The sequence below is a fragment of the Bufo gargarizans genome, chromosome 3, assembly GCF_014858855.1.
Source record: "Bufo gargarizans isolate SCDJY-AF-19 chromosome 3, ASM1485885v1, whole genome shotgun sequence".
In the NCBI taxonomy this organism is placed as follows: domain Eukaryota; kingdom Metazoa; phylum Chordata; class Amphibia; order Anura; family Bufonidae; genus Bufo; species Bufo gargarizans.
This window is the reverse complement of record NC_058082.1, coordinates 504,619,052-504,691,140: the sequence shown is the minus strand read 5'-3', so window position 1 is coordinate 504,691,140 and position 72,089 is coordinate 504,619,052. Positions and strand designations below refer to the sequence as shown.

At 45.5% G+C, this 72,089-nt stretch overlaps 2 protein-coding genes across 2 annotated transcripts; both read left to right on the top strand.

Annotated features, from left to right (window-relative positions):
* Nucleotides 1-1,474: 1,474 nt before the first annotated feature.
* Nucleotides 1,475-6,312, top strand: LOC122931713 (speedy protein 1-B-like; the record flags this gene model as incomplete). Its single annotated transcript, XM_044285782.1, has 6 exons — nucleotides 1,475-1,524; nucleotides 3,415-3,500; nucleotides 3,882-3,940; nucleotides 5,758-5,840; nucleotides 5,962-6,130; nucleotides 6,208-6,312. Coding segments are annotated over exons 1-6 (552 nt in total), but the record flags the coding sequence as incomplete, so codon positions are not given.
* Nucleotides 6,313-33,950: 27,638 nt separating this feature from the next.
* On the top strand, nucleotides 33,951-60,118 carry LOC122931712 (speedy protein 1-B-like). Its single transcript, XM_044285781.1, has 8 exons — nucleotides 33,951-34,039; nucleotides 40,784-40,866; nucleotides 41,155-41,368; nucleotides 58,398-58,483; nucleotides 58,865-58,923; nucleotides 59,448-59,530; nucleotides 59,656-59,824; nucleotides 59,902-60,118. The coding sequence occupies exons 1-8, from the start codon at nucleotides 33,951-33,953 to the stop codon at nucleotides 60,076-60,078; spliced, it is 960 nt and encodes a 319-aa protein (XP_044141716.1). The 3' UTR covers nucleotides 60,079-60,118.
* The last annotated feature ends 11,971 nt before the right edge of the window (nucleotides 60,119-72,089 follow it).

The following is a 72,089-nucleotide window of genomic DNA, read 5'->3' as shown; positions in this document are numbered from 1 at the left end:
TTGATCTCTCTCCAGGGTGTCCCCGGCCTTCTTAGGAGAAATATTCGGTGGTACAGTCGATAAATCCGCTGTAGAAAAATCGGGTTCTTCTTGGTCGCGGTCGCTTTGTACGGCCGAGCCAGCTGTATGGGGATTCTGTGGCATGTGCGCCGTCGCGCCTTCACTGTAATTCCCTTTGTCCCGCTTAGGTGTGGTTTCAGCAGGGCCGCGGCGCTCTCTTGATCGATCCATCGAAGATTCTGTCGATTTTCCCCTCTTATAAGGGGTGCAGGGAGGCAGTTGTTCGAGCCGTCGATTAATATTAATCGGGGTGGTATAAACCGGAGTTTTATCCGTCGCTGGGGCTCTCCTGCAGCTGGAGGCCGATGAGGCGTCGGACGCTGTATCAGCGCCGTCCCGATCTTCCTGTTCTTGACTCGAAAAAGATCTGCTTCTGATTTTCGATCGATCTGATTTTTTCGATGACCTCATTCTAGAGTGCCTGGACCTCTTGATGTTGAAGAAATGGTCCATTTTAAGGCAATGATGGCTTTGGAAAGTCGCTTTTAGAGCTTAGCTGTGGAGGAGCTCCTTCCTCACACAGCCATCTTCCTCAGCAGCCAAGCCACGCCCCCGCTATGGGACTTTCTATCAATGTATGCTATATTGTACTTTAGACAAGAAAACAACATGGCAGTATTCACCAATGAGACTAGAAGGAGTATGGATGACAGCTATAAGGATGACTATTATGGTAATTTATTGTACAACCGTTTAACATTATTAGGCTACTTTCACACTAGCGTTCGGGTTTCCGTTCGTGAGCTCCGTTTGAAGGAGCTCACGAGCGGACCCGAACGCAGCCGTCCAGCCCTGATGCAGTCTGAATGGAGGCGGATCCGCTCAGACTGCATCAGTCTGGCGGCGTTCAGCCTCCGCTCCGCTCGCCTCCGCACGGACAGGCGGACAGCTGAACGCTGCTTGCAGCGTTCGGGTGTCCGCCTGGCCGTTCGGAGGCGTGCGGATCCGTGCGGATCCGTCCAGACTTTCAATGTAAGTCAATGGGGACGGATCCGTTTGAAGATGCCACAATGTGGCTCAATCTTCAAGCGGATCCGTCCCCCATTGACTTTACATTGAAAGTCTGGACGGATCCGTCCCAGGCTATTTTCACACTTAGCTTTTTTTTGCTAATATAATGCAGACGGATCCGTTCTGAACGGAGCCTCCGTCTGCATTATTATGAGCGGATCCGTTCAGAACGGATCCGCCCGAACGCTAGTGTGAAAGTAGCCTTAGAATGTACCGCCCCTTTAAATTTACTGCTGCATGAATCATCATGGCGTGTGCCGCAAGCATCAACCAATAGAATCGCAGGATTTGAGTTCAAAGAAGGGAAGAAAACGTCAGTTGGTGCCAGTTTGGGATTTCTTCACTAGAGATAAGAGGCTCATCACTTCTTGTCAGAAGAGAGACGTTTTGGAGAGCGACCACGATGGGGATCTGCGCGCTGAGGAAACATCTACTAACAGCGATTCATCAGAGGTAAAAACCGTCATCTGATCAATGGCATTGCTGACTTATGTCATCCCGCAAACTGACCATCGGGATCTGTATCATAAGGAAACCAACATTTACTGGATTTTATTAATAAAGTATCCGAAATATGGAGAGACTGAGGTTATTGTGAACAAATATGGAGAAACCAGGTTGATGATATTGATTAATATGGAGAATCTATGATAAGTATGGATAAATATGACCAAACTTGGGTTACTGGTTAAATATGGACCAAAAAGGTTGTCTAAGGATAAATATGGTGGATCCTGGGTCTAAAATGATTTTTAGTAAATTAAAGACATATGGGGGTCATTTATCAAACTGGTGTAAAGTAGAACTGGCTTAGTTGCCCATAGCAACCAATCAGATTACACTTTTATTTTCTAAAGCAGCCGTAAAAAATGAAAGCTGGAATCTGATTGGTTGCTATGGGCAACTAAGCCAGTTCTACTTTACACCAGTTTGATAAATGACCCCATGATATATATGTGTGCGGTCATTATTACACGGTATAGAATATTTGTAGAGTATACCTACAGGTAAGCCCATAGGGAGACAATTATGAATTCTGGTACGCCAGAAACTGGCATTAAATGACACAAGCGCTTGAAGTTTTTGATTGTTGCACAGAATTTAGCTACTTTTGGCCTCCTGCACCACTTTCTACAGTGGGCTGGGATTAAGGGTAAAATTCCAGATTAGATCACTTTTTCAGTCTCATTTATCTTCAGTGACAATCAGTAAAGTTGCAAAAATGTCGCAACTCCACGGCAGACGCACCCCAGGCATACTGTAATAGACCATATCGCACTTGCACCAAATTCCTTATAACTGTGCACCTTTTCATAAATCCCCCATTGTTTATCTCAGTGGTTATATGAAATATATTGTAATGGATCATTTACTATAGAGAGAGACAGGATATATAGGAAGACACGTTGGGGAATGTATCAAGGGGAAGTCAGTTTTCTGCCATAGAAAAGTCCAGATCTCCACACCATGTACATTGTGTGTCTTATCTTATATCAATGTGTCCAGAGATGTTACTCAGCTGATCAGTAGGGCTGTAGGCTGTTGGTCCACTACTGATCAGATAGTCAGATATTGGTAGCCTAGTCTGAGGACAGGTCATCAATGTTATAATCCTGGAATACCCCTTTAAGCCTTTGGGACTAAGTGTGACTGTTACATTTAGACATGGTGGACATTCTCTAAAAGGAATTCATCAGAACAAAAATCACACTCCAAACATAAATATTTTCCCTTCACTTTAAGCTTCCCAAGAAGAACAGGAGAAGCAACCACAAGGAAGAGGAAGACAGAACTGTAAGTGGATCGGCCTTGATCAGCAGAAAAGAAGAGAAATTGAAAAATAAATGTGCTCTGCCTCACCCAATTCACCTGAACTCTACATCAGAAAATGTGGAGCTGGCACATGGCACTCACTATGAAAAATTATATTTCTCAATGTCTAGCATGAATATATTATAAATCTGCCCTCTACATCTCTATGTCTCCTGCTTCCTTTCATATAGTACATGATAAAACTTTCACTTGCAGCCACCACTAGGGGGAGCTCAGTGAATAGAAATGTATAACGTTATGTGCACTGAGGTCCCTCTAGTGCTGCCATACTATTATGTCATGAAGCTAGAGGTCAGCACCACACACCCTCACCATGCCTCCATAACAGTGCCATAGCTCTGCCTCCATGGTGAGCATGTCATACTGGTATAAACTAGACACACACCAAGGAACAGCATAGGCCCACAGACATCTGACATCACAACTCCTAGAAACTCAGAACTAGTGCATAATGCAGACATGTGCATGAGGGCTCATGATGTAATGTGGACTGTATTTCTTCTATCACAGTTCACCAGAAGAATCCAGGAAGCGAAAGAAGATGGACGATGACATCCCGCAGCCAGAAGAACGGGCTGCTTTCTTCACACTCCTTGGTAGGATTAAGCCAGACATAGCGGGACACATTTACTAAAGATTAACGTTGGGACGTAAGAGGTGGAGGACGATGGGAGTAAGAGGTGGCAAATTTACTCAGAGGCACAGGCCCCTGGATAAGTTGTCACATCTTGTGCTGTCCACAAACTGAAGTCTACAGCCTGGATTAGATTTCAGCTTTACTACTGCCATATAGCTTCTGTAAATGTGCCCCATCCTTCGTCAGGATGCAGGACCTGTCCCTCCCCTGCTCTAGTGCTTATTGCAATAAGATGTCTCACTGAGGTGTAACAGCGTGTTTCTCTATGGTATATGAATGTAATCTTGTGATTTGAGAAAAGTATCAATTACGTAATAATATTATCCCATTTCTATTATAGAAGACGAGCACATCCAGTACTTTCTAGCCAGGGACAGCTGCCTTAAGATCTCGGACAAGGTATTATTAAACCGAGGGACAGAAAATCTTCCAGATTTCAGAAGACAGACTAGAGATATACTGCACTTCATGACCTAGTGGTATAAAGCCCCTTTCAGTAGAGCGAGGGTCACGCTGCAGACTCGCAGCACAGCACCCGTCCTGAACTCCCAGGGTCGCATAGCCTTATATTGATTTATGATGCAATGTAACTCTTACGGTTCTGGAATGTATTAAATAACACTGACATAATGCTGTCAGTGTTATCCATAGCATCATAAATCAATATACTGCTATGTGACCCTCGCAGTGCTGGAGGTTCAGGAAGGGGGTTGCGCTGCGAGTCCACAGTGTGACACTCGCTCATCTGAAAGGGGCCTAATAGTCATTAACAGATGCTGCACCATCAGCTTCTAACCCCTTGTATGATACAGTAGGATTTTGAACGGGAATATACTGAACTCTGATATATGTACTGTATAATAGAATGTACCGTATTTTTCGCCGTATAAGACGCACTTTTTTCCCCCCAAAAGTGGGGGGGAAATAGCAGTGCGTCTTATATGGCGAATGTAGCCGATTTTGCCTAGTTTTCAATGATACACCCGCCGCGATGCCGTGCGGCGGGTGTATCAGCTGTGAGAGAGGAGGGGCTGGGGGCGGCATCTGCATTTATAATGACAGCGGGGCCCGTGCAGTGATTGTATTCTACTACACGGACCCCGCTTACTGTATAATCATATCCCTAATAGTTAATTGTTGTGTGCATGTAAAAGCACAATGAGCGATAATGATGAGCGCTGTCTATTACTTACAATTAGAAGCGCTCGCCGTTCGGAGCAGAGAGGAGGGAGGAGGCAGGCCGGGAGGATGGGCGCTGGCAGTGTGAGTCATACGTCACGCGCCTGCGCCGCCCACTTTATGAATGAAGCAGGCGGCGTGGGCGCATGACGGATGACTCACACTTCCAGCGCCCGTCCTCCCGGCCTGCCTCCTCCCTCCTCTCTGCTCCGAACGGCGAGCGCTTCTAATTGTAAGTAATAGACAGCGCTCATCATTATCGCTCATTATGCTTTTACATGCACACAACGATTAACTATTAGGGATATGATTATACAGTAAGCGGGGCCCGTGTAGTAGAATACAGTCACTGCACGGGCCCCGCTGTCATTATAAATGCAGATGCGACCCCCATTATAAAAGCAAATGCGACCCCCACACTTATGGAGGGGATCTGTGGATGACACATAGCATAAGATGCTATATATGTGTCATCCACAGATCCCCCCCCATAACTGTCATACACAGATCCTCATAACAGTGCCATCCAGAGAGGATCCCCCATAAGTGTCACCCACAGATCCCCCATAACAGTGCGTCACCCACAGATCCCCCATAACAGTGCGTCATCCACAGATCCCCATAACAGTCCGTCACCCACAGATCCCCTATAACAGTGCGTCACCCACAGATCCCCCATAACAGTGCGTCACCCACAGAACCCCCATAACAGTGCGTCACCCACAGATCCCCCATAACAGTGCGTCACCCACAGATCCCCCATAACAGTGCGTCACCCACAGATCCCCCAGAACAGTGCGTCACCCACAGATCCCCCATAACAACAGATCCCCCATAACAGTGTGTCATCCATAGACCCTCCATAACAGTGCGTCACCCATAGACCACAATTAGTTCAAAAGCGCACCTTTTGGTTAAAAACATTTTTTTTCTTATTTTCCTCCCCAAAAACCTAGGTGCGTCTTATACGGCGAAAAATACGGTATTTACATAGGAAATCTACTACCAGCCTCCAACTCTGCTTCTCATCCCTCTAGTATCTCCTGGCCATGGTCCTCACGTACTTTAGAAGAGCAAACCTGCGTACTGAGGAATACAGGACTTACTTCTTCCCAAGTCTGTGAGTTTCTTTTATCCTGTACCAATATGTTTTAATATATTTAATATTTGATAAAAACACAATAAATTATAATTTTTGTAATATTACCACAAGTGATATCAGAACGTATTTATACTTCCAGATTTTTGGCCAACCAGTTTGAAGAGGAAGAGTTCTTTAGACGTGAGATCTACCCCTGGGCCCTCGGATTGATGTGGATGATCCAGAAGAAGCAGCTTCATCATCTACGCGATCAGATGTTCATCCGGATGGGATTTAGAGCTTGGGTGGAACAGGAAACCTGTGATCTGGTTAGTTACATAAAAGCTGTAAATTGTGATTAAAAGTTAGTGGTGATTATAATAATTTATATGATGTATAATTCTAGATCATGGCACAAGACCCTGACCATTGCGCATGGAAGAGAGAGAGGAAAGTCCATCACAGCTGGGATATACGCCAATGCAGGAGGGATGATGTAGACTTCACCATCACAGGTACATGGATCACCCCTGCACCCTGCTCTCTGTGTAACACCATTCTCCATCCATGCCAGGAGGAATAGAACATCCATTGCCAGGCAGATACATAGGAGGAACACAGAACAGCGGACTCACAAACATCTCTGGTAAGTGTTACGTTGGTGTGGCAAAAGGGCTTCAAGTAAGATTCATTGTCTAATTCTTAGATGCCAAACCTATCCCTAAGTGATGATTTAGTCTGTATAGAAGACTTAAAGGTAGGCAGACAATGTCATAGAGCAGCAGGAAATGCTAGCAGAATGCTTGGGTGTATAGGGAAAGGAATTACCAGTAGAAAGAGGGAGGTGCTCATGCCGCTCTACAGAGCACTAGTGAGACCTCATTTATAGTATTGTGCTCAGTACTGGAGACCATATCTCCAGAAGGATATAGATACTCTAGAGAGAGTTCAGAGAAGAGCTACTAAACTGGTACATGGATTGCAGGATAAAACTTACCAGGAAAGAATAAAGGACCTTAACATGAATAGCTTGGAAGAAAGAAGAGACAGAGGGGATATGATCGAAACTTTTAAATACATAAAGGGAATCAACAAGGTAAAAGAGGAGAGAATATTTAAAAGAAGAAAAACTGCTACAAGAGGACATAGTTTTAAATTAGCGGGGGAAAAGTTTAAAAGTAATATCAGGAAGTATTACTTTACTGAGAGAGTAGTGGGTGCATGGAATAGCCTTCCTGCCGAAGTGGTAGCTGCAAATACAGTGAAGGAGTTTAAGCATGCATGGGATAGGCATAAGGCCATCCTTCATATAAGATAGGGCCAAGGGCTATTCATTGCATTCAGTATATTGGGCAGACTAGATGGGCCAAATGGTTCTTATCTGCCGACACAATCTATGTTTCTATGTTTCTATGACACTGGTACAGTTTGCTTCTTTCCATAATAAAATGTTTATAATGTTTTGTACTATGATTTCCATGTATTCCTTAGATGCCAGGATGGGAAACATGGCCACTGGACCTCCAAGGAGAAGAATCAAGACAGGACGGATGAAGACCTGGATAAAATATATACTTTATGTCTTACCGACCCCTAGAACATCTCAGGTAAACAACACAAGACAAGCAATAAGACAACATTGCAAAGACAAAAACAAATCTTTTATTCACAGAGATAAGACATGGCAGGAAACTGGACCAGCAAGTAAGGGACCAGTGGCAGGTAATACCACTGTACCAAGTGCACCGGTTTGACTTAGGGTCAAACCCAGAGGACGGAAACTTAGTGAGCCCCTTTATTCACAGATCCCCTGATGGTGGGGATGAACTTAGCCGAGAGCTCACTGGTCGCACCTCCCGATGCACTTGGCTACTTACCTGCAGAGACAAACTTTGGTGCAAGCACCAGCGGTCCAGACAGACACGGGACGAACTGGAAAGCAGGCACACAAACAGTAACCTGAACAAACTCAGGACACTGTTCAGACTGGACAAAATGGGAACCAAAAAAGAAGAGAGATGCCTGGACCCCATTAAGAACAGATGCAAGGGTCACAGGCAGAGTTGCCCAGACAAGCAGATGCCTGGATCCCATGTGGAACGGCTGCATGGTGGTCAGAGGCAGAGATGCCTAGACAGGCAGACAAGCAGATGCCTGGTTCCCATGTAGAAAGGCTGCATGGTGGTTATAGGCAGAGCTAGACAAACAGGCAGATGCCTTGATCCTATGTGGAATCGCTACATAGTGGTAACAGGCAGAGCTACACAAACAGGCAGAGAAGCAGATGCCTCGATCCTATGTGAAACGACACATGGCGGTCACATTGAGAGCTGCAAAAAAAGGCAGACAGGCAGATGCCTGGACCCCATGCAGAATGAATGCATGGCGATCACAGGCAGTGCTGCTTAGACAGGCAGACAAACAGATGCTGAGATCACATGTGTAACAGATGCCTGGACACCATGCAGAATGGATGCATGGCGGTCACAGACAGAGCTGTTAGACATGAGACAAATATATACCTTGACACTATGTGGAACGAATGCATGGCGGTCATAGGCAGAGCTGCAAAAACAGATAGACAAGCAGATGCCTGGATCCCATGTGAAACGGCTGCATAGTGGTCACAGGCAGAGCTACACAAACAGGCAGATAAGCAGATACCTGGATCCTATGCCGACCGGCTGCATGGGGGTCATATGAAGAGCCGCACAAACAGGCAGACAAGCAGATGCCTGGACCCCATGTGGAATGACACATGGCAGTCACAGACAGAGCTGCCCAAAAGGGGCAGACAAGCAGATCCTTGGACCCCATGAAGAACGAATGCATAGCAGTCACAGGCAGAGCTGCCCAAACAGGCCACAGAAATGGACATGGTGACATTGATGACTCACTAGGTGACCACACAGACAGGGCAGCTGGAATATCCCAGGTCAGGTGCATAGATCCTGCACCCAGCAAAGCTGGAGACAGTGACCTCAAGGCTCACAGCTAACAGGATTATAAGGCTGGTAAATGAGATCATCTGACCACCTAGTAACCATACCCAGACCAGACCATTAACCCCACAAGAACCAAACAGGGAGATGAGCATTCATCAACAGAGAACAGTACACATACAAGCTGCCATAACTACACGTCGCCCCTGGCAACCAGAAAGCACATAATGCCCACACCTGATCACAACACACATATACAGTCAATACTCAGTGTTACTACACATCCAATCACATCACAGTAACAACACACAAAATCATTTTTGACACATGATCACTACACCTCAGTCACCATATACACAATCACCACACACATACAATTATTACACTCACACTAAGGGCTCGTTCACACGACCGTTGGTGTCCCGTTCCCGCATTCGCGGATCCGCAATACACGGGCACCGTTCCGTTGTCATTCCGCATCATGGATGCAGACCCATTCATTTCAATGGGTCCGCAAATCCGGAGATGCGGAACAGAAGCATGGAACGGAACACTACGGAAGTACTACGGAGTGCTTTCTGGGGTTCCGTTCCTTGCCTCCGCACCACAAAAAGATAGAATGTGCTCTATCTTTTTGCGGAACGGAGGGATCGCGGACCCATTCAAGTGAATGGATCTGCGATCCCCATGCGCCTGCCCCACGGAAGGTGCCCATGCATTGCGGATCGCAATTAGCGAATCACAGCACGGGACACCAATGGTCGTGTGAACGAGCCCTAACACATATGTTACAGTGGTAACCTCCCTTAGTATGCCTGGAGGAAGGGCAGTACAGCAGCCATGGCTTCCCACAGGTTTCCTCCACAGGGGGTTTTGCCTGTCCTGAGTGTTGCTGTACGCTCTTCGTGAGTAATGGGAGTAGACCACCACTTATAAAATATACACATGTGTATAATAAACTTCATATTTTTAACACTCTTTATTGTGTCTGAGTCATTTCTTCTATTTTTTTGTGTGAAAGAAAGATGTGATTGATGTAGGATTCGCCTTTTGACATAATGTATTAAGACATACTGATCTTCTGTATACGGTAACCCTGTTTATCTGTTATTGATGGGGACAAATACTTGCAAATACTACAGCACCGCAGCATGAAAAATAGGTCATTTATACTGTTCATTGAAATTAATGAGCATTTACTTCAATGGTCACCTTGATTCTCCACTGAGACCCCTTAGCAATGAACCATGTGAATTAAGGTTCTTGGCTGATAGACAAAGCTGGAGAATATAAAAGGCAAAATGTGCAATTGTCCGAGAGCCTCCACCATCTAGGGGTCTCTACCACCCATTTCCCTGATGTGGTTTCCAGACTCTATGAGCTGCAAAACATAGAAACCAGAACATGTTTCTCTATGTTTAGAGCTCCAGAGCCTCATCACTACTAAGTAGAAATATCCATTCAGATTTATTGCTATAGGAAGAGGAGGGAAAGTGGCTGCAGAACATCTCATGTAGTAAATAAAACATGCAGACATCAGAGGACACTTGTGCTGCCCCTATACAGATTAGGTTATCGGCAGATGCTGTTGATGTTGGTGGGATCTTCCAGAAATGATCAAATGTGTATTTGGAGCTCAAAGAGGTTCTCCGGGCTACAGATATTAATTACCTATTTGGAGAACTTCTTTAATTTATCCACACATTACATGAACCTGTTACTGGGGAGGGGGTGTATATAATATTTATAGTCCTGGTCAGATAACCCATCTCATGGCAGTATGGCCGGAAACAGATTTTTTTTTTTCTATTCGTATCTCTTATACAGCATGAATGAAAAAAACAATTTGTGTATTTTACAGATCCAATTTAACCCATTAATTGGAGGTTTTTAATCCATTAACACCCAGAGCGTTTTCTTCTATGTGACCAGTTTTTGTACATTTTGTGGTCATTTAGTAGCCACGACTTTCTTCATTTCTTGGGTTACCAAAATAATTTGTGGGCCTTGTATCTAATGGACACGTGTTTGCTACTTTCTATACTGCGGTGTCATTTCTACCTTTATTGTCCATATAGCGCTCGCTGAACAAAAGAGAAGACAGAAAGGGTTAGAAACCACTTCTACCGCGTCCTCAGGGTCCATGGCTGTCTATGAGTGTCCCCTGACATGCTCCTTCTAGATTGTAGAAGCTTTGATCATACATTTACAATGGTGTGGGATTAAAGCCCAAGGCCAAGTGACGCAGAGAGAAGGCATTTGGTTCTTATTGGGTTAAATCCAGTGTCGCTAGTAGTGATGAGCGGCAGGGGCTATATTCAAATTCGCGATATTTCACAAATATTTTGTAGAATATTCTTCATATATTCGAGAATTCGAGATTATTTTATTGAATGCGAAAAATCGGCAATGTAAAAATTACATAATGCGAATTCGTAACGTGAAATACAGGCGTGGGTCACTTTGGCTGCATTTTTCAAGCTAGAAGTTTCATGAGTTTCTCCTCAGACTGGAGAAAATGGTTGGCACGGCAGAACATTACAATAGCTTTATATGCAGATAGAGTCAAGTGCTCCAATATATTCGCGGTTGTGCTAATCGGCAGTGATTAGGATATTAGCAACTTCAGATTTTAGCAGGTCTGACTACAGATTACTGATTGGTGCACTAAGTATTGTTGTGAACTTGACATTGCTTCCTTCTCATTGCCCCACAAGCAAGAAACTGAGGAATCATGTTTTCAGATGGAAAAAAATGCTGAATATTCTATATAACGAATATATAGCACTATATTCTAAATATTTGCGATAAAAATGTGCTATTCGAATATTCGCGCTCAACACTAATCGCTAGTACAAAGAGTTAGTCCAAGTAAATAAATACAAGAGAGTTTACAGGAATCTATTGCCAGCACAGTACATTGTCTCTCGTAAAGGACGGCCACCTATCAACTGCTGAAGAGTACAGGCAACTATCATCCTTAGGCCTCTTGCACACGAACGTTGTGTGCCCATTGCCGTATTGCTGCCCACTTACGGCTGGTCCACAATACACGGCACGAGCCCATGCGCACTCCGCATCACGGACGCAGACCTATTCACTTAATTGGGTCCACAAGATTCGGAACGGAAGCACGGATCGGAATCCCATGGAAGCACTACGGAGTGCTTCCAGTGGTGTTTCTGTCCGTACCTTCATCCCGCAAAAAATAGAACTTGTTCTATTTTTTTTGTGGTGCAGATGGATCACGGACCCATTCAAGTTGGATAGGTCTCGATCCGTCCTGGCCGCCGCACATGCTTCATTGGGAACTGTAAATTGCGGTCCCCCATGCACAGAACGGATACACAACGTTCGTGTGCTAGAGACCTAAGGGTGAATTACACATGGCAAATTTGTTGCACACATTTCTGTGACCTCTCAATTCATCTGAATGGCGGTTGTTGAAATCCATCCCATTCAGATCAATCACAGAAATGTATTCAACATATCTGGCAGTGAGCACGCCCTAAATGCTGTCTGAAAAGTGATGGAGCGCATCCCTGTGGATGGAATGACTCCTCCAGCGGAAGTCCTGATTCGGACAAGGCTCCCTCTCAGATGGTGCTGCCTAGGAAGAGCTCATTCTTAGAATTTTTTTAGAGGTGATGACTTATCCATTCACTAGAGATATTACAGTTATATGATAGAAAGGGACGAAACAAGTGTAACTTCTGTACAATAAGAGAATTTGCAGGCGAATGAGCTCATTCTCAGATTTTTTAGGGAGAATCTTGTGCCTATTTATAAAGTCAATAGAAGCTTTTTCTCTTGTAACGTAACATAATAAACCAGACAGAAGAGGTCAGCAATAGTTTTCTTTGTTGTTCTGTATCATCACGGCAGAAACAGCGACTGGTCAGATCTGTGATTCCTTTGTTGGTCTATAGTCCTCGTCCTTGTGGATGTCTGTACCTCTATGAACTGGTGATACCCACATTACACAAATGTCTGCAACTGGAAGAGCAATGGAAACCCTAGAAATGGGAGGGTGGCAGGAGCATAATGACAATAGACCCTACAGGGAGCCGATGCATAGTGGGTCGCTCTCCTCATTTATTTCCTGTTATAAATACTATAGCGCCTATATAACACAACTGGGTAAACTAACATCAGATCTAAAAATAAAGATAACCCTGTAAAATGCAAACAGTGCCTCAAATATGGAAAGTATACAAAGCTTACTAAATAATAGCATAAAAACAGATATAAAATATAGCAGCAAATCACACACGTGGGAAAAGTGAGAGGTGCACACTAAGGCCCCTTTCACACGAGCGAGTTTTCAGCGCAGGTGCAATGCGTGATGCGAACGAAAAGCACCATTCATTTCAATGGGTCTGTGTACATGAGCGTTTTCTTTTTCACGCATCAGTTCTGCGTTGCGTAAAAAACGCAGCATGTTCTATATTCTGCATTTTTCACGCAGCCCTGGCCCCATAGAAGGGAATGAGGCTTCCGTGAAAAACACATCGCATCCGCAAGCAAGTGCTTATTTCACTGATGGTTGCTAAGAGATGTTGCTTGTAAACGTTCAGTTTTTTATCACGCGCGTGAAAAACGCATAAAAAAGCATTGCACTCTCGCAGAAAAAACTTAACAACTGAACGCAATCGCAGACAAAACTGACTGAACTTGCTTGCAAAATGGTGTGAGTTTCACTGAACGCATCCGGAGCTAATCCGTCACGCTCGTGTGAAAGAGGCCTCAAAAACGCGTTGCGGGGCCATGGAACGGAGCAACGGATGCGGACCGCACACGGAGTGCTGTCCACATCTTTTGAGGCCCCATTGAGGTGAATGGGTCCGCAATCGAACGCAACAGTTATTTTTTTTGTTGCTTTTCTTTGTTTTTGTTTTTTAGGTTTTTTTAAGAACAAAGATCTATCAAAGTCTGATCTTCACAACAACATGGCATGAACAAAAGAGATTTCTGAGGACCTCAGAATGAGAGGCTGGAAATAAAGATCAGCCTGGAAAAGGTTATAAAACCATCTCTAAAGAGTTTGAACTCCACCAATCCACAGTCAGACAGATTGTGTACAAAAGGAGGAAATTCAAGACCATTATTACCCCCTCCATCCTCCAGAAATACTCAACCAACAAATATCACGCCAAAAGCAAGGTGTGTAATAGTCTGAGACAGGGGCTGATACAGACAGCAGAGGGTCCCTGTGCAAAGAATGGGCCTGCCCCCCCCCCCTCCCTTATTGCTTTGTGGCAATGGGCAGGGGTGCACCTAGCCTTTCTGCTGCCAGAGGCAAAAAATTTAATTGGCACCCCCATCATGCCAAATTCTCAACCTAACCCCCTCTGGTTAAAGACATACTTAGAAACCATTACATACAGCGCTATAAACATACAGGAGAATACAGCGCAAATACCTATTATATCCAGTCTACTCTGATGTAGATATTCTCTTTCCTCATCTTCACCATTCAGACCAAACCGCCATGATGACTTCTTTCAGCCATCCCTTGTGTCTACAGAGTTTAACAAAAAGATTGCGGTATGCCAGACCAAACAGGGGAATTATACGTGAGGTCACGGTGTGAACAATAGGTGGGCCGAGGTAAATACAGTTCTGGTTACTCCCGGTCACGTCGTCCCTGGGCAGGTTCGCATAAGTGTAGAGGAGAACGGCACAAGGATTCTCTGGGGCACACTCTGGTCTAAGGGACACAGGCCAGATGGTGATTCGAGGTGCCCTTGATGGTCTGTATTAATGTGCCTATGGCAAGGTCTCTTGTAGTCATGACGCCAGTACCTTTTGTGGTGGTACAACCATTTACTGTAGTGTTAATTTTGGAACAGAAGACGGAGACGAGGATGGTGTAATTCAACTGATAACTTTTACTGAACATTGCTCCTGGTAACGGTAACATCCAATACATCCAGACATAAAATACAGTCTCTTTAAGATGGACAGAGGTAAAGCTGCATGAGGTCCACCGCTTCCAGGTGTGATGTCTCTCTCTCAGGCTATTAATGATATAAGTTTTATGCTTACTGGTAAAGGACTTCTAGGCTGGCCATTGTTATCCCAGTGTAGGTTAGTGAGGCTGCCGGAGGCCAGTAAATCCTTCACTTTTGACTCCAAAGGTCCTAAGGTGCTTATAGTGATGGCTGTAACCCTTTGAGTGTATGTTTCTCTAGTGCTTTCTGAATTAATATACTTCTGAGTATGTGGACCAATTCAGCTCTGGGCTGAAGCCTGGCTAAGAGCTAAAGACTGCAGACTCAGACTGAACTGGAATCCACTGGCTAGGCCTGAGCTGAACTATATACAGTTGCAAGAAAAAGTATGTGAACCCTTTGGAATGATATGGATTTCTGCACAAATTGGTCATAAAATCTGATCTAATCTTCATCCAAGTCACAACAATAGACAATCACAGTCTGCTTAAACTAATAACACACAAAGAAGGTTACCATGTTTTAATTGAACACACCATGTAAACGTTCACAGTGCAGGTGGAAAAAGTATGTGAACCCTTGGATTTTATACCTTGTTGACTGTCATGGTCTTACCTCCTTGCTGTTCTCCTTCGTTTGACATGTGCTGGCGGCCATCTTGGTTTCTGGGTTTCTTGTAGCCTCCCACCCTGCGGCTCCTCCTTCCCACTGGGAGGAGCTGGATGCCTAGCTCATATATATAGGAGGTCTGTGGCTTCAGTTCCCTGCTTGGTCCTACTGTGCTCACATGCTTCTAAGACTGCTGCTGCTTCTGGTTCCTGATCCTGGCTTCGTCTGACTACCCTGCTGATTCCTGATCCTGGCTTCGTCTGACTACCCTGTTGGTTCCTGATCCTGGCTTCATCTGACTACCCTTCTGGTTCCTGATCTCTGGTTTCGCAAGACCCTGCTTCGGTTTAGCCATCCGTTTGGACTTTTGCCTTACAGCTTTATTTTCAATAAAGCCTTCTTATTTCCACTCATCTCTTGTTGTACGTCTGGTTCATGGTTCCATGACATTAGGACCAAGCCATGAATTCTGACGGTACAGGGCCATCCTCGCTACCTACGCTGGTTGCCAGACTTGATCAGCAGGATCACCTGTTGGGTCGGTTCGCTGTGGCGTTGCAAACCCTGCTTGAACGCACGGCTCATTTAGCTTCCGTTGCCGATGGGTCGGTTGTCGCTCCTGGGCCCGCTCCTACTGCCGCTCCGGTTGTTGCGCCAGAGTCTACCCCGACACCTGTTGCTGCGCCTGCGGTGTTTCGGGGTATGACCGGTTCTGCCCCCCTTCCACAGCGCTTTGGGGGAGAGCCAACTCAGTGCCGAGGTTTCCTTAACCAGGTGGGCATTTACTTCGAGTTGCTGCCACATGCCTTTCCTACTGAGAGATCAAAGGTGGGCTTCTTGATCTCGCTGCTCTCGGACAAGGCCTTGGCCTGGGCCAGCCCTTTATGGGAGAACAACAATCCGGTGGTTGCCGAGTTTTCCGGTTTTGTTGCTTCTCTTCGGAAGGTATTCGATGTGCCGGCTCGTGCTGCCTCTGCTGCGAAGCTCCTTATGTCCATCAGACAGGGTTCACGATCCGTAGCTGAATACGCCATTGAGTTTTGTACCCTGGCAGCAGAGGTGGGCTGGAATAATGAGGCTCTGGTCGCTGCTTTCTCTCATGGTCTCTCGGATGCCTTGAAGGATGAGGTTGCAGCTAAGGACCTACCTGTGGAGCTCGAGTCTCTTATTTCTTTCCTGATTTTGATTGACACCAGACTCAGGGAAAGACCTTCCTTTCAGGAGAGCCTGCGGAGGCCTTTTAACAGATTGGCGCCTACGTTTGCTGTCCCACCCGTGCCTCCCTCTCCTCCCACGCCTCCTGGGGATGACTTGTCTGGGGGTGAACCCATGCAGCTGGGGTTTGCTCGCCTGTCCGAGGGGGAGAGGGTACTCCGGAGACGCGAGGGCCGATGCATGTACTGTGGTCTCGGTGGGCATTTTCGGTTGGCATGCCCGAACCGTCCGGGAAACGCTCGCACCTGAGATCCTGTCGGGGGCAGATCTTGGGTGGAGTCTCCTCGTCCCCGGTTTCCCGTGTTGACAAACCACTGATTACTGTTGTCCTCTCCTGGGTCGGGGGCTCGGTGACGACCCAGGCGTTGGTGGACTCTGGTGCTGGTGGTTTGTTCATTGATAGTGTGTTCGCTGCCACCAATTCCATTCCTCTGCAGCCTCGAGGTTCCCCACTGGCTCTTGAGGCGATAGACGGCAGACCCCTTCTGCCGCCACACGTGACTCATGAGACCCTTCCAGTGGGGATGGCCATTGGTGCCGTTCACAGAGAGTCGGTCTGTCTCCAGGTTATTTCGTCTCCACACTACTCGGTGGTCTTGGGGTACCCCTGGCTCCAGAAGCATAATCCGACTTTCGATTGGAAATCGTCCGAGATCCTCTCGTGGTCACCGCAGTGTGGGGCTAGTTGCATCCATGGGCCTGTCAAGTTGCTGTGTACTTCCTCGGACTCTCTGTTGCCTCCTGAATACGAGGAGTACCGGGATGTATTCGATAAGGTGCGTGCGGTTGCCCTACCTCCGCACCGCCCATACGATTGTGCCATAGAGTTACAATCTGGTGCCGTTCCTCCTCGTGGCAAAGTCTATCCACTGTCGGTAGCGGAGAATGAGGCCATGGAGGAGTACGTGAGGGAGGCGCTTTCACGCGGACACATTCGCAAATCCTCGTCCCCGGCAGGGGCTGGATTTTTCTTTGTGAAAAAGAAGGGCGGTGAGTTGAGGCCTTGCATCGATTACAGGGGTCTCAATCGCATCACGATCAAGAACGCTTACCCGATACCCTTGATTTCTGAGCTGTTCGATCGCCTCAAAGGGGCCACGGTCTTTACCAAACTCGACCTGAGGGCGGCATATAACCTGGTAAGGATCAAGGCGGGCGATGAGTGGAAGACCGCGTTTAACACCAGGACCGGTCATTATGAATCCTTGGTTATGCCCTTTGGGTTGTGCAATGCGCCCGCAGTCTTCCAGGAATTCATCAACGATGTTTTCCGTGACCTGTTGCAGCAGTGTGTGGTGGTCTATTTGGATGACATCTTGGTATATTCTGAATCCATGGAGGCTCACATTCTGGATGTCAGACGAGTGTTGCAACGGTTACGAGAGAACAAGCTGTTCGGTAAGCTTGAGAAATGCGAATTTCACCGATCCCAGGTAACCTTCTTAGGTTACATCATTTCCGCTGAGGGGTTCTCCATGGATCCTGAGAAGGTTTCGGCTGTCTTACAGTGGCCCCAGCCCAGTGGTCTTCGTGCCCTGCAGCGCTTTTTGGGCTTCGCCAATTATTATCGGAAGTTCATCAGGGACTTTTCCATGCTAGCCAAGCCTCTCACGGATCTGACCAGGAAGGGCAGTAATCCCCAGGTCTGGCCGCCCGAGGCCATCCGAGCTTTTGAGGCTCTAAAGTCCGCCTTTGTGTCGGCTCCGATTCTGTCGCATCCCACCCCTGGGTTGCCGTTTGTCCTCGAGGTGGACGCGTCTGAGACGGGAGTAGGCGCCCTCCTGTCTCAGCGTAGAACACCAGAGGGTCCTCTGCTTCCTTGTGGGTTTTACTCCCGGAAACTGTCTTCCGCGGAGTGCAACTATCAGATTGGTGACAGGGAGTTATTGGCCATCGTGCAGGCCCTTAAAGAATGGAGGCACTTGCTCGAGGGCTCGGTGGTTCCGGTTCTCATCCTGACGGACCACAAGAATCTGACCTACCTCTCTGAGGCCAAGAGATTGACACCACGTCAGGCCAGATGGGCTCTGTTCTTGTCACGTTTTAATTACGTGGTCTCCTACCTACCCGGTTCCAAGAACATCAGAGCGGATGCCTTATCACGGCAGTACTCCGAGCTGTCCGGGGAGGAGTCGATTCCGACTTCGGTCATACCTCCGAATCAGATCCTGGCCGCCATTCGCACCAGCCTGACCTCTCCCCTGGGTGAGCAGATTTTGGCGGCTCAATCTGGTGCTCCCTCTGGGAGACCCAACGGCAGGTGTTTTGTGCCTGAGGAGTTGCGCACTCGGTTGTTGCGAACCTACCATAACTCCAAGGCCGCGGGGCATCCTGGAAAGAATCAGCTGTCCTGGGCTGTTTCACGTCTGTTCTGGTGGCCTTCTCTACGTTCCGACATCGCCGCATATGTAGCGGCATGCTCCGTTTGTGCCCAGAGTAAGTCCCCTCGGCACCTTCCGTTGGGCCTTTTGCAACCCATAGCCACCGGGGAGCGTCCATGGTCACACCTGGGGATGGATTTCATTGTGGACCTCCCTGCATCCCGAGGCCATACGGTCATTCTCATGATAGTGGATCGGTTTTCCAAAATGTGCCACTGTGTACCTCTCAAGAAGTTACCCTCTGCACAAGAGTTGGCCTCGATTTTTGCCAGGGAGGTCTTCCGGTTGCACGGTTTGCCCAAGGAGATTGTGTCGGATCGGGGGAGTCAGTTTGTGTCCAGGTTCTGGCGCGCCTTTTGCTCCCAGTTGGGGATTCATCTCTCTTTCTCATCGGCCTACCACCCTCAGTCCAATGGGGCCGCAGAACGATCCAATCAGGCCTTGGAGCAATTCCTTCGTTGCTATGTCTCCGATCACCAAGACAATTGGGTTGACCTCCTGCCTTGGGCTGAGTTTGCCAGGAACACGGCGGTGAACTCTTCCTCTGGGACGTCTCCCTTCATGGCCAATTATGGGTTCCAACCTGCCGTGTTACCGGAGGTATTCTCTCCCCAGGATATTCCGGCTGTGGAGGATCACCTTTCCGTCCTACGTGCTTCTTGGGTACAGATCCAGAGGTCCCTTGAGGTCTCTGCGCAGCGCCAGAGACTCCAGGCTGATCGCAGACGAGCGCCCGCTCCTTCCTACCAGGTCGGAGACCGCGTATGGTTGTTCACCCGCAACCTCAACCTTCGAGTGGCCACTCCCAAGCTGGCGCCTCGCTTTGTTGGTCCCTTCCGAGTGCTTCGCAGGGTAAACCCGGTAGCCTATGCCCTTGCGCTTCCTCCTGGCATGCGGATCTCCAACGTGTTTCATGTCTCCCTCTTGAAGCCACTGGTGTGTTATCGTTTCACTTCCTCGATTCCTCGGCCTCGTCCGGTCCAAGTGGGCAATCGTGAGGAGTATGAGGTGAGCAATATCCTGGACTCACGCCTGGTCCGCGGCCGGGTGCAGTTTTTGGTCCATTGGCGTGGTTATGGTCCAGAGGAGCGTTCCTGGGTTCCCTCCGCAGATGTCCATGCTCCTGCCTTGCTCCGAGCCTTCCACGCACGCTTCCCTCAGAAACCGTTCCTTACTCCGCGGAGGAGGGGCCCTTGAGGGGGAGGTACTGTCATGGTCTTACCTCCTTGCTGTTCTCCTTCGTTTGACATGTGCTGGCGGCCATCTTGGTTTCTGGGTTTCTTGTAGCCTCCCACCCTGCGGCTCCTCCTTCCCACTGGGAGGAGCTGGATGCCTAGCTCATATATATAGGAGGTCTGTGGCTTCAGTTCCCTGCTTGGTCCTACTGTGCTCACATGCTTCTAAGACTGCTGCTGCTTCTGGTTCCTGATCCTGGCTTCGTCTGACTACCCTGCTGATTCCTGATCCTGGCTTCGTCTGACTACCCTGTTGGTTCCTGATCCTGGCTTCATCTGACTACCCTTCTGGTTCCTGATCTCTGGTTTCGCAAGACCCTGCTTCGGTTTAGCCATCCGTTTGGACTTTTGCCTTACAGCTTTATTTTCAATAAAGCCTTCTTATTTCCACTCATCTCTTGTTGTACGTCTGGTTCATGGTTCCATGACATTGACCCTCCTTTGGCAGCAATAACTTCAGCCAAACATTTACTGTAGTTGCAGATCAGACGTGCACAACGGTCAAAAGTAATTCTTGACCACTCCTCTTTACAGAACTGTTTCAGTTCAGCAATATTCTTGGGATGTCTGGTGTGAATCGCTCTCTTGAGGTCATGCCACAGCATTTTAATCGGGTTGAGGTCAGGACTCTGACTGGGCCAATCCAGAAGGCATATTTTCTTCTGTTTAAGCCATTCTGTTGTTGATTTCCTTCTATGCTTTGGGTCGTTGTCCTGTTGCAACACCCATCTTCTGTTGAGCTTCAGCTGGTGGACAGATGGCCTTAAGTTCTCTTGCAAAATGTCTTGATAAACTTGGGAATTCATTTTTCCTTTGATGATAGCAATCCGTCCAGGCCCTGATACAGTAAAACAGCCCCAAGCCATGTTGCCTCCACCCACCATACTTCATAGTTGGGATGAGGTTTTGATGTTGGTGTGCTTTGCCTCTTTTTCTCCACACATAGTGTTGTGTGTTTCTTCATCAACTTTGGTTTCATCTGCCCACAGAATATTTTGCCAGTACTGCTGTGGAAAATCCAGGTGCTCTTGTGCAAACTGTAAATGTGCAAAAAAGTTTTTTTTTTTGGACAGCAGTTGCTTCCTCTGTGGTATCCTCCTATGAAATCCATTCTTGTTTGGTGTTTTATGTATCGTAGATTTGCTAACGGGGATGTTAGCATATGCCAGAGACTTTTGTAAGTCTTTAGCTGACACTCTAGGATTCTTCTACACCTCATTGAGCAGTCTGCACTGTGCTCTTGTAGTCATCTTTACAGGATGACCACTCCTAGGGACAGTAGCAGCAGTGCTGAACTTTCTCCATTTCTAAACAATTTGTCTTACCGTGGACTGATGAAAGGCAGGGCTTTTGGAGATACTTTTATAACCCTTTCCAACTTTATGCAAGTCAACATTACTTAATCGTAGTGTAATGACCGGCAACACGCACAGGGAGGAAAACAGGGAAAGCCCTGCCCAAGGGAGAGGGAAAGGTGGTGACCCCTAACTCACCTTGCAGCTGGCACCTGACTGCCCTGACGTCCCTAGACGGGTTCCTCACCCGTGCGGCGATCACGTGCCTAAACCCTGGCTTTCCCTGAAATGAGCCCTAGATAATGAACGGGCCAGTGGGATCGCTAGTCCTCACCACTGCACTAAGAGGGAAACACCAGGGAGAGGACAGACAAACACAGACAAACACAAACACCCAGGTGGACGGCAACAATTGTCCACAAAGGTCCAACAGGGATCCAGAGGGTAGCGTTCTAAGGCAACACTCAGAGAACGCAGCAACACAGCTCCAGTGGGTCAGAATAGATGTCCAGGCAGGAAGCTCTATATCTGGCAACCAGAGAAGTGTGAGAGGGGAATATAAGGAGGATTGGGAGTGCTGGACAAGGAACAGCTGAGAGAAGGCGCTACGGATCCCTGAGTGAGCCAAAAGGGTTTGTAAAGCAAACCCAAAAAGCTACAATAAGGAAACTTCCCTATCTGACATAGAGCGTGCAGCCAACCGCTGCGACCTCCTGACCCCGGGTACAACGGAGTCAGGCGTGGCTCTTGACACCCTCGTGACAGTACCCCCCTCTCTACGAGGGGCCTCCGGACACTCAGGACCAGGTCTCTCAGGATGAGAGGCATGAAAAATCTGAACTAGCCTGTCGGCGTTTACCTCAGACGCAGGGACCCACATTCTTTCCTCGGGGCCGTAACCTCTCCAGTGCACCAGATATTGGAGAGAGCGGCGGACCCGACGAGAATCAATAATTTTGGATATCTGAAATTCCAAACTACCATCCACGACAACAGGAGGGGGTGGCAGCGGTGACGGTTCTAGAGGTGGAACATATTTTTTGAGTAACGACTTATGAAAGACATTATGGATTTTAAAAGTCTGAGGTAACTCCAGGCGAAAAGCCACGGGGTTGATGATGGCTACAATCTTGTAAGGACCAATAAACCTAGGACCCAGTTTCCAAGAGGGAACCTTCAACTTGATATTCCTAGTAGACAACCACACATAGTCATTCACTCCTAGGTCCGGACCTGGCGACCGTCTCTTATCAGCCATGCATTTGTATTTACCCTTTATATTTTTCAAGTTAGCTTGCACCTTCTGCCATACTGATGAAAGAGATGACGAAAACCGTTCCTCTTCGGGAACCCCAGAAGACCCCCCCTCTTTGAAAGTACAGAATTGGGGATGAAAACCATATGCACCAAGAAATGGTGACTTGCCAGTGGATTCCTGACGGCGATTATTTATGGCAAACTCAGCTAACGGTAAATATGACGACCACAACTCTTGGTTTTCAGACACAAAACATCTTAGATATGTCTCCAGGTTTTGGTTGGTACGCTCAGTCTGTCCATTCGACTGAGGATGGAAAGCTGAGGAAAAGGACAAGTGAACCCCCAAACGGGAACAAAAAGCTTTCCAAAATTTAGAAATAAACTGGGTTCCCCGATCCGAAACAACATCGGAGGGGACCCCGTGAAGCTTCGCGATCTCACTGACGAATACCTGAGCAAGAGTTTTAGCATTAGGTAGTGCGGGTAACGCAATAAAGTGTGCCATTTTGCTAAACCTGTCCACTACTACAAAAATCACTGTTATACCCGCAGACAAAGGTAAGTCAGTGATAAAATCCATAGACAGATGTGTCCATGGTCTATTGGGAATGACGAGTGGTAATAGAGACCCTGCAGGACGTGTATGTGAAACTTTTGCGCGCGCACAGGTAGAACAAGAAGACACAAAATCCAATACATCCTGACGCAACCTTGGCCACCAAAAACGACGAGACAATAGCTCTAAAGTTGCTTTACTACCCGGGTGCCCAGCAAGTGCCGAATTATGATGTTCCTTTAATAATTCGAGACGTAGGTTCAACGGTACAAACAATTTCTCTGAGGGGCAAGAGACCGGGGCGTCCCCCTGGGCCTCTAACACCTTCCCCTCCAAAGCAGAGTGTACCGCAGAGACAACCACTCCTCTTTGTAGAATGGGTACCGGATCACTCACATTACCCCCTCCAGGGAAACAACGAGATAGTGCATCAGCCTTGGTATTCTTTACCCCAGGACGATAGGTAATCACAAAGTTAAACCTGGTAAAAAATAGTGACCACCTAGCCTGTCTAGGGGTGAGACGCTTAGCTGATTCGAGGTACAGCAGATTTTTGTGGTCCGTAAACACAGTGACGGGGTGGACTGCCCCCTCTAAAAAGTGACGCCACTCCTCAAACGCAAGTTTAATAGCTAACAGTTCCCTATTGCCAATATCGTAGTTCTGTTCGGCTGCAGATAGTTTTTTAGAAAAGAAAGCACAAGGACGCCATTTGCCAGGAGACGGACCCTGAGACAGTACAGCCCCCACTCCCACCTCTGATGCATCGACTTCAACAATAAAAGGCTGAGAGACATCAGGTTGGACTAGTACAGGTGCTGAGGTAAACCTCTCTTTTAGAGAGGAAAAAGCAACTTTAGCGGCGTCAGACCATTTAGAAAAATCAGTCCCCTTCCTAGTCATGTCAGTAAGGGGTTTTACGATCACCGAATAATTTTTAATGAATTTCCTATAGAAATTCGCGAAGCCCAAGAACCGTTGTAGTGCTTTGAGGTTCTCAGGAAGATCCCAATCCAAAATTGCCTGGACCTTCCTAGGATCCATACGGAAACCTGACGCAGATAAATAATAACCTAGGAATTGTATCTCCTGAACAGCAAAAACACATTTTTCAATTTTAGCATATAATTCATTCGTCCGTAGGACCTGTAGTACTTGTCTGACATGCTCCTCATGTGTTCTCAGATCAGACGAATAAATTAAGATATCATCTAGGTATATTACCACAAACCTGCCGATTAGATGACTAAAAATGTCATTAACGAAATGTTGAAAGACGGCAGGAGCATTGGTCAGGCCGAAAGGCATAACTAGATTTTCATAATGTCCCTCAGGGGTGTTAAAAGCTGTTTTCCACTCATCCCCCTCTTTAATACGAATCAGATTGTAGGCCCCCCTAAGATCGAGTTTGGAGAACCACCTAGCACCCGCAATCTGGTTAAACAGGTCAGGAATGAGAGGAAGAGGGTATGGGTCTCGGCTGGTTATCCGATTTAATTCACGAAAATCTAGGCAAGGACGCAGGCCCCCATCTTTCTTTTTAACGAAGAAAAACCCTGCAGCCACGGGTGAAGAAGAGGGTCTGATGTGTCCCTTAGCCAAACTCTCGGAGATATAATCCTTCATGGCTTGTCTCTCTGGACCTGAAAGATTATATAACCTGGTCTTGGGTAATTTTGCGCCGGGAATAAGGTTAACCGGGCAATCATAAGGACGATGAGGTGGTAACTTCTGACAACCCTTTTCAGAAAAAACGTCCTCAAAGTCCGAAACAAATGTAGGTAGGGAAGCTATGGAGGCGATTAAGCAATTGTTATTTAAGCAATTTTCTCTGCACGGCTCACTCCACTCCAATATCTCCCTGGCCTGCCAATCCACCACTGGATTGTGCGCTACCAACCAGGGAAGACCCAGCACTACCGGAGCGGGAAGCCCCTCCAGAACAAAACATGAGAGCATCTCGTTATGGTGATCCCCTACCCGAAGGTGTAAATTATGAACCATGTGGGTGAGGTTTCTCTGAGACAGAGGAGCAGAATCAATAGCAAATATGGGAATAGGTCTCCGTAGTGTACAGAGAGACAAACCCATAGTGCGGGCAAAATGGGCATCTATCAAATTTACCCCTGCTCCACTGTCTAGAAAGAAAGAAATAGTCTCTGTCTTATCACCAAAAACAATAACCGCTGGCAACACAAATTGCGATGTACGTATGGAGGAGACGTATACCCCCCGGCTGACATCCTCCACACAGCCTGGGGTTAGTAGTTTTCCGACGGTTTTTTTGTTTCTGAGGAAAGAAGGACAGACATTAATGAAATGACCCCTCTCCCCACAAAAAAAACAACCCCCACGCCTACGGCGAACCTCAGGAGGACGGACCTGACGAGTAGTTCCTCCTAGCTGCCTAGGCTCGTCTAAGTCCGTACAGACTAACTGCTGCTTGGGAGGGGTTACCAATGGCTCCGGTTTTTTCAACCTGTCCCTAAGGCGTCTATCTATACGGATAGAAAGGGACAGAACTGCATCAAGGGAAAAGGGGGTCTCATACAATGCAAGCGCATCCTTAACCCTTTCGGATAACCCAGAGCAGAACTGACTCCTGAGAGCCGGGTCGTTCCATTGGGTATCCGTAGCCCACCTACGGAAGTCAGAGCAGTACTCCTCTACCGGCCGCTCTCCTTGTAGGAGTCTCCGTAATTTTGATTCAGCCAGTGCGACTCGGTCAGGGTCGTCATATATGAGACCCAAGGCCCCGAAAAACTCATCCACTGACCGAAGAGCCTGGGAATCAGTAGGTAAAGAAAACGCCCAGGACTGCGGGTCCACCTGCAGCAGGGAAATAACAACACCCACCCGCTGTTCTTCATTACCAGAGGAGTAAGGACGCAGTTTAAAGTATAGTTTACAGGCCTCACGAAAAGTCAAAAACTTGTCCCTTCCCCCAGAAAATCTGTCAGGGAGAGGGGCCTTGGGTTCCGCAACAACCTGGTTACCAGTAGCAACCGCTGGGCTTGCGGTCTGTTGTAATTGCTGCTGTTGCTGGAGGACCGACGCCTTCAATCCTGCCACCTCCAAAGACAGGCCATAAAATTGTTCGGACAGAGCAGCAATTGGATCCATACTGGATTCTAAGTAGGTAAAAAAATGTTTTTTTTTTTTTTTTTTACCTACACAAAAATAAGGGCCAGATATAATGTAATGACCGGCAACACGCACAGGGAGGAAAACAGGGAAAGCCCTGCCCAAGGGAGAGGGAAAGGTGGTGACCCCTAACTCACCTTGCAGCTGGCACCTGACTGCCCTGACGTCCCTAGACGGGTTCCTCACCCGTGCGGCGATCACGTGCCTAAACCCTGGCTTTCCCTGAAATGAGCCCTAGATAATGAACGGGCCGGTGGGATCGCTAGTCCTCACCACTGCACTAAGAGGGAAACACCAGGGAGAGGACAGACAAACACAGACAAACACAAACACCCAGGTGGACGGCAACAATTGTCCACAAAGGTCCAACAGGGATCCGGAGGGTAGCGTTCTAAGGCAACACTCAGAGAACGCAGCAACACAGCTCCAGTGGGTCAGAATAGATGTCCAGGCAGCTCTATATCTGGCAACCAGAGAAGTGTGAGAGGGGAATATAAGGAGGATTGGGAGTGCTGGACAAGGAACAGCTGAGAGAAGGCGCTACGGATCCCTGAGTGAGCCAAAAGGGTTTGTAAAGCAAACCCAGAAAGCTACAATAAGGAAATTTCCCTATCTGACATAGAGCGTGCAGCCAACCGCTGCGACCTCCTGACCCCGGGTACAACGGAGTCAGGCGTGGCTCTTGACACCCTCGTGACACGTAGGTCTTCTGAGAGCTCTTTTGTGCGAGGCATCATTCACATCAGGCAATGCTTCTTGTGAAAAGCAAACTCATAACTGGTGTGTGTTTTTTATAGAGCAGGGCAGCTGTAACCAACACCTCCAATCTCATCTCATTGATTGGACTCCAGTTGGCTGACACCTCATTCCAATTAGCTCTTGGAGATGTCATGAGTCTAGGGGTTCACATACTTTTTCCACCTGCACTGTGAATGTTTACATGGTGTGTTCAATAAAAACATGGTAACATTTAATTCTTTGTGTGTTATTAGTTTAAGCAGACTGTGATTGTCTATTGTTGTGACTAAATGAAGATCAGATCACATTTTATGACCAATTTGTGCAGAAATCCATATCATTCTAAAGGGTTCACATACTTTTTCTTGCAACTGTATATGGGAGGTGTTATCTCCCCCTAGTGGTAGGCTCAGTGTAATGCAATCTGACACACCTGTAGGTAGGGATTATGCATAAAGATGCACTGCAGCATAGAACAGGTTATATAAAGCATACAAAGCATAACACTACTACTTTGCAGTACCCACATGGGTAGTGGGACACTGCAAGATGCTAAATAAATAAAATAACAAAAGAAATTAGCAAAATAAAAATAACTGTGCCCAGGAAATAGTATTTCTTGCATTAATAATGTATTCATAATGTCCCCCAAAAATAATTGCGCTAAGCTGATAGTGTGCCAGGGTGCCCCCCACAGTAATAGTGCTCCCGAAAGTCCCACCAATAAAAATAATTATCTGCTAGAGTGCACTCAATGCTAACAGTGCCCCAAAAGTAATAATGCCCCCATAGTGCCCAAACTAGTATTCACGTTCCCAGTAGTCCCCCAGTGGTATTAATCCTCCTTACACCGAATGGCAGTAGAAAAATGCCCCCTTTACAATGTGCTCCAGTACAAAAATACCCCCTATAATGTGTGACAATACAAAAATTACCCCCCTTCCTTTCAGATCAGACCACTATATCAGACCTTAAATCAGATCCTTAAATTAAACCTCCATATCCAATCCACAATTTAAACCGCCATAGCAGATCCGCAATTCAAACCACCATATCAGATCAGCAATGTAAACTGCCATATCAGATCCTCAGACCCTCATAGCAGATCCTCAGACCCCCATAGCAGATTCTTAAGCCCCCAGATCAGATGCTGCGGCCCCCTTATCGATGCTCAGACCTCCATATCAGATGCTCAGACCCCCCCATATCAGATGCTCAGGCCTCCCCATATCAGATTCTCTTTCAAGCCCCTATATGATAAGCTAAGGTCTCTATATGCTCAGACAGGACCCCATATGCTCAGACAGGCCCCCATATGAGATGCTCAGACCCCCACCATGTCATATGCTCATTTAGACCCCCATGAGGAGCTCAGACAGGCCCCCAGAAAAGTTGCTCAGACAGGTCCCCATATCAGTTGTTCTGAGAGGCCCCCATATCAGTTGTTCAGACAGGACCCCATATAAGTTGCTCATACCCCCCATATCACTTGCTCAGAAACCCCCCCATATCAATTGCTCAGACCCCCCATATCAATTGCTCAGACCCCCCATATCAGTTGCTCAGACCCCCCCCATATCAGTTGCTCAGACCCTTATATATCAGTTGCTCAGACCTCTCATATCAGTTGCTCAGATGCTTCCCCTCATATTAGTTGCTCAAAACCCTCCATAACAGTTGCTCTGACCCCCCCTTATCAGTTGCTCAGACCAAAGGGCGTAGTGTGGGGGGGGGCAGTTGCCCCAGGCGCCAAATTGCAGGGGGCGCCAGGCAGCAGGCATTGGGCCATGGAAGCCTATGGCACCCGTTCCCTCCATTCTGCCTCATAGGCTTCAGACCACCATGCCTAAAGCCTATGAGGCAGTATAGGGGTGCAGGAGATTGTGTTTACCTCACTGTGACCTCCTGCACCGGGTCTTGCGAGATGATGTGATGACGCGGCGCAGGATGCAGCAGTGATGTGTTCGTGATGCACAAACTCAGGCCAGAAGCAATGATGGAGTAAGGAAGAGAGGTGAGTATTTTTCTTTTATGTAAGTACCCTGAGGCAGGCAGCAATCGTGGCGCTATGGAGGAGGGGGGCATTAGCAATACCACAAAAGAGGAAGCATACCAAGGAGGCAATTATGTAGAAAAAATGTGGGCTATTGTATATGACAATGCTAATAAAGAGGGGCTATTATAATAATAATACAGAGGGGGCCATTATAAAAAGAATAATAATGATAGTAATACAGAGGGGGCCATAATAATAATAGAGGGGCCTTGTTACTGCTGGGGGCACTATAGGAGGCCTTATTACTACTAGGGGCCTATGGGGGCATTTTTATTTAGCACATATTAATGTGGATGCTATTAGAGGTCCTGTGGGGCAGTGTTCCTCAACTCCAGTTTGCAGGGCCCTCCTGCCGGTCATGATGGAAGAATATCCCACAGGATGAATACCTGCGGTAAGTACTGATGCATTGATACTAATTATATCACATGCTCAATACTAAGGAAATTCTGAACACATGACCGGCAGGTGGACCCTGAGGACTGGAGGTGAGAAACACTGGTGTAGGGAATGCTATTACCATCGAGGACAGTTTGGGAGCATGATATTATGGGGAACTATCTGTCTGGCTCTACCACAGTATTGGGGGGCAGCAGGATGACAGTGTTGAGGCATCAGGAGGAGGAGGACGATGGTAAAATGAGGAATCCAGTCCGGTGTTTGACCCCACCTGGCTGCAAATCAGCCCAGCAGCACACACTGGGAGGAAAATACCTGTCCTCCCAGATCATACCGTTCACTGTGTCACAGTATATATATTTATAACCATTTATCTATAAATATATATAGCGTAATAGACTGTATTTGTATTGTGTAATAAATACAGGGAGTGCAGAATTATTAGGCAAGTTGTATTTTTGAGGATTAATTTTATTATTGAACAACAACCATGTTCTCAATGAACCCAAAAAACTCATTAATATCAAAGCTGAATATTTTTGGAAGTAGTTTTTAGTTTGTTTTTAGTGTTAGCTATTTTAGGGGGATATCTGTGTGTGCAGGTTACTATTACTGTGCATAATTATTAGGCAACTTAACAAAAAACAAATATACACCCATTTCAATTATTTATTTTTACCAGTGAAACCAATATAACATCTCAACATTCACAAATATACATTTCTGACATTCAAAAACAAAACAAAAACAAATCAGTGACCAATATAGCCACCTTTCTTTGCAAGGACACTCAAAAGCCTGCCATCCATGGATTCTGTCAGTGTTTTGATCTGTTCACCATCAACATTGCGTGCAGCAGCAACCACAGCCTCCCAGACACTGTTCAGAGAGGCGTACTGTTTTCCCTCCTTGTAAATCTCACATTTGATGATGGACCACAGGTTCTCAATGGGGTTCAGATCAGGTGAACAAGGAGGCCATGTCATTAGATTTTCTTCTTTTATACCCTTTCTTGCCAGCCACGCTGTGGAGTACTTGGACGCGTGTGATGGAGCATTGTCCTGCATGAAAATCATGTTTTTCTTGAAGGATGCAGACTTCTTGCTGTACCACTGCTTGAAGAAGGTGTCTTCCAGAAACTGGCAGTAGGACTGAGAGTTGAGCTTGACTCCATCCTCAACCCGAAAAGGCCCCACAAGCTCATCTTTGATGATACCAGCCCAAACCAGTACTCCACCTCGACCTTGCTGGCGTCTGAGTCGGACTGGAGCTCTCTGCCCTTTACCAATCCAGCCACGGGCCCATCCATCTGGCCCATCAAGACTCACTCTCATTTCATCAGTCCATAAAACCTTAGAAAAATCAGTCTTGAGATATTTCTTGGCCCAGTCTTGACATTTCAGCTTGTGTGTCTTGTTCAGTGGTGGTCGTCTTTCAGCCTTTCTTACCTTGGCCATGTCTCTGAGTATTGCACACCTTGTGCTTTTGGGCACTCCAGTGATGTTGCAGCTCTGAAATATGGCCAAACTGGTGGCAAGTGGCATCTTGGCAGCTGCACGCTTGACTTTTCTCAGTTCATGGGCAGTTATTTTGCGCCTTGGTTTTTCCACACGCTTCTTGCGACCCTGTTGACTATTTTGAATGAAACGCTTGATTGTTCGATGATCACGCTTCAGAAGCTTTGCAATTTTAAGGGTGCTGCATCCCTCTGCAAGATATCTCACTATTTTTGACTTTTCTGAGCCTGTCAAGTCCTTCTTTTGACCCATTTTGCCAAAGGAAAGGAAGTTGCCTAATAATTATGCACACCTGATATAGGGTGTTGATGTCATTAGACCACACCCCTTCTCATTACAGAGATGCACATCACCTAATATGCTTAATTGGTAGTAGGCTTTCGAGCCTATACAGCTTGGAGTAAGACAACATGCATAAAGAGGATGATGTGGTCAAAATACTCATTTGCCTAATAATTCTGCACTCCCTGTATTTCTTTATTCACAACATACAGTGTATACTCCTGCATTGTAGTAAGTCGCACCTAGTTTAGTTCAGTGTAGAGTAAGGCAATAGAGGAAGTCTTATTTATAGCATAAATAGGCGAAGTCATCAACAGACGACTCCCGCCTTTTTATGAATATTATTGAGATTACCCAAAATATCAATAATTAATATTTCCTTTAACACAGAGTATAGGCAGCAGCCTGCCAATTAGCGACAAAGTAGGGAGGACAGCTTAAAATTAGTGATAGATTTCCTTTATTCTGCCGCTTAGCATTTGATAGATGACGGCCAAGGCTGACCATCTAATGTGTATGGGGTAACTTTCTCCCTGACAGCAAAATCGAGGTAGACTAGGATTTCGAATGCCCATCCCTTTTGTGTTCAGGGAGATCAGTCACCAGCAGTAGTGTGTGGCAGTGGCCAAGGTATAATATACTGTAACTCATGGAGAAATCTATACTGTGTTAGGATAGTTTTAGTGCTCACAACATTTGGAAAGAATGAGCCACTTATATACTTATATCTTGATTCATTATTACAATGATATATTAATTATTACGCAACATTGTTTCCATTTGTAAAAAAATAAATATTGCTAATCATTTGGTAATTAAAATAAACGTTACTTCATACATGTTGTAAGCATCCAAGGGGTGAGGTTATTGATGGTAAGGCTGCTGCTCTCAGTGATGTAAATCCCGGAGGTAAATGGTAACCAGTGATGTTAGATTGTGTCACGGCCATGGCTATGACCGTGACTCCTTAACCGCATGTGGTTGCCTGCGGTTTAGTTTGGGTGTTCAACAACAGGTGAGGGCCGCTGGTGTGTGGTCTCACTTGTGGTTGCCGCAGGCAACTAGTTATGTTGGGCATGCGGTTGTGTGTGATTTGTGTGTATGTGTGCACTTGGTTTTATGTATTGTGTGCACTTTCCCTTTAAGTTGTGTTTTCCCTTCCCTGGTGTTGGAAGGGTTAACTCCCTTTCTGTGTGTGTGAGACACTGGGTGTGTCTGTGTGGGTGTGGCCACTTAGGCCTATATAGCCTCTTTGTTTGGCATGGCTCAGTGGGTTGCTTCAGCCATGCTTAGCTGGAGCAGCCTCCTGTGAATACCATCTGCCAGTGAGGGCCACCCTTGTGGTCATAAATGTAAAACTATCTGTGACTCTTTAGTTTATGTTGATGTCCATTTGATGCTTTCCTTCATTATGTTATGCACCTATGGATCTGGTTTCCTGTGTGTTTGTGTGCTGTGTCCATTTGTGTTTGGGTGTGGACACTTTCTTGTATTGCACGGGATCCAGTCTGAGTGTCTGTGGCAGGTAGGTGTGGAAGTGCTTTTCAGCCTCCTGCCATATCCATAGGCTGTTTATGTTCCTTTCCCTGCTCCCTAATACTGTCGTCCTGGTCAAGCAGCGTGTAACATCTTCTGGCATCGCACGGCTGAGGGTTTTCCCCATCCTCAGCCGTGACAGATTGCTGAGTTTGTAGTAGCTGGAATTTGGGTCGGGGATTTAGGAGTGACTGAAGAGTTTGGGTGGGAAGGTTACGCCCATTCTCCATCTCGTGTGTTACCACCTCACCCAGCTGGTCTGGAGAGGACTTGGGAGCATTTCTCTCCACAGTTTTCCAGAGAAGGGAAAAGACAAGACTCTGCACAAAGGTGACTCCTGTATTACTGCCTGTTTAAAAATGAACTGTTATATGACACACAAGGGCTGAAGATAAGCGCTTTATTTGACTGAACTTTGATGGGCTGAAGCCAAGCCATCCTGTTGGAACAATTGTTGTTGTTGTTGTTTTCCCCCCCAATAAAACCCTTATGTTGCATTCAATCCTGTCGACTGCCTACCATTTGTAAAGCTAAATCCCACATATGGTGGAGGATGCGGGCAAGTGGTTGTTAAGGGTAATGGCTGCATACCTTTTTGTTTTAACTCTGTAACCTGCGTATGTCCTGCATAAAGGCTGCTACATTGTTGCCCAGCGAGACTCCTGCTATGGAGGAGCTGGTTAAGCAGTTGGTGCAGGTCAGTGCTGGCCAGCAGGAAACCAACCGTCTGTTGCTGGAACAGGTCACAGTCCTGAGAGAGAGTGTGTCAGCTCAGACAAGGAATATGGAGGAGTTATCTGGGACTGTGAATGTAAAAAAGGCAGTGCACTGCGCCTTGCAAAAAATGACCCCAGATGACGACATAGAGGCTTATCTGTCGGTGTTTGAAAAGATTGTGGAATGGGAGAAACTCCCTGCGGCTGAATAGACTGAGGTTCTGGCGCCTTATTTGACTGGGGAGCCGCAAAAAGCATATTTTGATTTAACGGCAGAGCAGGACAAAGACTATGATATCCTTAAGGCAGAAATGATGGCGCAGCTGGTAGCCACCTTATCTGTGCGTGATCGCAGAGTCTATGACTGGCAGTTTGAGAAAAATAAGCTGCCCCGCTCCCAAATGTTTGATTTGCTACACCTTGTGCGCAAGTGGCTACAACCCGAGACACTGTGTCCCGCAGACATTGTTGACCCAATTGTGCTCGACCGCTATGTGAATTGACTTCCTTTGGACATTCACCGATGGGTTGCTCAAGGAGACCCCAAAACGTTGGATCAGTTGGTTTCACTTGTTGAGCGGTTTACGACTAACGATACCTGTCTGAGGCCTGTAGGTAAACCACAGCAGTTCGTGGGTCCTCCGTTGGTCGTCGACAGAGAGCAACCTCCACAGCCATTTCTGCATCTGATCAGGAGGACAAAGCCAACAGACAAAGGGGAAAGAGGTTTTTCGTTCCAAGAAAGGTACACTCCCGTTCTGAAGCCCCACTGGAAGGTCGACCTGAGGTCCGTTGTTGGAAATGTCAGCAACCGGGGCATATTTGTAATGACCGGCGTCACGCACAAGGAGGGAAAAGGGAAAGCCCTGCCCAAGGGAGAGGGAAAGGTGGTGACCCCTGACTCACCTTGCGGCTGGCACCTGACTGCCCTGACGTCCCTAGACTGGTTCCTTACCCGTGCGGCGATCACGTGCCTAACCCCTGGCTTTCCCTAAAATGAGCCCTAGATAGTGAACGGGCCGGTGGGATCGCTAGTCCGCACCACTGACACTAAGAGGGAAACATCAGGGAGAGGACAGACAATACAGACAAACACATAAACCCAGGTGGGCGACCACAGCAGACCACAAAAGGTCCAACAGGGATCCGGAGGAAAACGTTCTGGGCCAACAACCAGAGAACGCAGCAACACAGCTCCAGTGGGTCAGTATAGAAGTCCAGGCAGGAAGCTCTATATCTGGCAACCAGAGAAGTGCGAGAGGGGAATATAAGGAGGTTGGGAGTGCTGGACAAGGAACAGCTGAGGAGAAGGAGCTTTGGATCCCTGAGTGAGCCAAAAAGGGTTGCAAAGCAAACCCAGAAAGCTACCATAAGGAAACAGCCCTATCTTACATAGAGCGCGCAGCCAACCGCTGCGACTTACTGACCCCGGGTATAACGGAGTCAGGCGTGGTTCTTGACACCCTCGTGACAGTACCCCCCTCTCTACGAGGGGCCTCCGGACACTCAGGACCAGGTCTCTCAGGATGAGAGGCATGAAAAGCCCGAACTAGCCTGTCGGCGTTTACCTCAGACGCAGGAACCCACATTCTTTCCTCAGGACCGTAACCTCTCCAATGCACCAGATATTGAAGAGAGCGGCGGACCCGACGAGAATTGTTGGATATCTGAAACTTTAGATTACCATCCACAACAACAGGAGGGGGTGGCAGCAGTGGCGGTTCTAGAGGTGGAACATATTTTTTGAGTAACGACTTATGAAAGACGTTATGGATTTTAAAAGTCTGAGGTAGCTCCAGGCGAAAAGCCACGGGGTTGATGATAGCTACAATTTTGTAAGGGCCAATGAACCTAGGACCCAGTTTCCAAGAGGGAACCTTTAATTTAATATTCCTAGTAGACAACCACACATAGTCATTCACTCCTAGGTCCGGACCTGGCGACCGTCTCTTATCAGCCATGCATTTGTATTTACCTCCCATATTTTTCAAGTTAGCTTGCACCTTCTGCCATACCGATGAAAGAGATGACGAAAACCGTTCCTCTTCGGGAACCCCAGAAGACCCCCCCTCTTTGAAAGTACAGAATTGGGGATGAAAACCATATGCACCAAGAAATGGTGACTTGCCAGTGGATTCCTGACGACGATTATTTATGGCAAACTCAGCTATTGGTAAATATGATGACCAGAACTCTTGGTTTTCAGACACAAAACATCTTAGGCCTCTTTCACACTTGCGTTGTCCGGATCCGGCGTGTACTTCACTTGCCGGAATTACACGCTGGATCCGGAAAAACGCAAGTGTACTGAAAGCATTTGAAGACGGATCCGTCTTCAAAATGCTTTCAGTCTTACTATGCCACCCAGGACGCTATTAAAGTCCTGGTTGCCATAGTAGGAGCGGGGAGCGGGGGAGCGGTATACTTACCATCCGTGTGGCTCCCGGGGCGCTCCAGTGTGACGTCAGAGCGCCCCATGCGCATGGATGACGTGCCATGCAATCACGTCATCCATGCGCCTGGGGCGCCCTGACGTCACTCTGGAGTGCCCCGGGAGCAGCACGGATGGAAAGTATGCTGCTCCCCCGCTCCCCGCTACACTTTACAATGGCTGCCAGGACTTTAGCGTCCCGGCAGCCATGGTAACCACTCTAAAAAAGCTAAACGTCGTATCCGGCAATGCGCCGAAACGACGTTTAGCTTAAGGCCGGATCCGGATCAATGCCTTTCAATGGGCATTCATTCTGGATCCGGCCTTGCGGCAAGTCTTCAGTTTTTTTGGCCGGAGCAAAAAGCGCAGCATGCTGCGGTATTTTCTCCGGCCAAAAAACGTTCCGTTTCGGAACTGAAGACATCCTGATGCATCCTGAACGGATTTCACTCCATTCAGAATGCATTAGGATAATCCTGATCAGGATTCTTCCGGCATAGAGCCCCGACGACGGAACTCTATGCCGGAAGACAATAACGCAGGTGTGAAAGAGCCCCAAGATATGTCTCAAGGTTTTGGTTGGTACGCTCAGTCTGTCCATTCGACTGAGGATGGAAAGCTGAGGAAAACGACAAGTGTACCCCCAAACGGGAACAAAAAGCTTTCCAAAATTTAGAAATAAACTAATAAACTGGGTACCCCGATCCGAAACAACATCGGAAGGGACCCCGTGAAGCTTCACGATTTCACTGATGAATACCTGAGCAAGAGTCTTAGCATTAGGTAGTACAGGTAACGCAATGAAGTGTACCATTTTGCTAAACCTGTCCACTACTACCAAAATAACAGTTTTACCCGCAGACAAAGGTAAGTCAGTGATAAAATCCAATGACAGATGTGTCCATGGTCTATTGGGAATGACGAGTGGTAATAGAGACCCTGCAGGACGTGTATGCGGAACTTTTGCGCGCACACAGGTAGAACAAGAAGACACAATATCCAATACATTCTGACGCAACCTTGGCCACCAAAAATGACGAGACAATAGCTCCAAGGTTGCTTTACTACCCGGACGCCCAGCAAGTGCCGAATTATGATGTTCCTTTAATAATTCGAAACGCAGGTTCAACGGTACAAACAATTTCTCTGAGGGGCAAGAGACCGGGGCGTCCCCCTGGGCCTCTAACACCTTCCCCTCCAGAGCAGAGTGTACCGCAGAAACAACCACTCCTCTTTGAAGAATGGGTACCGGATCACTCACATTACCCCCTCCAGGGAAACAACGAGATAGTGCATCAGCCTTGGTATTTTTTGCCCCAGGACGATAGGTAATAACAAAGTTAAACCTGGTAAAAAATAGCGACCACCTAGCTTGTCTAGGAGTGAGACGCTTAGCTGATTCGAGGTACAGAAGGTTTTTGTGGTCCGTAATCACAGTGACCGAGTGGACTGCCCCCTCAAAAAAGTGACGCCATTCTTCAAACGCTAGTTTAATAGCTAATAGTTCCCTATTGCCAATATCGTAGTTCTTTTCTGCTGCAGATAGTTTTTTAGAAAAGAAAGCACAAGGACGCCATTTGCCAGGAGACGGACCCTGAGACAGCACCACCCCCACTCCCACCTCTGACACATCGACTTCAACAATAAAAGGCTGAGAGACATCAGGTTGGACTAGTACAGGTGCAGAGGTAAACCTCTCTTTTAGAGAGGAAAAAGCAACTTTAACGGCGTCAGACCATTTAGAAAAATCAGTCCCCTTCCTAGTCATGTCAGTAAGGGGTTTTACAATAACTGAATAATTTTTAATGAATTTCCTATAGAAATTCGCGAAGCCCAAGAACCGTTGCAGTGCTTTGAGGTTCTCAGGAATATCCCAATCTAAAATTGCCTGGACCTTCCCAGGATCCATACGGAAACCTGAAGCAGATAAAAAATAACCTAGGAATTGTATCTCTTGAACGGCGAAGACACATTTTTCAATTTTAGCATATAATTTATTCGTCCGTAGGACCTGCAGTACTTGTCTGACATGCACCTGCGTTTTCAGATCAGACGAATAAATTAAAATATCATCCAGGTATATTACCACAAACCTGACTAAAAATGTCATTAACGAAATGTTGAAAGACGGCAGGAGCATTGGTCAGACCGAAAGGCATAACTAGATTTTCATAATGCCCCTCAGGGGTGTTAAAAGCTGTCTTCCACTCATCCCCCTCCTTGATACAAATCAGATTGTAGGCCCCCCCAAGATCAAGTTTGGAGAACCACCTAGCACCCGCAAACTAGTTAAACAGGTCAGGAATGAGAGGAAGAGGGTATGGGTCTCGGATGGTTATCCGATTTAATTCGCGAAAATCTAGGCAAGGACGCAGACCCCCATCTTTCTTTTTAACGAAGAAAAACCCTGCAGCCACGGGTGAAGAAGAGGGTCTGATGTGTCCCTTAGCCAAGCTCTCGGAGATATAATCTTTCATGGCTTGTCTCTCTGGACCCGAAAGATTATATAACCTGGTCTTGGGTAATTTTGCGCCGGGAATAAGGTTAACCGGGCAATCATAAGGACGGTGAGGTGGTAACTTCTGACAACCCTTTTCAGAAAAAACGTCCTCAAAATCCGAAATAAATGTAGGTAGGGTAGTTATGGAGGTGACTAAGCAATTGCTATTTAAGCAATTTTCTCTGCAATGCTCACTCCACTCCGATACCTCCCTGGCCTGCCAATCCACCACTGGATTGTGCGCTACCAACCAGGGAAGGCCCAGCACTACCGGAGTGGGAAGCCCCTCCAGAACATAACATGAAAGCATCTCGTTATGGTGGTCCCCTACCCGAAGGTGTAAATTATGAACAATGTGGGTGAGGTTTCTCTGAGACAGAGGAGCAGAATCAATAGCGAATATGGGAATAGGTCTCTGTAGCGTACAGAGAGACAAACCCATAGTGCGGGCAAAATGGGCATCTATCAAATTTACCCCTGCTCCACTGTCTAGAAAGAAAGAAAGAAATAGTCTCCGTCTTAACACCAAAAACAATAACCGCTGGCAACACAAATTGCGATGTACGTATGGAGGAAACATATACCCCCCGGCTGACATCCTCCACACAGCCTGGGGTTAGTAGTTTTCCGACGGTCTTTTGTTTCTGAGGAAAGAAGGACAGACATTAATGAAATGACCCCTCTCCCCACAAAAAAAAAACAAAAAAAAACACACCTACGGCGAACCGTACAGACTAACTGCTGCTTGGGAGGGGTTACCAATTGCTCCGGTTTTTTCAACCTGTCCCTAAGGCGTCTATCTATTCGGATAGAAAGGGACATAACCGCATCAAGGGAAAAGGGGGTCTCATATAATGCAAGCGCATCCTTAACCCTTTCGGATAACCCAGAGCAGAATTGACTCCTGAGAGCCGGGTCGTTCCATTGGGTATCCGTAGCCCACCTACGGAACTCAGAGCAATACTCCTATACTGGCCGCTCTCCCTGTAGGAGTCTCCGTAATCTTGATTCAGCCAGTGCGACTCGGTCAGGGTCGTCATATATGAGACCCAAGGCCCTGAAAAACTCATCCACTGACCGAAGAGCCTGGGAATCAGTGGGTAAAGAGAACGCCCAGGACTGCGGGTCCCCCTGCAGCAGGGAAATAACCCCCACCCGCTGTTCTTCATTACCAGAGGAGTAAGGGCGCAGTTTAAAATATAATTTACAGGCCTCACGGAATGTCAAAAACTTGTCCCTTCCCCCAGAAAATCTGTCAGGGAGAGGGACCTTGGGTTCCGCAACAACCTGGTTACCAGTAGCAACCGCTGGGCTTGCGGTCAGTTGTAATTGCTGCTGTTGCTGGAGGACCGACGCCTTCAATCCTGCCACCTCCAAAGACAGGCCATGAAATTGTTTGGACAGAGCAGCAATTGGATCCATACTGGATTCTAAGTAGGTAAAAAAAAAATACCTACACAAAATAAGGGCCAGATATAATGTAATGACCGGCGTCACGCACAGGGAGGGAAAAGGGAAAGCCCTGCCCAAGGGAGAGGGAAAGGTGGTGACCCCTGACTCACCTTGCAGCTGGCACCTGACTGCCCTGACGTCCCTAGACGGGTTCCTCACCCGTGCGGCGATCACGTGCCTAAACCCTGGCATTCCCTAAAATGAGCCCTGGATAGTGAACCGGCCGGTGGGATCGCTAGTCCGCACCACTGACACTAAGAGGGAAACACCAGGGAGAGGACAGACAATACAGACAAACACATAAACCCAGGTGGGCGACCACAGCAGACCACAAAGGTCCAACAGGGATCCGGAGGGAAACGTTCTGGACCAACAACCAGAGAACGCAGCATCACAGCTCCAGTGGGTCAGTATAGAAGTCCAGGCAGGAAGCTCTATATCTGGCAACCAGAGAAGTGTGAGAGGGGAATATAAGGAGGTTGGGAGTGCTGGACAAGGAACAGCTGAGGAGAAGGAGCTACGGATCCCCGAGTGAGCTAAAAAGGGTTGCAAAGCAAACCCAGAAAGCTACCATAAGGAAACAGCCCTATCTTACATAGAGCGCGCAGCCAACCGCTGCGACTTCCTGACCCCGGGTATAACGGAGTCAGGCGTGGTTCTTGACACCCTCGTAACAATATTGCAGCGCACTGTCCCCAGTGGGAGGAGCCAATATAGTGTGGTGCCACCCGCCGCCTCTCCATGTTTGCTCGTCCTGTTTGCAGCGCTACACCCCTGCAGGAACCAGGTCCCAAGGAGCATCAACTCCAGGTAAACGGTGTTAATGTTGTGGCCCTGTTTGACTCAGGTAGCCTTGTCACCCTCTTTTGTGGTGCCGTACCCCATGATCTGGTTATCCCTGAAAGGCAGGTAGGGGTGGTTTGTATCCATGGGTACACTAAGCATTATCCGCTGGCCAAAGTGACTGTAGGGACTGGCTGTGGGACAGTGACCCATGAAGTGGGTGTGGTACCAGACTTAATACATCCATTGATTGTGGGACATGATTTTCCGTTGTTCTGGGAACTCTGGTCTCATTCCCACTGTAATGATATGCCTGTTGCATGTTCACCTTCTTCCAGCCCAATTACCTTAGGTGAAGAACCCAAAACAGATGCTGTAGGGGTGACCACTGAGGTATCGGACAGTTTTTCCCTTGCAGTATTGGCTGGGGATGAGGGTGAGGTGTCTAACCCTGAGCAGAATGACTTGGAAGTGTCACGGGAGAACTTCGGGACTGCTCAGTTACAAGACTCCATCCTGAAACATGCATGGGAAAATGTAAGACCTACAAAGATTGGAGCTCACAGGTACAATACAAAAATATACTTTATTGAAATTACAATAGTACATACAGTATATAAAAGACATTGTAGTTAAAAAAGGTAGCAGCAAAGAAAAACACCATCCTATTGGGACACTGGCTACATATTGTATTATAATAAACAGCAATTTGTAAACATATATCCGTATGGCTGAGTCTCATATATTACAGCAATATATACATAAAGGACAAAAAGTCTCCAAAAATTTTCCCAGCAGTCCTAAAAGAGAGAGTGTCAAGACTATATGTACTGCCCATAAAACAGGGACAAAAACATATAGAATGCTGACGGCACAGACTTAGTACCCATGATCCAAATCAAAAGGAGAGACTCACCTGCAAAGCTCAGTGTACCCAGATCAGGATGGCGCTACCCCGACGTGCGTTTCGACGTGCATTAGTTAGGGGGTAACCATTTATATGGAAATGTAACCATACTGAATGAGGTTCCTCAGGAGTCTAATGCTGATCAAAGGTTTCCTCATTTTGCTGTCAGTGATAATTTACTGTATCGTGTTACTATGATACGTGATTAAATTGTGGAGCAATTGGTGGTACCTATACCTTATAGAAGAATGGTCCTTGATATGGACCACACCCATTTACTTGAGGGTCATCTGGGGACTGAAAAAACAAAGGAAAGAATCCTGCAAAGGTTCTATTGGCCAGGTTGTTACCAAGAGGTTGAAAGATTTTGTCGGTCCTACCCAACCTGCCAAGTAACGGCTCCTGTGAGTCACTTTCGGAGCCCCTTGGTTCCCCTGCTAATAATTGAGATTCCATTTGACAGAATAGCTATGAATTTGGTGGGGCGGTTAGTCAGGTCTGCCCGAGGCCACCAGTATATTTTGGTAGTGCTGGACTATGCCACCAGGTATTCTGAAGCCATTCCGCTGCGGAATACCTCCTCCAAGTGCATTGCTCTGAAGTTGGTTCATATATTTTCCAAAACTGGCCTGCCAAAAGAAATACTGACTGACCAAGGTACAACTTTCATGTCCAAAGTTATGAAAGAGCTCTGCAACCTGCTGAAAATTAAGCAGCTAAGAACCTGTGTATATCATCCCCAAAGAAATGGCCTTGTGGAGAGGTTCAATAAAACCTTAAAGAGGATGTTGAGAAGGGTGGTAGCAAAGGATGGGAGGGACTGGATTGTCTGTTGCCATATCTCATGTTCTCCATCTGAGAGATCCCCAAGTCCTCCACTGGCTTCTCTTCATTTGAGTAATTATATGGGAGACATCCTAGGGGATTGCTGGATATTGCCAAGGAGACTTGGGAGAGTGAGGCTACCTCTTACAGAAGTGTGATAAAACATGTGGCCCAAATGCAAGATCGCATCAGCAGTATTATGCCCATCATGAGGGAACACATGCAGAAGGCCCAAGAGTCCAAGAGCAGGGTGTACAATAGAGCGGCCCAGGTGAGGCAGTTCAACCCTGGGGACCGTGTACTAGTGCTGGTTTCCACGGTAGAAAGCAAATCTCTGGCCAAGTGGCAGGGTCCTTTTAAATTAGTAGAGAGGGTTGGAGAAGTCAATTAAAAAATATCAGCCTGGGAAAAGAAAACCCATCTAACTCTATCACATCAATTTAATCAAACCTTGGTAGGATAGAGAATCCCTAGTAGCAGCCACAAAAACCCAAATGGAGTGTCACACAGATATTTAAAAGGTGACAATAGGTGACACCCTGTCCAAACCCCCAAAACAAGAAACCAAGGAGTTTCTACAGCGGAACAGAGATATTTTTACGGACCTTCCAGGCACTACAGATGTCATTCAGCATGACATAGTCACTGACCCCAAGGTAGCGATAAACATTAAACCGTACAGAATCCTTGAGGCTCGGAGACAAGCGGTCTCTGAGGAGGTAAAGCGTATGCTAGCTCTGCAGGTTATTGAGGAATACAAAAGTGGGTGGTCCAGCCCAATTGTATTGGTGCCTAAGCCAAACGGGACCTGGCGGTTCTGCAATGACTTTCGCTGTCTAAATGAAGTCTCTAAATGCGATTCATATCATATGCCCCGAGTAGATGAATTAATTGAAAGGTTGGAACCAGCTAGGTATATTACCACACTTGACCTCACCAAGCGGTACTGGCAGATTCCCCTATCAAAGAAGGCAAAGGAAAAGGATGCCTTCTCCACCCCAGACAGGCTCTTTCAATAAACCAGGATGCCCTTTGGGTTACAAGTGGCACCCGCCACTTTCCAGGGTCTTGTGGCCCCATAAAAAGGTACGCAGCAGCATACTTAGAATATATTGTGGTCTTTAGCACGGACTGGGAATCCCATCTAGGTAAGCTACAGGTCATACTGAATTCCCTCAGGAAAGCTGGCTTTACTGCTAACCTGGAGAAGTGCGCTATTGGGTTAGAGGAGGCTCTCTATCTGGGATATATTGTAGGGAAGGGCACAATAAGATCACAAGTAAACAAAGTGGAGGCAATTCAGAAGTGGCCACAGCCTCGAACAAAAAAACAAGTGAAGGTGTTCTTGGGGATTGTTGGCTATTACCGCAGATTTGTCCCGAACTTTGCCTCCATTGTAGCACCATTAACGGAACTTACAAAAGGGAGAAAGTCAGTAATGGTCCAGTGGTCTCAAGAGGCAGAAAAGGCGTTTGAGGACCTTAAAAAAGCCATATGCAGTCAGCCTGTGCTGATTGCACCAGACTTCTCAAAAGAGTTTATTGTCCAGACCGATGCCTCAGAGGTTGGTTTAGGGGCAGTAATGTCACAAGAGGTAAATGGGGAAAAACACGCTATCATATACAGTATTTGAGTAGAAAACTCACCTCCTGTGAGAGAAACTACTTAATAGTGGAGAGGGAGTGTTTGGCAATAAAGTGGGCCCTCGTGGCTCTACTGTACTATTTGGCAGGTAGGAAGTTACGCTTGGTTTTGGACCATGCCCCTATAAAATAGATGTGCCGAAATAAAGGGAACAATGTAAGGGTGACAGGGTGGTTTCTGGAGTTACAAGACTTTAATTTTGTGGTAGAGCACAGGGCAGGGAAGCTTCATATCAATGCTGATGCCTTGTCAAGGATTTACTGTCTATCAGGGACAAGTGCCCAGTCCCCTGGCCTTGGGCAGAGGGGGGGGGGGGGATATGTAAGCATCCAAGGAGTGAGGTTATTGAAGGTAATTACAGTGGATATGAAAAGTCTATACACCCCTGTTAAATGTCAGGTTTCTGTGATGAATTTTTTTTTGACAAAGATAAATCATTTCAGAACTGTTTCAACCTTTAATGTGACCTATAAACTTTACCACTCAATTGATAAACAAACCTAAATATTTTAGGTAGAGGGAAAAAAAATAAGAAAATAATATGGTAGCGTAAGTGTGCACACCCTTAAACTAATACTTTATATGCATGGCATATTTTGACTTGGCAAGATCTGCCCACTCTTCTTTGCAAAAACACTCCAAATCTGTCAGATTGTGATGGCATCTCCTGTGCACAGCCCTCTTCAGATCACCCCACAGATTTTCAATCTGATTCAGGTCTGGGCTCTGGCTGGGCCATTCCAAAACTTTAATCTTCTTCTGGTGAAGCCATTCCTTTGTTGATTTGGATGTATGCTTTGCGTCGTTGTCATGCTGAAAGATGAAGTTCCTCTTCATGTTCAGCTTTCTAGCAGAAGCCTGAAAGTTTTGTGCCAATATTGACTGGTATTTGGAACTGTTCATAATTCCCTCTAGCTTAACTAAGGCCCCAGTTCCAGTTGAAGAAAAATAGCCCTAAAGCATGATGCTGCCACCACCATGCTTCACTGTGGGTATAGTGTTCTTTTGGTGATGTGCAGTGTTGTTTTTGCGCCAAACATATCTTTTGGAATTATGGCCAAAAAGTTCAACCTTGGTTTTATCAGACCATAACACCTTTTCCCACATGCTTTTGGGAGACTTCAGATGCGTTTTTGCAAAATGTAGCCTTGGTTGGATGCTTTTCTTCATAAGTAAAGTCTTTTGTCTTGCCACTCTACCCCATAGTCCAGACATATGAAGAATACGGGAGATTGTTGTCACATGTACCACACAGTCAGTACTTGCCAGATATTCCTGCAGCTCCTTTAATGTTGCTGTAGGCCTCTTGGTAGCCTGCCAGACTAGTTTTCTTCTCGTCTTTTCATCAATTTTGGAGGGATGTCCAGTTCATGGTAATGTCACTGTTGTGCCATATTTTTTCCACTTGATGATGACTGTATTCACTGTATTCCATGGTATATCTAATGCCTTGGAAATTCTTTTGTACCCTTCTCCTGACTGATACCTTTTAACAATGAGATCCCTCTGATGCTTTGGAAGTTCTCTCTGGACTATGGCTTTTGCTTTTGGGATGCGACTAAGAAAATTTCAGGAAAGACTAACTAGAGCAGCTGAACTCTACAGGGAGTGCAGAATTATTAGGCAAGTTGTATTTTTGAGGATTAATTTTATTATTGAACAACAACCATGTTCTCAATGTACCCAAAAAACTCATTAATATCAAAGCTGAATATTTTTGGAAGTAGTTTTTAGTTTGTTTTTCGTTTTAGCTATTTTAGGGGGATATCTGTGTGTGCAGGTGACTATTACTGTACATAATTATTAGGCAACTTAACAAAAAACAAATATATACCCATTTCAATTATTTATTTTTACCAGTGAAACCAATATAACATCTCAACATTCACAAATATACATTTCTGACATTCAAAAACAAAACAAAAACAAATCAGTGACCAATATAGCCACCTTTCTTTGCAAGGACACTCAAAAGCCTGCCATCCATGGATTCTGTCAGTGTTTTGATCTGTTCACCATCAACATTGCGTGCAGCAGCAACCACAGCCTCCCAGACACTGTTCAGAGAGGTGTACTGTTTTCCCTCCTTGTAAATCTCACATTTGATGATGGACCACAGGTTCTCAATGGGGTTCAGATCAGGTGAACAAGGAGGCCATGTCATTAGATTTTCTTCTTTTATACCCTTTCTTGCCAGCCACGTTGTGGAGTACTTGGACGCGTGTGATGGAGCATTGTCCTGCATGAAAATCATGTTTTTCTTACCTTGCAGACTTCTTCCTGTACCACTGCTTGAAGAAGGTGTCTTCCAGAAACTGGCAGTAGGACTGGGAGTTGAGCTTGACTCCATCCTCAACCCAAAAAGGCCCCACAAGCTCATCATTGATGATACCAGCCCAAACCAGTACTCCACCTCCACCTTGCTGGCATCTGAGTCGGACTGGAGCTCTCTGCCCTTTACCAATCGAGCCATCTGGCCCATCAAGACTCACTCTCATTTCATCAGTCCATAAAACCTTAGAAAAATCAGTCTTGAGATATTTCTTGGCCCAGTCTTGACGTTTCAGCTTGTGTGTCTTGTTCAGTGGTGGTCGTCTTTCAGCCTTTCTTACCTTGGCCATGTCTCTGAGTATTGCACACCTTGTGCTTTTGGGCACTCCAGTGATGTTGCAGCTCTGAAATATGGCCAAACTGGTGGCAAGTGGCATCTTGGCAGCTGCACGCTTGACTTTTCTCAGTTCATGGGCAGTTATTTTGCGCCTTGGTTTTTCCACACGCTTCTTGCGACCCTGTTGACTATTTTGAATGAAACGCTTGATTGTTCGATCATCACGCTTCAGAAGCTTTGCAATTTTAAGAGTGCTGCATCCCTCTGCAAGATATCTCACTATTTTTGACTTTTCTGAGCCTGTCAAGTCTTTCTTTTGACCCATTTTGCCAAAGGAAAGGAAGTTGCCTAATAATTATGCACACCTGATATAGGGTGTTGATGTCATTAGACCACACCCCTTCTCATTACAGAGATGCACATCACCTAATATGCTTAATTGGTAGTAGGCTTTCGAGCCTATACAGCTTGGAGTAAGACAACATGCATAAAGAGGATGATGTGGTCAAAATACTCATTTGCCTAATAATTCTGCACGTAGTGTATTTGGGGTTAATCAGAGGCACTTTAAATGATGTCAGGAGTATGCTGACTCCTATTTAACATGATTTTGAAATGTGAATCTGAACACAGCTACATCCCCAGCTGTACACTTATGCAACCACATTATTTTTATTTATTTTTTCTTCACTCCACCTAAAAGATTTCAGTTGGTTTTTCAATTGAGTGTCTGCAGAATGAGTTTCTGCTGGGACTCGAACCCACGACCTTCTGTATCAGAAGCAAAGCACATACCCACACAGCTATTAGAGCTTTATAGCTACTGACTGAAAGAATATGAGACTTCTACTGTAGACTCTGTTAGCTGTTATAGCCAATGTACCTCTATACACATGACAGCTGCCCCAACACACCAAGCTCTGCTATATCTCTATATGACAGCTGCCCCAGCACACTTAGCTCTGCTATATCTCTATATAACAGCTGCCCCAGCACACTTAGCTCTGCTATATCTCTATATATGATAGCTGCCCCAGCACACTCAGCTCTGCTACATCTATACACATGACAGCTGCCCCAGCACACTCAGCTCTGCTATATCTTTATTAAATATATAGCAGAGCTGAGTGTGCTGGGGCAGCTTGTCATGTGTATAAATGTAGCAACGCTGGGTGTGCTGGGGCAGCTGTCATATAGAGATATAGCAGAGCTGAGTGTGCTGGGGCAGCTGTCATTTGTATGGATGTACACTGGCTATCAAAGCTATGACAGAGTCTGCAGTAGAAGTCTCATATTTTTTCAGGCAGTGGTTATGCAGCTCTTGTAGCTGTGTGGTTAGGTGCCTTGCCTCTAATGCTGGTTTGAGTCTCAGCAGAAACTTTTCTGAAATACACAAGCACTGACTCCATATATGGACATACAGCGCAGGATTTTTTTTTAAATACCAGACTGTTACTGCCACATGGGGGAGCAGGAGGCACTTGATACTGGCACATGGGGGGGGGGGAGATGGGAGGGAGAGAGGCACTTGATACTGGCACATTGGGAGGGGGGAGATGGCACTATGATACTGGCACATTGGGGGGGAGATGGCACTATAATACTGGCACATGGGGGAGCAGGAGGCACTTGATACTGGCACATAGGGGTGATGGGAAGGAGAGAAGCACTTAATACTGGCACATTGGGAGGGGGGAGATGGCACTATGATACTGGCACATTGGGGGATGGCACTATGATACTGGCACATGGGGGGAAGGAGAGAGGCACTTAATACTGGCACATTGGGGAAAATGGCACTATGATACTGGCATATGGGGTGGTGGGTGGGAAGGAGAGAGGCACTTGATACTGGCATATTGGGGGGGATGGCACTGTGATACTGGCACATTGGGGGGAGATGGCACTATGATACTGGCACATTGGGGGGAGATGGCACTATGATACTGGCACATTGGGGGGAGATGGCACTATGATACTGGCACATTGGGGGGAGATGGCACTATGATACTGGAACATTAGGGGGGTTTGGCACTATGATACTGGCACATTGTGGGGGGAGATGGCACTATGATACTGGCACATTGTGGGGGGAGATGGCACTATGATACTGGCACATGGGGGAGGAGAGAGGCACTTGATACTGGCACATGGGGGGTTGGCACTATGATACTGGCACATGGGGGGGTGGGAAGGAGATAGGCACTTGATACTAGCACATGGGGGGAAAGGATGGGAAGGAGATAGGCACTTGATACTGGCACATGGGGGGGAAGGATGGGAAGAAGAGAGGCACTTAATACTGGCATATTGGGAGGGGGAGATGGCACTATGATACTGGCACATTGGGGGGAGATGGCACTATGATTCTGGCACATGGGGGGTTTGGCACTATGATACTGGCACATGGAATGGGGTGGCGGAAAGGAGAGAGGCACTTGATACTGGCACATTGGGAGGGGGGAGATGGCACTATGATACTGATACATTGGGGGGAGATGACACTATGATACTGGCACATAGGGGGGTGGAAGGAGAGAGGCACTTGATACTGGCACATTGGGGGGGTTTGCACTATGATACTGGCACATGGGGGGGTGGGAAGGAGATAGTCACTTGATACTGGCACATTGGGGGGAGATGGCACTATGATACTGGCACATGGGGAGAGGCACTTAATACTGGCACATTGGGGGGGAAGGATGGGAAGAAGAGAGGCACTTAATACTGGCATATTGGGAGGGGGGAGATGGCACTATGATACTGGCACATTGGGGGGAGATGGCACTATGATTCTGGCACATGGGGGGGTTGGCACTATGATACTGGCACAAGGAATGGGGTGGCGGACAGGAGAGAGGCACTTGATACTGGCACATTGGGAGGGGGGGATATGGCACTATGATACTGATACATTGGGGGAGATGGCACTATGATACTGGCACATAGGGGGGTGGAAGGAGAGAGGCACTTGATACTGGCACATTGGGGGGGTTGGCACTATGATACTGGCACATAGGGGGGTGGAAGGAGATAGTCACTTGATACTGGCACATTGGGGGGAGATGGCACTATGATACTGGCACATGGAGGAGAGGCACTTAATACTGGCACATTGGGGGGGAGATGGCACTATGATACTGGCACATGGGGAGGTGGGTGGGAAGGAGAGAGGCACTTGATATTGGCACATTGGGGGGGAGGTGGCACTATGATACTGGCACATAGTGAGGGGGAAGGAGAGAGGCACTTGATACTGGCACTTTGGGGGGGAGAGAGGGCACTATGATACTGGGACATGGGGGGAAAGGAGATAGGCAATTGATACTGGCACATGGGGGGGGGCATCTATGGGGACACTTACTGGCACATTATTGGGGGCATTATGGGGGTCACTTTTTACTGGCACGTTATTGGGGGACACTATGGGGGCATCTACTGAGGCTACAAAGAAGGGGTATTTTATATGGGGGGCTCTGTGTGGTACTATTATTATCAGGGGGTTTATCTGTTTCTGCACTATTGTATTGTATTGGGAAGCACAGAGGCCCAGTATTGTGGTAGGATGATTTGTCCAAAAGATGCGAGAATGATGGAAAAGTAGTAAACTAAGATTTTTATTTTTTTTGTCAAACTGCAGAGACGAAAAATGGCTGAAAACTGGAGGTCTGATCTGAAGGTCTGAAAGGAGAAGATGAGAAAAGAGAACATCTACGTCAAAGAGACGTCACTGGATGTAAGAGGTATGTGCACTGTATTACCCTGTATTTCCAATTTTTTTCGAATCCAAATCCGAATACTTTGTTAAAAAAGTAAGGACTCTTTATTTTTTCATATTAAAAGAATATTGAGTTTGGATCACTTTGTTTCTTACACCGTTCACACAATTCTTATGTACAGGATTCGAGAGTCGAAAGATTCGAGAACCTGTTCGGATTCGGATTCTAAAAAAATTGCATTCGTCCCTCTAATTTTTTATAAAACCCTTATGTTGCATCCATTCCTGCCAAATGCCTACCATTTGTAAATCTAACTCCCACATTGTGTAATAAAAGAGCCAAACATAGGGCATAGAAATAGCAAGTGAGAGAATAAATCTTACTGCCTAGAGCCAGTAATAGAAACAAATTTAAGGCATAAGTATGGTATAATAACCAAGCTCAATATGGAGATATGATGATGGATCCAAGCGTAGGTCAGTACATATATGGTAACAGAACCAAACTTACTAAATAGATAGAACAAGCATAGCATACATATAAAAAAGTGCACTATCAGAATAGAAATAAGTTACTAGAAGTAAGCTAATTACATATACACTACTCACAAGTAGTTAGGGATATTTGATTTCAGGTGACATTTATAAAAAATGTTAAAAGTTCACACTACAGTGATATTATATCATAAAAGTAGGGCATTTAAGTATAAGTATGCAATGGTGATTTCGTCATCTCAAACAATTTATTGAAACAAAAGCCAACAACAGTGGTGGGTATACCCCCACAAAAAATGTCAGTGTCTCAAAAACTTGTCATGTGGCCTTAAGCATCAATTACAGCTTGACAAAGACGTCTCATGCTGTTCACAAGTCGACTTATTGTCTGGTGAGGCATGTGTCACGGACGGTGTACAGGAAACAAGGCAAAGCAACATGCATAAATGACTCGCTGGATCCAAAAGCTAAGAAACAAAAGGGAGACCCCTGCAGAAGACCTGGCACTTTCCCTGGCTGCTCAGCCTATGCAAAGATTCGAATGGTGGAGGTTTGCATATCCACGTACCTTGACTATATAACCCCTGAGCACCCTACAATAGTGAGGGGACACGACCACCGGCTCCCTACACAAGATACGGAGGGAGTCAGGGTCATCTGGGATCCAGCAAACAGAAAATAACAGATAAATGTTCAACACTTAACTTTGTAGCAGAGAGGAGAACAAGATCAGCATGCACACACACTCCAGGAAGAAGTATAAGCCGCCCAGAAAAGCATTCTGGGGAGGAATTTAAAGGGAAGCAATTAGTCCAACACATGACAGCTGAGAGAGGCTAACGAGATGAGGAACTGAATACCACAACAAAGAAAGTCAAGGAGGAGGTTCTGAAAGGCCTCTGTCAGAGCTTCTCAGCTGTCTGGTTGTGACAGTACCCCTCCCTCTACGAGTGGACTCCGGACACTCAGAACCCACCTTCTCAGGATGGGACCTATGGAAAGCCCTGATGAGACGAGAGGCCTTAATGTCCGTCACTGGGACCCACATCCTCTCCTCAGGACCATACCCCTCCCAATGAACAAGGTACTGAAGAGAACCGCGGACAAGACGAGAATCCACAATCCTAGAGACCTGAAATTCAAGATTCCCATCAACCATAATCGGAGGAGGAGGCAAAGGCGAGGGTACAATGGGTTAAACATAAGGTTTCAATAAGGACTTATGAAAAACATTATGGATCTTCCAAGTCTGAGGAAGATCAAGACGGTATGCAACAGGATTGATGACAGACAGGATTTTGTAAGGCCCAATAAACCTAGGACCCAACTTCCAGGAGGGAACCTTCAATTTGATATTCTTGGTGGACAACCACACCAGATCACCAACATTCAGGTCCGGACCAAGCACACGTCTCTTATCTGCCACACGCTTATATCTCTCACTCATGCTCTTTAGATTATCCTGAATCTTTTGCCAAATAGATGACAAAGACGAGGAGAATCTGTCCTCATCAGGTAAACCAGAAGACCCCTCTCCCGAGAAAGTCCCAAACTGCGGATGAAACCCATATGCACCAAAAAATGGTGACTTATCAGAGGACTCCTGACGACGGTTATTTAAAGCAAACTCAGCAAGGGACAAAAGGGAGACCCCTGCAGAAGAGCTGGCACTTTCCCTGGCTGCTCAGCCTATGCAAAGATCCGAATGGTGGAGGTTTGCATATCCACGTACCTTGACTATATAACCCCTAAACACCCTACAATAGTGAGGGGACACGACCACTGGCTCCCTACACAAGATACGGAGGGAGTCAGGGTCACCTGGGATCCAGCAAACAGAAAATAACAGATAAATGTTCAACACTTAACTTTGTAGCAGAGAGGAGAACAAGATCAGCATGCACACACACTCCAGGAAGAAGTATAAGCCGCCCAGAAAAGCATTCTGGGGAGGAATTTAAAGGGAAGCAATTAGTCCAACACATGACAGCTGAGAGAGGCTAACGAGATGAGGAACTGAATACCACAACAAAGAAAGTCAAGGAGGAGGTTCTGAAAGGCCTCTGTCAGAGCTTCTCAGCTGTCTGGTTGTGACAGCATGGCATCCCTCTATTCTTGAAGGGCGGCCCTCATGTCATTGAGGTTCTGGGGTACAGAGTTACAAGCCTCTACACGGCAACTCAGCTGATCCCATAGGTTATCAATGGGATTCAGATCTGGAGAAAGTGCAGGCCACTCCATTTGAGGTACCCCAGTCTCCAGTAGCATTTCCCTAATGATGCGGTCTCGAAGAGCTGGCGCATTGTTGTCCATGAAGGTGAAATTAGGCCTGTGTTGTTCATGCAGAGGCACAATGACTGAATTAATTCCGTTATTTAAGTAGTATGGGCTTGTCACTGTTCCATTCACAAAATGTAACACCACCACCACCAATGGCTCATCTGGTGACAACAGTGGCTGATGCTTAGTGCTCTTCTTGATGTCTCCAACATCATTGGCGGCCATCATTTCTGCTCAGAGTGAATCAACTTTCATCAGTGAACAGCACTAAAGCCCACTGGTCCTTCTTCAAGTGTAGATGCCCCTGGTCCATGCAAGACGATGACGCCTGTGGTCAGGTACTCTTGCAGTTCATCTAGCATGCAGACCACGCTGTTGTAAACAGTTTCTAATGGTCTAACGTGACACTTGGGTGCCTCTCACCTACCTTAAATGTGCCTGGAGTTGTGTGGCATTCATCATCCAGCTCCACAGGGCACTTTTCACAAAGTGTAGGATGTGGCCAAAGGATGTCCACTTCTATGGCTTTCTGTGACTCTTCCAATCTCTCTGTATTTCTGTTGCAACCTGCTGATGACACTCTAATCTCAGTTCCCACTTTCGTCTGAGAACATCCTGCTTGAAGCCTCGCAATGGCGAGATACTTTTGATCAATTGTTAGATGTCGTCTTGGTCTCATGTTGTCAAAATATGACCTGTTTAAATCCCAATTTTAATTGAACCAGGAAATTTATTGGGTGATTCATTGATCAAACACCTGTTCTGAATTTTTCCATTAAGCTCCTTGTTAGAGAACAGCAAGTTGTGCAAAAAGAGCAAAAACATTGAACAGATAGACATATGCATTCGAAAAGTTTAGTGAAGGTCACATAAAGTTCGCCTGTAAAGGTTAGAGTGCATTTTAGGTTCATCCTGAAATTTCACCGACAAGCCAAATACCCCTAACTTTTTGTGAGTAGTGTTTATATGACAACAGCAACAAAGTGAGTATATAAATATAAGATAATTAGATTCAGCGCATAGATGTGGTACCAGTACTAGGATTAATACAAAGTTAGAGTGCCAGAACCAATCTCGGTACGTACACTATATAGAAAAAAGTATTAAGACACCTACACATTACCCCTACTGAATCTTTAAAAGGGTTTTCCAGTGTGCAACAGCATCCTTTAAAGGGCATCTGTCAGCAGCTTTGTACCCATGAAACTGGCTGACCTGTTACATGTGCACTTGGCAGCTAAAGGCATCTGTGTTGGTCCAATGTTCATATGTGCCTGCATGGTTAAGATACGCAAAGTTTTAATATATGCAAATGAGCCTCTAGAAGCAACCTACATAAGAACACAGGAACAACACAGATGCCTTCAGCTGACAAGCGCCGATGCAACAGGTCAGCTTTTTCATAGGTACAAATCTGCTGACAGATGCCCTATAAATAATCACTTAAGATGGTAACTATAATTTTGTAATGTACAGTATTTTTTTTTTTTACCTTTATGGCTCTATCTCCCATTCTATCTGAAGCCGACTTCTTAAGGCATGAGAAACAGGTAAGCTAGGAGGATTGCGATCATCTGCCTCCATCTATGCTGTTTCTATTTGGAGACATTACTTCATCAGTTTAGTGTTCCTTCTTTCAGCCCCTGAATGGAGACCTACATTATCTGGTTGCTTGGTCTCTGAATATATTTAAGGTCTATTGTCTGCAAGTTTCACTTGATGAGCAGCATATACTGCAAAGCATGCATTTATGTTCCTAACTACGAGTATTACCTGACCCCATCGGTGCTTCACACCTGTGCCTCTAACCCCTGTCGGTCAGCAGCCATCCACACAGGGACTATACGAAGAAGTAGCTACCAGATGGCTCCCCTGCAGCAACGTCCAAATCCATGTATAGGGTTTAAAGGGTAAAAACTAGCAGACTGCCAGGATAATGCCTTAAGTCTAACTGGTTAGTTGGCACAGTGGTTCTACACCCATACTCACTGCTCATGAGAGATACAGTAAGTGAACCAAGCTCAATAACAAAAATTAGCCAAATGAACCAAGATCACTGCAGTGTAATGGTGACAGGACCAAGTGTGTAAAACCATTTAGACTCAGTTCTTGAAACAAGCTCTGCACACAGACCACAGGGACAGGATAAAGATCTCTGTACAGGACTGTGGTCTATGCTGGCAGGGGCAGACTGGCAACTTAAAGTGGACCTGGAAAAAATACTAAAAGTGGCCACGTTTTGTAGTTGAGTCCAAGTTGATGGAAGGCAGGGCCAGCAATGCCATATTGTGGCACATTATACCACCCCAAAAGAACCAAATACCACAGTCCATCACAAAATACTGCCAGCAGCACAAATTACATTTCCAAAAACTTCCACTGGCCGGATGTAAGGAGGGCCCAGGTGTCCCCCTGGGCATTGGCCCACTGGAAAATTTCCCTGTAAGGTCTATGGACAATCCGCCCCTGTATGCTGGTGCTATTTAGACAACACAAATACAATAAATAACCAGCTTACAGATACAGCACTAGCATGAAGCTGAGTACATAAATATGGAAGAAGAATCAAGCTTACTGCCAAGATATGGTCCAAAATGGCCAAGCTCAGTTTTAAGGTTTAGTAACAGGCTCAAGCATACTGCACGGGTATGATAAAAGAACCAAGATTTAGACATTGCTACAGATAAATGATACCAGAACAAAGACCATTACAGATAAATGGTAGCAGAAACGAGTTTAGCTCTTTTAGTAACTCTCATAGATTTCAGTGGAGAGATATACATACAAATGTTAGATGGTTAATGGAGGCCAGAGGCTATGGGACTTTCTATCAATGTATGCTATATTGTACTTTAGACAAGAAAACAACATGGCAGTATCCACCAATGAGACTAGAAGGAGTATGGATGACAGCTATAAGGATGACTATTATGGTAATTTTTTGTACAACTGTTTAACATTATTAGAATGTACCGCCCCTTTAAATTTACTGCTGCATGAATCATCATGGCGTGTGCCGCAAGCATCAACCAATAGAATCACAGGATTTGAATTCAAAAAAGGGAAGAAAACGTCAGTTGGTGCCAGTTTGGGATTTCTTCACTAGAGATAAGAGGTTCATCACTTCTTGTCAGAAGAGAGACGTTTCGGAGAGCGACCACGATGGGGATCTGCGCGCTGAGGAAACATCTACTAACAGCGATTCATCAGAGGTAAAAACCGGCATCTGATCAATGGCATTGCTGACTTATGTCATCCCACAAACTGACCATCGGGGATCTGTATCATAAGGAAACCAACATTCACTGGATTTTATTAATAAAGTATTCAAAATATGGAGAGACTGAGGTTATTGTGTATAAATATGGAGAAACCGGGGTGATGATATTGATTAATATGGAGAATCTATGATAAGTATGAATAAATATGACCAAACTTGGGTGACTGGTTAAATATGGACCAAAAAGGTTGTCTATGGATAAATATGGTGGATCCTGGGTCTAAAATGATTTTTAGTAAATTAAAGACATATGGGGGTCATTTATCAAACTGGTGTAAAGTAGAACTGGCTTAGTTGCCCATAGCAACCAATCAGATTACACTTTAATTTTCTAAAGGAGCTGTGAAAAATGAAAGCTGGAATGTGATTGGTTGCTATGGGCAACTAAGCCAGTTCCACTTTACACCAGTTTGATAAATGACCCCATGATATATATGTGTGCGGTCATTATTACACGGTATAGAATATTTGTAGAGTATACCTACAGGTAAGCCCATAGGGAGACATTTATGAATTCTGGTACGCCAGAAACTGGCATTAAATGTCACAAGCGCTTGAAGTTTTTGATTGTTGCACAGAATTTAGCTACTTTTGGCCTCCTGCACCACTTTCTACAGTGGGCTGGGATGAAGTGTAAATTTCCAGATTAGATCACTTTTTCAGTCTCATTTATCTTCTGTGACAATCAGTAAAGTTGCAAAAATGTCACAACTCCACGGCAGACGCACCCCAGGCATACTGTAATAGACCATATCGCACTTGCACCAAATTCCTTATAACTGTGCACCTTTTCATAAATCCCCCATTGTTTATCTCAGTGGTAATATGAAATATATTGTAATGGATCATTTACTATAGAGAGAGACAGGATATATAGGAAGACACGTTGGGGAATGTATCAAGGGGAAGTCAGTTTTCTGCCATAGAAAAGTCCAGATCTCCACACCATGTACATTGTGTGTCTTATCTTATATCAATGTGTCCAGAGATGTTACTCAGCTGATCAGTAGGGCTGTAGGCTGTTGGTCCACTACTGATCAGACAGTCAGATATTGGTAGCCTAGTCTGAGGACAGGTCATCAATGTTATAATCCTGGAATACCCCTTTAAGCCTTTGGGACTAAGTGTGACTGTTATATTTAGGCACGGTGGACATTCTCTATAAGGAATTCATCAGAACAAAAATCACACTCCAAATATATATATATATTTATTTATTTTTTTCCCTTCTCTTTAAGCTTCCCAAAAAGAACAGGAGAAGCAACCACAAGGAAGAGGAAGACAGAACTGTAAGTGGATCGGCCTTGATCAGCAGAAAAGAAGAGAAATTGAAAAATAAATGTGCTCTGCCTCACCCGATTCACCTGAACTCTACATCAGAAAATGTGGAGCTGGCACATGGCACTCACTATGAAAAATTATATTTCTTAATTCTCTAGAATGAATATATTATAAATCTGCCCTCTACATCTCTTTGTCTCCTGCTTCCTTTCATATAGTGCATGATAAAACTTTCACTTGCAGCCACCACTAGGGGGAGCTCAGTGAATAGAAATGTATAACGTTATGTGCACTGAGGCCCCTCTAGTGCTGCCATACTATTATGTCGTGAAGCTAGAGGTCAGCACCAGACACCCTCACCATGCCTCCATAACAGTGCCATGGTCTGCCTCCATGGTGAGCATGTGATACTGGTATAAACTAGACACACACCAAGGAACAGCATAGGCCCACAGACATCTGACATCACAACTCCTAGAAACTCAGAACTAGTGCATAATGCAGCCATGTGCATGAGGGCTCATAATGTAATATGGACTGTATTTCTTCTATCACAGTTCACCAGAAGAATCCAGGAAGAGGAAGAAGATGGACGATGACATCCCGCAGCCAGAAGAAAGGGCTGCTTTCTTCACACTCCTTGGTAGGATTAAGCCAGACATAGCAGGACACATTTACTAAAGATTAACGTTGGGACGTAAGAGGTGGAGGACGATGGGAGTAAGAGGTGGCAAATTTACTCAGAGGCACAGGCCCCTGGATAAGTTGTCACATCTTGTGCTGTCCACAAACTGAAGTCTACAGCCTGGATTAGATTTCAGCTTTACTACTGCCATATAGCTTCTGTAAATGTGCCCCAGCCTTCTTCAGGATGCAGGACCTGTCCCTCCCCTGCTCTAGTGCTGATTGCAATAAGATGTCTCACTGAGGTGTAGCAGCTTGTTTCTCTATGGTACATGAATGTAATCTTGTGATTTGAGAAAAGTATCAATTCCGTAATAATATTATCCCATTTCTATTATAGAAGACGAGCACATCCAGTACTTTCTAGCCAGGGACAGCTGTCTTAAGATCTCGGACAAGGTATTATTAAACCGAAGGACAGAAAATCTTCCAGATTTCAGAAGACAGACTAGAGATATACTGCACTTCATGACCTAGTGGTATAAAGCCCCTTTCAGTAGAGCGAGGGTCACGCTGCAGACTCGCAGCACAGCACCCGTCCTGAACTCCCAGGGTCGCTTAGCATTATATTGATTTATGATGCAATGTAACTCTTACGGTTCTGGAATGTATTAAATAACACTGACATAATGCTGTCAGTGTTATCCATAGCATCATAAATCAATATACTGCTATGTGACCCCCCGCAGTGCTGGAAGTTCAGGAAGAGAGTTGCGCTGCGAGTCCACAGTGTGACACTCGCTCATCTGAAAGGGGCCTAATAGTCATTAACAGATGCTGCACCATGAGCTTCTAACCCCTTGTATGATACAGTAGGATTTTGGACAGGAATATACTGAACTCTGATATATGTACTGTATAATAGAATGTATTTACATAGGAAATCTACTACCAGCCTCTAACTCTGCTTCTCATCCCTCTAGTATCTCCTGGCCATGGTCCTCACGTACTTTAGAAGAGCAAACCTGCGTACTGAGGAATACAGGACTTACTTCTTCCCAAGTCTGTGAGTTTCTTTTATCCTGTACCAATATGTTTTAATATATTTAATATTTATTTGATAAAAACACAATAAATTATAATTTTTGTAATATTACCACAAGTGATATCAGTACTTATTCGTACTTCCAGATTTTTGGCCAACCAGTTTGAAGAGGAAGAGTTCTTTAGACGTGAGATCTACCCCTGGGCCCTCGGATTGATGTGGATGATCCAGAAGAAGCAGCTTCATCATCTACGCAATCAGATGCTTATCCGGATGGGATTCAGAGCTTGGGTGGAACGGGAAACCTGTGATCTGGTTAGTTACATAAAAGCTGCAAATTGTGATTAAAAGTCAGTGGTGATTATGATAATTTATATGATGTATAATTCTAGATCATGGCACAAGACCCTGACCATTGCGCATGGAAGAGAGAGAGGAAAGTCCATCACAGCTGGGCTATACGCCAATGCAGGAGGGATGATGCAGACTTCACCATCACAGGTACATGGATCACCCCTGCACCCTGCTCTCTGTGTAACACCATTCTCCATCCATGCCAGGAGGAATAGAACATCCATTGCCAGGCAGATACATAGGAGGAACACAGAACAGCGGACTCACAAACATCTCTGGTAAGTGTAACGTTGGTGTGGCAAAAGGGCTTCAAGTAAGATTCATTGTCTAATTCTTAGATGCCAAACCTATCCCTAAGTGATGATTTAGTCTGTATAGATTTGCTTGATGACACTGGTACAGTTTGCTTCTTTCCATAATAAAATGTTTATAATGTTTTGTACTATGATTTCCATGTATTCCTTAGATTTGCTGCTGCCAGGATGGGAAACATGGCCACTGGACCTCCAAGGAGAAGAATCAAGACAGGACGGATGAAGACCTGGATGAAATATATCCTTTATGTCTTACCGACTCCTAGAACATCTCAGGTAAACAACACAAGACAAGCAATAAGACAACATTGCAAAGACCAAAACAAATATTTTATTCACAGAGATGGCATGAAACTGGACCAGCAAATAAGGGACCAGTGGCAGGTAATACCACTGTACCAAGTGCACCGGTTTGACTTGGGGTCAAACCCAGAGGACGGAAACTTAGTGAGCCCCGTTCTTCACAGAGCCCCTCGCTGGTCGCACCTCCAGGATGGTCCCGATGCACTTGGCTACTTACCTGCAGAGACAAACGTTGGTGCAAGCACCAGCGTTCCAGACAGACACAGGACGAACTGGAAAGCAGGCACACAAACAGTAACCTGAACAAACTCAGGACACTGTTCAGACTGGACAAAATGGGAACCAGAAAACAAGAGAGATGCCTGGACCCCATGCGGAATGGATGCATGGCGGTCACAGACAGAGCTGCAAGACATAAGACAAACAGATGCCTGGACCCCATTAAGAACAGATGCAACAGTCACAGGCAGAGTTGCCCAGACAAGCAGATGCCTGAATCCCATGTGGAACGGCTGCATGGTGGTCATAGGCAGAGCTGCACAAATAGGACGATAAGCACATACCTGGATCTCATGCGGAACAGATCCCTGGCAATCATAGGTAGAGCTCCCCAGACACGTAGAGAAGCAGATGCCTGGACCCCATGCGGAATGACACATGGTGGTCACAGGCAAAGATGCAAAAGCTGGCAGACAGGCAGATGCCTGGACCCCATGCAGAATGAATGCATGGCGATCACAGGCAGTGCTGCTTGGACAGGCAGACAAACAGATGCCTAGATCACATGTGTAACAGAAGCGTGGTTGTCACAGGCAGAGCTTCACAAACAGGCAGATAAGCAGATGCCTGGACACCATGCAGAATGGATGCATGGCGGTCACAGACAGAGCTGCTAGACATGAGACAAAGAGATACCTTGACCCAATGTGGAACGGCTGCATAGTGGTCACAGGCAGAGCTGCACAGACAGATAGACAAGCAGATGCCTGGATCCCATGTAGAAAGGCTGCATGGTGGTTATAGGCAGAGCTACACAAACAGGTAGATAAGCAGATACCTGGATCCCATGCCGAACGGCTGCATGGGGGTCATATGAAGAGCCGCACAAAAAGGCAGACAAGCAGATGCCTGGACCCCATGTGGAATGACACATGGTGGTCACAGACAGAGGTGCACAGACAGGCAGATGCCTGGACCCCATGCGGTACGGATGCATGGAGGTCACAGGCAGAGTTGCCAAGACAAGCAGATGCATAGATCCCATGTGGAACAGAAGCATGGTGGTCAAAGGCAGTGCTGCACAAATCAGGCAGATAAGCAGATGCCTGGACCCCATGCAGAATGGATGCATGGTGGCCACAGACAGAGCTGCTAGACATGACACAAACAGATGCCTGGTTCCCATGTGGAACAGATACATGGCAGTCACAGACAGAGCTGCCCAAAAGGGGCAGACAAGCAGATACTTGGACCCCATGCAGAACGAATGCATAGCAGTCACAGGCAGAGCTGCCCAAACAGGCCACAGAAATGGACAAGGTGACATTGATGACTCACTAGGTGACCACACAGACAGGGCAGCTGGAATATCCCAGGTCAGGTGCATAGATCCTGCACCCAGCAAAGCTGGAGACAGTGACCTCAAGGCTCACAGCTAACAGGATTATAAGGCTGGTAAATGAGATCATCTGACCACCTAGTAACTATACCCAGACCAGACCATTAACCCCACAAGAACCAAACAGGGAGGTGAGCATTCATCAACAGAGAACAGTACACATACAAGCTGCCATAACTACACGTCGCCCCTGGCAACCAAAAGCACATAATGCACACACCTGATCACTGTGCTCAATCACAACACACATATACCGTCAATACTCAACAATGTAGTGTTACTACACACCCAATCACAACACAGTAACAACACACAAAATCATTTTTGACACATGATCACTACACCTCACAGTCACCATATACACAATCACCACACACATACAATTATTACACTCACACTAAGGGCTCGTTCACACGACCCCTAACACATATGTTACAGTGGTAACCTCCCTTAGTATGCCCGGAGGAAGGGCAGTACAGCAGCCATGGCTTCCCACAGGTTTCCTCCACAGGGGGTTTTGCCTGTCCTGAGTGTTGCTGTACACTCTTCGTGAGTAATGGGAGGAGACCACCACTTATAAAATATACACATATGTATAATAAACTTCATATTTTTAACACTCTTTATTGTGTCTGAGTCATTTCTTCTATTTTTTTGTGTGAAAGAAAGATGTGATTGATGTAGGATTCGCCTTTTGACATAATGTATTAAGACATACTGATCTTCTGGATCTGGTAACCCTGTTCATCTGTTATTAATGGGGACAAATACTTGCAAATACTACAGCACCGCAGCATGAAAAATAGGTCATTTATACTGTTCATTGAAATAAATGAGCATTTACTTCAATGGTCACCTTGATTCTCCACTGAGACCCCTTAGCAATGAACCATGTGAATTAAGGTTCTTGGCTGATAGACAAAGCTGGAGAATATAAAAGGCAAAATGTGCAATTGTCCGAGAGCCTCCACCATCTAGGGGTCTCTACCACCCATTTCCCTGATGTGGTTTCCAGACTCTATGAGCTGCAAAACATAGAAACCAGAACATGTTTCTCTATGTTTAGAGCTCCAGAGCCTCATCACCACTAAGTAGAAATATCCATTCAGATTTATTGCTATAGGAAGAGGAGGGAAAGTGGCTGCAGAACATCTCATGTAGTAAATAAAACATGCAGACATCAGAGGACACTTGTGCTGCCCCTATACAGATTTTATTATTATAAAGGTTATCGGCAGATGCTGTTGATGTTGGTGGGATCTTCCAGAAATGAGCAAATGTGTATTTGGAGCTCAAAGAGGTTCTCCGGGCTACAGATATTAATTACCTATTTGGAGAACTTCTTTAATTTATCCACACATTACATGAACCTGTTACTGGGGAGGAGTGTATATAATATTTTTAGTCCTGGTCAGATAACCCATCTCATGGCAGTATGGCCGAAAACATTTTTTTTTTTTTTCTATTTGTATCTCTTATACAGCATGAGTGAAAAAAACAATTTGTGTATTTTACAGATCCAGTTTAAACCATTAATTGGAGGTTTTTAATCCATTAACACCCAGAGCGTTTTCTTGTATGTGACCAGACACTTTTTAGCGTTTTTGTACATTTTGTGGTCATTCAGTAGCCACGACTTTCTTCATTTCTTGGGTTAACAAAATAATTTGTGGGCCTTGTATCTAATGAACACATGTTTGCTACTTTCTATACTGCGGTGTCATTTCTACCTTTATTGTCCATATAGCGCTCGCTGAACAAAAGAGAAGACAGAAAGGGTTAGAAACCACTTCTACATTTACAATGGTGTGGGATTAAAGCCCAAGGCCAAGTGACACAGAGGGAAGGCCTTTGGTCTTTATTGGGTTGAAACCAGTGTCGCTAGTAGTGATGAGCGGCAGGTGCTATATTCAAATAAGCAATATTTCACAAATATTTTGTAGAATATTCCTCATATATTCGAGGATTCGAGATTATTTCATTGAATACGAAAAATCGTCAATGTAAAAATTACATAATGCAAATTCATAACGTGAAATATAGGCGTGGGTCACTTTGGCAAAAATTTTCAAGCTGCTATAAGTTTCATGAGTTTCTCCTGAGACTGGAGAAAATGGTTGGCACGGCAGAACATTACAATAGCGTTATATGCAGATAGATTCAAGTGCTTTCGCACTACGTGCAACTTCAGATTTTAGCAGGTCTGACTACAGATTACTGATTGGTGCACTAAGTATTGTTGTGAACTTGACATTGCTTCCTTCTCATTGCCCCACAAGCTAGAAGCAGAGAGGAATCATGTGTTCAGATGGAAAAAAATGCTGAATATTCGATATAACGAATATATAGCATTATATTCTAAATATTATCGATAAAAATTCGCTATTCGAATATTCGCGCTTAACACTAGTCGCTAGTACAAAAAGTTAGTCCGAGTAAATAAATACAAGAGAGTTTACAGGAATCTATTGCCAGCACAGTACATTGTCTCTAGTAAAGGACGGCCACCTATAAACTGCTGAAGAGTACAGGCAACTACCATCCTTAGGCCTCTTGCACACGAACGTTGTGTGCCCATGGCCATATTGCGGCCCGCTTACGGCTGTGCACTCCACATCACGGATGCGGACCCATTCACTTGAATGGGTCCATAATCGCAGAGATGCGGAACGGAAGCACGGATCGGAATCCCATGGAAGCACTATAGAGTGCTTCCGTGGTGTTTCTGTGCGTGCCTCCGCACCACAAAAAAATAGAACTTGTTTTATTTTTTTGCAGTGCAGACAGATCACTGACCCATTCAAGTTGAATAGGTCTCGATCCGTCCCGGCCACCGTACGGACTTTGTCCATGCATTGGGGGCCGCAAATTGCTGCCATGTGCCCTCACAGCAGTTTACCACCACATATTGCCATATTCAGGAGACAAGGGGTGTAACGGATCTCCTAGCACCCCGACCGGGTACCTCCGTTGATGGATGCTCCCAGTGCTTACCGAGGACTCCAAGCACTCCGCTCTACACCAAAACCACCACAGCAGCCAGGAACAGCTCCTACAAGAGCTAGTAGTTATAGCCAGGGGAGTATAGCAAATCTTCAGCGTATAGCAATCCCCACACACATGAGACGAGGCTCTATGTTGAATGTAAAACAGGAACTCTTTAATGGGTTATTTTTCAGCCTTTTATGCAGGTCTCCTAGCAAGGGACACTCCCCCTGGAGCCCTTGTAGAAGACTGTGACAGTTTATATTTTAGCCAATCACATGCATTTACAGTATTGAAACCTTCCCAGCAATTGTACACAAACCCCCTTCCCTCTGTCTGTAACGCAATCAACAAAATACAATGAGCATTGTCTTTGACGCAATTAACTAACACACTGGCATTGTCTGAGACGCAATCAACAAAATACAATTACCAATAACACAAAGGCTACAACCCACATAGAATCCTCCCCTCTGCCTGTGATATAATCATGGTACACCATGGTTAACATAATCATCACAGGCAGGAGAATACACAATGTCCTCTGTCCTGGAGACAACCGAGTTGTAATTCAATTATCTCTCAGGACAGAGGGCAATCGCCAATACACACACAGAGAAGATAGAACAGACCTCACTACTCAACGTATACAATGTCCCACCCTTTACAATACACATAGACATTTAACATCCCAACATAGCACAAATTAGTTGTAAAAGTCTTTTGGGCCTGGCTGTACTCGTGGCTTTTCTGTCCAAAACAGTTCCACAGATTTAAGCTGTGCGGCCGGTCTGTCTTCTCCTTCAAATTTAGTATGGGCCATAATCCTGGGGCAAGAGGCTGGCAACCAGGCCCCTCCAAAACCCAGTGGCGAGGTTAGTTTAGCCACAATGGGTAACAAATTATGGAGTGCTTTTTATACTGTTACTCTTTGTGAAAATGAAAAAGCAACATTTTACTGGAAAAAAATAAACTTTTCATTTTCACAGCCAAGTGTTTCCAAATTCCATGAAATGCTCAGTACACCCCTTAATATATTCTTTGAGGGGTGTAGTTTCCAAAATGAGGTCACTTTTTGAGGGTTTCCACTGTAGGGATACGTCAGAGTCTCTTCAAATCCAAAATGGTGCCCAAAAACTATTCTAACAAAATTTGCCTCCAAAAACCATACGACGCTCTTTTTCTTTTGACCACTGTGATGTGCCCCAACAGCAGTTTACTACCACATATGGGGTATTTCTATAAATTGTCGAATCAGAGTAATGTATATTGAGGTTTATTTTGCTGTTAACCCTTGCTGTGTTGCATGAAAAAAATGATTAACATACAAAAATCTACAAATAAAATGAAATTTAGAAAGTTCACTTCCATTTTGCTTTAATTCTTGTGGAACACCTCAAGGATTAACAAAGTCTGTACTATCAGTTTTGAATTATTTGAAGGGTGAAGTTTGTAAGATGGGCTCATTTATGGGTGGTTTCCATTATGTAAACCCCTCAAAATCACTTTACAAGTGGACACCTAAGGGCTGCTTCACCATATATCTCATGGGCACGCAAGTATTGCTGGTTCTACCAGCTTATCTACTATGTCAGGGAGATATGATGACTGATTATTAAATAAGCTATAGCGTCTGTGCATATCATATCTACCTGATGACTTAGTTTACAGCCACTAGTCCACATGTTTATTTGATCGATTTATCAGATATGTTGTTCATAAAGGGAATTCTCTTTCTTTTCCTATATTCAGCTACTGTGCCCTGCAATATAAGAGCTGTAGGTAGGGTACACTATGAGTTTCCCTAACTCTACTATTATTCTATGCTATGAACCTATATATCCTTGGTTTCATTAAAAAGTTACTTAGCAATTGATATAGCAGTGGCTCTTTATAATAAGGACTACTCGGCTATTACTTAGGTTATGAATCTGTCTACCTAAGAAGCTATCTAGCAATCTATATAGCGGTGGTTCTTCATAATAACGACCAATGATCTATTGTACAAGCAATATTTTGGGTTCTCTCTACTTTGGTGATAAATTTCTGGTGACTGACATCCTGTTATATATGTTATGTCCCCTGAAGAGCCTGTAACCAACTAGGCGAAACGCGTAGGGTCGGTCACGAGTGTCTGACTTGGATATTTGTTGTATCACTTACCTTTTTCACTGTATGTTATTGGGTGGTTTCTTGTCACCCCCACCTGGGGCTTTATATATGCACTTTTTTATTTTTTGGTACCTATATTAGTCCAGGTCTTAATATAGGGCCACTGTGCCGGCATACATACATAATTCCTCTGGGTAGCCATCTTATATGCTTCTGGCATATGTAAAAAAAACTGTGAACTCTCATCTTCCTGAAGCCTGGGTCGCCTATGATATAGATGGACACTTTTATTACCACTACTCTTTGAGACCAGCTATAAAAGGTCATAAAAGCTATACCAGGCCCAGCTCATCCTGTCCGGTAAGATAAGATCAGCTCGCTGTCAAGCCTGGCTGGAGCGTGACGTCATTAATTTCCAGGTCTGGTTTGAGGAGAGCTAATAGCCCTTAATTAGCTCTGGGCATAAAACCAGTCCACTTTCATATTTAATTTATGAATCAACTTATGCCCATTCTGACACCAGATCCAGGCTCTACAGAGTATTGTGGTTAATTTGATATCAAATATGACTAGAGGATGTGATTCTGTAGCTGACCTATGGGTGGTAGAAGAACTACAGGTCCCAGCATTACCATGTGTGGTCTCATTCTGTAGGTAAATAAATAAGGATCACAAATATGTATTCTGTATAAAAATATGCCGATGTATCAAGGAGATACGGGCTTAAGTATAATCCTCATTGTAGGAACTGAACTTTGATGGGGTCATAAAACACTTGGGGGCCATCCCTAGGCTTCACAGTCACTCTGCTGCCATTGGCTGACAGGAGTAAGTCTCCTGCCCATGGGAGAGTTCATAAAAATCCATGCAAAAGGACAGAGGAGAGAGACCCATGGAACATCACCAGACACTTAATTGGACATTGACGGCATATCCCTGTATCAGAAGAACTTTGAGGGTCTCCCCTGATACATACTTAAAAGGGGTTTGCAAGGATTCAAAAAGGACATATGAACGACCATCTGAAACCCTCCAGAGAAACTAAGTATTCTTTCATCTTTTTCCCTTTCATTTGAACTGTCGTGATTATTTATATTGTTATTATTATTCTGTAGATTTATTGTCATTTTCATTAGATTTGTATGCACTGCTTTTTACCTCTTATTAAAGATTATAAAATCTAAATAGCCAATTCTTCCATATTCTAAGCTGCTGAACAACGTACCTTGCCTTTGAAGAGACGTTACCAGGTAGTTAGTTAAATTGCATTTAGGAATTGTAGCTGGGGGTGATTGACTGCGGTTGGTCAGTAAGTGATATCCGGATCATCCACTAATCTGTGTGATAGTGAATGACCCGGATAGTCGGCTCGTGGACCGGGAACCCACGTGGTGGCAGTTACCGAAGTGTAGTGGGGGTGTTAGCCGGATGGTAATACCCCGGTCACGTGAGGTCTCTGTGTGTGCGCAGACTCCGTCACAGACCACTACGTCACAGCTGTGGGATCTGGAGCGATCGGATCCATAGTTCGTGACAGCCACTATTTCCCATTGTTGAAATAATTCCCTTTGCTAGGGTTATCCAGGGGTTATCAGGAGGCACGATACACGGGATCGCCCCTATCAGGGCGGCTATTCCGTTTGCAGGCAGGGTGACAATAACAGGGCCAGAATCAGGGACATTGCCCCTTAAGCCTATGATACACTTGTCTGCCACCCTGCAAACGTAATCATATGCCAAGGACAAATCTAAATTTCTCTCCAGAAGAGGGAAACAGAGAAGAAAAAGAGCGCACAATAGGGTAGTATGTTCAACCAGATGATAGAAGTATCAAGTGAGAAATATCCAAACTCACCTTATAGGGTTGTGCTCCGGCAGGCAAAACTCTACTGTAGATTTAAAGAATATAAGACCTTTATACCAGGACTGCAGCCGCAGATCGTGTAGTCTCTTTGATGGGATGTCCAGTCCCCCAAGAGAAATTCGTAGTAGAGAAAAGAGGTTCTGCGTCGGCGCGAAATCACTAGTAGAGACGGTCTTAATGGATGGATTCTTCTTGTTTTAATAGAAACAACGCGTTTCGGGGATCAGGATATCCCCTTCATCAGGTTTCACAATCATATAACCTCTGCAACCCTGCAAACGTAGGCTAGTGGAATATTATTTTCACATCTAGGTTTTTTTATTTATTTTTTTTATTTATATTTGTTTCTGTACTATAAGGGTTTATTGGCTTTTATTAGTGACTTATTAAAAGTAATGTTTTAGAATATATGGTATTTCTGTGAAGTCTACTACAATTGACCATATTCTACTATAATCCCATGAACAGGGTTATGTTCAACCTGTGAGACTCCTCTCATGAGCTTAGTCAGAAAGCAACAGCAAAGTAGCTGAATACCTGAAAGGAGGCATATTCCTAGCCTCTCTACTCTGTTCCTGTCGGCTTCACAGTCCAGGGTTAAAGCCTGCAATTATTCTACCTAGAGGTGAGCAATCCACTCCTATAGATCGCTCTCCAGGGTGACCAATGTCTAAACTGCGTGCGGCCGAGTATTTAAGGAATTATCACGTTTATGCAAGACAAAGGATTAGCAAGATAGTCATTACCTGAGGACTTATTAGGCACCTTTGTACTAGGTGTAGGAGATAGCTTGAAGCATCTTCATCTCCAGTTCAAATCCTAAGGACAGTTAGGCCAACTGTCAGAACAACATTGGAATAGAAGTTCAGGATTCAGAAAAGCACCTTTTTATTCAAGGATTAGTATCAGGCCGGAGTTACCAGTGTAAGACTTTCATATTATTACAAGCCTAGTCCGAGCAGTAGCTTTCTTATGTATTACAAGAGCCTGTACTTCATTGAGGATTTGCATTTCCCTTTCCCCATATGCATGGGAGATTGTGCTTAATGCCGGATTATATCAAGAGACTGTTTAAATGCTTTGAATGTACTGTTAGCAGAAGTCATCTTCAGTAAAGTCCACCTTGAATTTCATCCTAATTGCCTCTGTCTCAAGTCCCTCCATTAACACTATAGTAAATAGTTGTACCTCCATACAAAAGGTACTGGCGTCACGACTACAAGGGACATTGCCACTGGCACATTAATACAGACCACCAAGGGCACCATGAATCACCATCTGGCCTGTGTCCCTTACACCAGAGTGTGCCCCAAATTTTTTTTGTGCTGTTCTCCTTTTCACTTATGCAAGCCTGCCCAGGGACGACAAACCGTGAGTAACCAGAACTGTATTTACCTCGGCCCACCTAATGCTCACACATAATTCCCCTGCAAGGTCTGGCATACTGCAGTGGGACAATACATTCTGAATTATACAGAACATGGGTCATACAGCAAGATAACGACCCTAAGCACACGTCGTTCTACCAAAAATGATTAAAGAAGAATAAAGCAAATGCCTACTCCAAACAGAACAAGCAAAAACACTCGTCTTTCCCCTGTGTGCCTAATAAGGCCGTTTTTTTTTACACCATGACCCAGACATTTACCAGATCACAGCATCAAATTACTTGTGCAAAACCCACAAACATCAATAAACTTTACATTTTACACCATCCTCCTGTATCTTTAGTGTAAAACATGCAGTCCCCTTCTCTAGCAATACACATTACACCCTACAGTAATACTGATGATGACTGTCACTAGACTCCATCAGTCAAAAAATAAATTTTCTCTCACTGACTGTCACCATAAATGATAGTTTTTAATTAGTTTTATAAAACCAACCAGTGTATCAAACAATGGCAATTTGGGCTCCTGCATAGGGCCGCATGTTTCAGAGGCAGCGCTGAAATAGTTGTAGCAGAAGCATTTTTCTTGGCTTCATGGTTTTTTACTTCTCCATAAGAGCTCATTCAGATACACTTGGTCATACATGGGACCTTTGCATCATTTTGGCTACAGTTGATCTTAAAAGTAACTGGAAAACATTTTTTTTTTTTTTTTAAATGATCAAAACTCAAGATATGATCGAATCTCTGGTGTCAAATAACACAGCCACACTCCCAGAACTACAGCACTGTTTTACCCAGGGAAACTTGACCGGAATATTTTGTAGGCAAAAGTGGCAACCCTAATCATATGTGATGGCTGTAGGCTGAACAAAATTAGCACATGAAGTTCAATGTGGACAAATGTATATATATAGGTCCTTCTAAAAAAATTAGCATATTGTGATAAAGTTCATTATTTTCTGTAATGTACTGATAAACATTAGACTTTCATATATTTTAGATTCATTACACACAACTGAAGTAGTTCAAGCCTTTTATTGTTTTAATATTGATGATTTTGGCATACAGCTCATGAAAACCCAAAATTCCTATCTAAAAAAATTAGCATATTTCATCCGACCAATAAAAGAAAAGTGTTTTTAATACAAAAAAAGTCAACCTTCAAATAATTATGTTCAGTTATGCACTCAATACTTGGTCGGGAATCCTTTTGCAGAAATGACTGCTTCAATGCGGCGTGGCATGGAGGCATCAGCCTGTGGCACTGCTGAGGTGTTATGGAGGCCCAGGATGCTTCGATAGCAGCCTTAAGCTCATCCAGAGTGTTGGGTCTTGCGTCTCTCAACTTTCTCTTCCCAATATCCCACAGATTCTCTATGGGGTTCAGGTCAGGAGAGTTGGCAGGCCAATTGAGCCCAGTAATACCATGGTCAGTAAACCATTTACCAGTGGTTTTGGCACTGTGAGCAGGTGCCAGGTTGTGCTGAAAAATAAAATCTTCATCTCCATAAAGCTTTTCAGCAGATGGAAGCATGAAGTGCTCCAAAATCTCCTGCATTGACCCTGCCCTTGATAAAACACAGTGGACCAACACCAGCAGCTGACATGGCACCCCAGACCATCACTGACTGTGGGTA

Excerpts from the sequence above, each read along its gene's own strand:
- LOC122931712 (XM_044285781.1), top strand. The coding sequence starts at position 33,951 with ATGGCGCAGCTGGTAGCCACCTTATCTGTGCGTGATCGCAGAGTCTAT. Across the intron at positions 41,369-58,397 it reads ACAAAGATTGGAGCTCACAG|TTCACCAGAAGAATCCAGGA; the intron begins GTACAATACAAA and ends CTTCTATCACAG. Across the intron at positions 59,531-59,655 it reads ACTTACTTCTTCCCAAGTCT|ATTTTTGGCCAACCAGTTTG; the intron begins GTGAGTTTCTTT and ends TCGTACTTCCAG.